Source organism: Vipera berus (assembly GCF_964194415.1).
Source record: "Vipera berus genome assembly, chromosome: 2".
Lineage (NCBI taxonomy): Eukaryota > Metazoa > Chordata > Lepidosauria > Squamata > Viperidae > Vipera > Vipera berus.
Window position 1 is genome coordinate 273,577,619 of NC_138203.1, and position 70,940 is coordinate 273,648,558.

General features: G+C 46.6%; 3 protein-coding genes across 3 annotated transcripts; all 3 read right to left on the minus strand.

Moving 5' to 3' along the window:
- Positions 1–13,489: 13,489 nt before the first annotated feature.
- LOC308662995 (tigger transposable element-derived protein 1-like) lies at positions 13,490–18,634 on the minus strand (the record flags this gene model as incomplete). The annotated part of the gene is made up of 3 exons (XM_081319138.1): positions 13,490–13,944; positions 15,452–15,577; positions 16,810–18,634. 3 exons carry the CDS (start codon positions 18,632–18,634, stop codon positions 13,508–13,510), a joined length of 2,388 nt encoding a protein of 795 aa, XP_081175264.1. The 3' UTR covers positions 13,490–13,507.
- Positions 18,635–29,420: 10,786 nt separating this feature from the next.
- LOC308663796 (tigger transposable element-derived protein 1-like) lies at positions 29,421–41,993 on the minus strand. The gene is made up of 5 exons (XM_081320491.1): positions 41,936–41,993; positions 40,525–41,035; positions 37,089–38,970; positions 34,719–34,838; positions 29,421–31,283 (listed from the first exon to the last, which is right to left on the minus strand). The coding sequence occupies exons 2-4, from the start codon at positions 41,020–41,022 to the stop codon at positions 34,723–34,725; spliced, it is 2,496 nt and encodes an 831-aa protein (XP_081176617.1). The 5' UTR covers positions 41,023–41,035; positions 41,936–41,993; the 3' UTR covers positions 29,421–31,283; positions 34,719–34,722.
- Positions 41,994–45,681: 3,688 nt separating this feature from the next.
- On the minus strand, positions 45,682–59,931 carry LOC308661482 (uncharacterized protein). The gene is made up of 4 exons (XM_081316415.1): positions 59,798–59,931; positions 55,353–56,101; positions 49,428–49,542; positions 45,682–46,908 (listed from the first exon to the last, which is right to left on the minus strand). The coding sequence occupies exons 1-4, from the start codon at positions 59,892–59,894 to the stop codon at positions 45,797–45,799; spliced, it is 2,073 nt and encodes a 690-aa protein (XP_081172541.1). The 5' UTR covers positions 59,895–59,931; the 3' UTR covers positions 45,682–45,796.
- Positions 59,932–70,940: the final 11,009 nt, after the last annotated feature.

Sequence of the window (70,940 nt, forward strand, 5' to 3'; positions counted from 1 at the left end):
GTTTGGTTACGGCCACTCACTCAGCAACTATTCAAAAGTTACAATGGCATTGAACAAGAGAGACAAAGAAAAAAATCCCGTTCCAAATGCCTTCCTAACCTGAGGATTACTTGTTTTATATAAGTACAAAATTGTGTTTCTTGAAATGAAAAAGAGTACAGGTAGACCATAATCGGGGCTGACAATAAGGTCAGTGAAAGTGACTGTGTTTATGATCTTACAGGTGGTTAGATACAATTATGAAAAAGTAACTTTATGGTAAGTCCTTACCCTCTAGGTAAAGGTAAAGGTTCCCCCGCACATACGTGCTAGTTGTTTCCGACTCTAGGGGCCGGTGCTTATCTCCGTTTCAAAGCCGAAGAGCCAGCGCTTGTCCGAGGACGTCTCCGTGGTCATGTGGCCGGCATGACTAGACGCCAAAGGCGCACGGAACGCTGTTACCTTCCCACTGTAGTGGTCCCTATTTTTCTAGTTGCATTTTTACATGCTTTCGAACTGCTAGGTTGGCAGAAGCTGGGACGATTAACAGGTGCTCACTCTGTTACGCGACACTCGGGATTCGACCCACCAAACTGCCGACCTTCTGATCGACAAGCTCAGCGTCCTAACCCACTGAGCCACTGCGTCCCCTTACCCTCTACCCCCCCAATTTCCTCCCCCCCTTTCAGCCTTTGGGGGCCCAATACCTCCTCAGCATCCTGCGGGACGAACTGCTTGAGATGTAGGAGGCCCTGGCTCTCCAGATCAACTTCCTCCAGAGTTTCTTCCACCTTCACCTTCATGCAGAAATCCAGCTTTTCCCTACCCATCCAAGATTTCCCACTGATGTTCAGATCCCTTTGGAGTAGAGCTTTCCCTCTGGCCTCCCCAGAGCTCTCCTCCTGCAGATCCTCCTCGACTCTCCCCAGGGGGAACTGGAAGTCCTTGGTGTTGTCCTCCAAAAGGGATGGTGGTGTGGGAAACCCTGCCACTCTTTTCAAGAGTTCCTGCCTCTGAGAGTCCCGGCATTGGTGTAGTAGTTCATCTTCTGACTCCATCTTAATGTGGGATGGGCTATCGTTGGTCAAAAAGTCCCCGGTGGACCTGACTTGGACAATGAGAGGGTCTCTTCCCACATTCTCAGTTCCCTCCTCTTCTTCTTCTTTGCATACCACACGCTTCTGTTCCTCCACAGCTGGTCCTCCCTGCAGCTACAGAAAGGAAAAGCAAGGATTAATAAGGGCAATGAAGGAGTCAAAAGACCCTTTTCTGTGTTTATAATATCCATCTTTAAGGTTTGCAAAATGTTCTCTTCTCAGAATTAAGACCATTTAGGTCTCAGATGGTAGCTCCCTAATAGAACTGAAGTAAAAAACCAAATTAAATTGAAGCCACAGGTCCTTCAAACTTCTCAGTCCCCCCCCCTCTGCTGTCCCTTCATCTTTCTGTCTTCCCAGAATCCTCGGAGCCTCCCTTGCTCAGGGTTGGGGTCTGCAAGTTTGGGGGCCTTTACGTACGCCTGGAATGAGCTCCCTTGGGTCTCTGGGAAATTCTGGCCTTTCAAAGGGGTGTAAAAACCTCTTTATTTGATCAGTGATTCAATTTAGGGCCTGGTCATTCCACCCTACTCTTGTTTAGATGGCAGTTGCAAGTGAACAAGTAAATTATTTTCTGTAGTAGACAAAGGGATAGATATACAACTAGTCCTCGCTTAGCAACCACAAATTGGGACTGGAAACTGTTGCTAAGCGTTGTGCTCATGGCCATGTTAGAGTTATGTCATTGCCCCTTCATCCAAGTGGCAGGGACGCTGAACAGAATATTACATGGCCCCCGGCTTACAATTTTACTGCCAAATGTCTGTCGAGATTCTCGGTCATCCAGGTCCTAGTTGTCCCAAGGGTGCTTTTTTTCAGGAGGCAACTGGACTTTCTTGTTTTCCTTTGAAGACGTTGCGCTTCTCATCCAAGAAGCTTCTTCAGCTCTGACTAGATGGTGGATCCTTCCACTCCCCACCATCTAGTCAGAGCTGAAGAAGCTTCTTGGATGGGAAGCGAAACGTCTTCAAAGAAAAACAAGAAAGCCCAGTTGCCTCCTGAAAAAGCACCTTTGAGACAATTTTACTGCCAGTTTCTCCACTGACTCTTTGTTGCAAGCTGGTTGGAAAGAGGACAAATGATGAGTAGGTGACCACAGCACACCTGCAATGGTCATAAATGTAGGAATTAATCACAAGGGGTTTTTTCAGAGTCATAATTTTTCATGGTTGCTGCAGGAGGCGTTCTCTTCCAGGACCTGCCATTGCTTCCAATCCGCTTGGCCTTTAGAAGGCCCTGAAGACATGGTTTCCCACCATAGCTGGGTCTGGCAATGGTGAGGATCTCTTAAAAGGGCTGTATTGACCTACTGTAGGGTGAATTCTGTTATGGAATGTAATTTTGCTTTGTTTTCTAAATTGATTATGGACAGTTTCCATGTTTTCATATTGGTTTTTAACTTGTTTATTATTTTTAACCAGTTCTGAGCTACCCAGGGTTTCTTAGATGAGATAGGGGACCTACAAATCATGTAAGCAATAATCACCATCATCGTCGTCATCATTATCATCGCAATGATGTGACTGAGGGATGATGGAAAGGCCATAAATGCAAGTCTTGGTCACAAAGTTATTAGTCGCTGTATGAGGCAGTTGGTAAGCAAGGTCTAGCTGTAAATAATAATAATAATAATCAGTGCTTTTTTTGTAAAAGAAAAAGGTGCCGGAACTCACACATGTCATACAACCCGCCTTGCCTACCCTACAAGGTTCCATCCAAAAAAGGTGCCGGAACTCTGTTCTGAGCGTTCTATGACAAAAAAAGCCCTGATAATAATACTAATAATAATGATGATGATGATGTAGTTCAGACATGTCAAACACAAGCCCCGGGGGCTGGATCCGGCCCGTGAAGTGGTTTCATGTGGCCCGCAAAGCCATCCTGGAAACAGGGAGGGAACGGCCCCCACTGCCTTGGCCCTGGCCCAGAGACCCTCCTTCTGCCAGAGACCCTCAGATCTGTCCCACTCTAGCCCAGGCCCCCATAGGCACCCTTGATGCGAACAATGTAGAGCTGGCCACGCCCACCCAGTAGGCCATACGCACTCTAGCCACGCCCACCCAGTTGGCCACACCCACCCGGCCCCTTGAGGGCAACCGCAATGCTGATGCGGCCCTCAATGAAATTGAGTTTGACACCCCTGATGTAGTTGGAAGGGACCTTGGAGGTCACCTAATCCAACCCACTGCTCAGGCAGGAAACCCTGTACCATATCATCCTCTGATGGAAAACGCTGCCCAACACTCTCACACACCGAAATAAGTCAAATATTGCAGACAAATTATATTAAACACTAGCAAACGGATATATCCTGACAGCGATAGACTAAACCGGACAACTCTGTGACTTGTTGGGTCATCCTCTGAAAGAAAAGTTGTTAGTACGGCACGACAATGAGGGCAGACTTTGGCCATCGCACCAACCTCGGCAGAAATATCACACCATACCCGCTGTGCATTTGGCTTTGTTTTCTCTCTGTTGAGGCTTTGTTGTCGAAGGCAGGCATTGTGTTCTGCAACCCCCGCACTAATTTCTCTTTGCCATAGGTTCTCAGGTGGATCCTCCCGTTTCTTCTCCGTCTCCGCTTGTCTCCTCATTCTGTGCCTTTCTCTGTCTTTCTGGAGACGTGCGGCCCTTTCCTCCTCCGTTTCTTCGTACCGTCTTCTCTTGGTTCTTTCTCTCTGCTCCTGAAGGCGGGCATGCCTCTTTTCCTCCGTCTCTCTCTTTCTTCTCTTTCTCTGTCTTTCCTTGTCTTTCTGGAGACGGGCATGCCTCTCTTCCCCTGTCTCTCTCTCTCTCTTTCTCTTTGTCCTGACTCTCTGATCCTGGAGTCGAGCAGCCCTAGCCTCATCCGATTCTTGTTCTCTCCTCCTCCTTGCTGCATTCCGACGACATTTGTGGTCATCTCTTGACCATGACTTTCGCCTTCTCTTTCCGCGTGGCATAATTAGGTTGACAGTATTTTTTATCCCAATGCTGGCTGGTGCCGTCATCACCTAAGGAGATTAAATGTTATAAATAGAACATTTGGTACAGGTAGTCCTCCATTTACGACCAGAACTAGGCCCAAAATTTCTGTTGCTAAACGAGACAGTTGTTAAGTGAGCGTTGCCCCCTTTTACAACATTTCTTGCCACAGTTGTTAAGTGAATCTCTGAAGTGGTTAAGTTAGTATTTATTTATTTATTTATTTATTTATTTAAATTTCTATACCGCCCTATTCCCGAAGGACTCAGGGCGGTTTACAGGGCAGCATAAAATACAATATAAAAGATAATATAAAATTAAAATACATTAAATTAATTAAGCCCAATTAAAACAATATTTAAAAAGCTAAAACCCCTTTGTCGGGCCTGGCATGCCCGACATTCAGAGGGGCCGCGGAGCGACCCGCCAGGCCCCGAAAATCACCGCCGGCGCCCACGGAGAGCCCCGCCAGGCCCCGAACCCAGGCCTGATAGATCGAAAAACCAGGTTTTCAGGTCCCGGCGAAATGAACGCAGATCGGGGGCGGTCCTGAGTTCCACGGGTAAATCATTCCAGAGGGCAGGCGCGCCTACAGAGAACGCTCTTCCCCTAGGAATAACCCACCGGCATTCCTTAACCGGCGGTATCCTGAGAAGGCCCTCCCTGTCAGAGCGCACGGGACGAAGGGAGCTTGATGCCGGCAGCAGGTGTTCCCTCAGATAACCCGGACCCAAGCCATTAAGGGCTTTATAGGTCATCACCAGCACCTTGAATCTCACCTGAAGGGCAACCGGAAGCTAATGCAGCTCGCGGAGTAGAGGTGTTACATGGGAGTATCGGGAAGCCCCCATCACAACTTGCGCGGCCGCATTCTGCACCTGTTGAAGCCTCCGAGTGGTCCTCAAGGGCAGCCCCATGTAGAGAGCGTTGCAGTAGTCTAAACGGGAGGTCACGAGCACATGAGTGACTATGCGTAGGGCATCTCGGTCCAGATAGGGTCGCAACTGGCGCACCAGGCGAACCTGGGCAAAAGTAACACGGTTGTTAAGCGAATCTGGCTGCCCCATGGACTTTGCTTGTCAGAAGATTACAAAAGGTGATGACACGACCTCGGGACACTGCAGCCCTCATAAAAATGAGTCAGTTGTCAAATGTGCGAATTTTGATCACGTGACCATTGGGGATGCTGCAACGGTCATAAGTGTGAAAAACCGCCATAAGTCACTTTTTTCAGTACCGTTGTTAACGTCGAACAGTCAGTGAACAAACTGCTTTAAGCGGAGGGTTATCTGCACTGGCAAACAAAATTTAATAATAAGTCAACATTTACTTACCTCAACCGATAAACAGAATGAGCACAAGCACGCCAAAAAAACAGTGAGACAGGGAGCGACGTCTGACTTCCTCCAAGCTTCCCCACTGACTTTGGTTACGGGAAACTGGCAGAGAGAGTCAGAGGTCATGATTGGATGACTGGGGATGTGGGGGGGGGGAAACACTGTAATAGCCACCATTTTGTGAATAAAACTGGTCTGAACATCTTGGAAATGTCAGTTACACAGAATTAATCGGTCCTGGATTTTTGTGTGTTCTTTCAGTTAGAGGATTTTAGGTGCCTTGATTCAAAAAATGTTACAGTGTAATTGCAAGGGGTCCCCAACCCCCGGTACCTGTCAGTGGCCCATTAGAAACTGGGCTGTGCAAGCAAATGAAGCTTCATCTGCCCATGCCCGGGATCTAGGTAGCATGCACAACCAACACCTACCATCCTGTTTTCCACAGGACTATTCCCTGGTGCTTTTGCTAACTTGAGAGTACAAACAGACAAACTGATAAAGTCAATGAGAGTTTTAGTAGTATACTAGGGAATCCTTACCAGAAGTACAGGCAGGATTTCAAAGAGGCAGAGGAACTAGAGATCAAATTGCCAACATACGCTGGATCATGGAGAAAGCTAGGGAGTTCCAGAAAAACATCTCCTTCATTGACTATGCTAAAGCCTTTGATTGTGTGGATCACAACAAACTGTGACAAATTCTTTTCTTTTCTTTTTTTTTAAGTTTAAAGGCCAAACATCTCTCTCTTTTTTTTTACAAGTTCTTAAAGAGATGGGAGTACCAGACCATCTTATTTGTCTCTTGAGAAACCTATATGCGGGTCAAGAAGCAACAGTGAAAACTGGACATGGAACCACCGATTGGTTCAAAATTGGGAAAGAAGTCCGGCAAGGCTGTATACTGTCGCCCTGCCTATTTAACTTATATGCAAAGCACATCATGCGAAAAGCAGCGCTAGATGAATCAAAAGTTGGAATTAAGATTGCTGGGAGAAATATCAACAACCCAAGATATGCAGATGATACCACTCTAATGGCAGAAAGTGAAGAGGAACTAAAGAGCCTCTTGATGCGGATGAAGAAGGAGAGTGCAAAAGTGGGCTTGAAACTCAACGTAAAAAAAACCCAAGATCATGGCATCTGGCTCTCTCAATTCCTGGCAAATAGATGGGGAAGAAATGGAGGTAGTGACAGATTTTATTTTCCTGGGCTCCAAGATCACCGCAGATGGGGACTGCAGCCAAGAAATTAAAAGACGTTTGCTCCTCGGAAGGAAAGCCATGGCAAATCTAGACAGCACACTAAAAAGCAGAGACATCACCCTGCCAACAAAAGTGCATATAGGCAAGGCCATGGTTTTCCCAGTTGCAATGTATGGCTGTGAAAGTTGGACCATAAGAAAGGCTGAGCGCCAAAGAATTGAGGGCTTTGAACTATGGTGCTGGAGAAGACTTCTGCAAGTCCCTTGGACCGCAGGGCATTTAAACCAGTCCTAGAGGAGATCAACCCTGACTGCTCTTTAGAAGGCCAGATCCTGAAGTTGAAACTCAAATACTTTGGCCGCCTAATGAGAAAAAAGGACTCACTGGAGAAGAGCCTAATGCTGGAGAAGATTGAGGGAAATAGAAGAAGGGGACGACAGAGAATGAGGTGGCTGGATGGAGTCACTGAAGCAGTAGGCGTGAGCTTAAATGGACTCCAGAAGATGGTAGAGGACAGGAAGGCCTGGAGGAACATTGTCCATGGGGTCGCGATGGATCGGACACGACTTTGCGACTAACAACAACAAAGGAATCCTTGACCCATTGGGTCACTGTTTCAAAGATATTTCCTTACCTATTACACACACAATCCTATGCACGCTCCTTTATACTTGCCATGCCTCACTCACACCCTTGCAAGCCCATCTGCACTACCACAAACCCTCCCCAAACTATGCCGCACTGCCATGTAGCCATCTGATCATCACCTTCCCTTGCACACCTGCTTGTACATTACACACCTCCCTAACCTCTGCTGCACTCCCACAAACTGTCCCTAACCCAGGGGTAGGCAACCTTGGCTCTTTTATGACTTGTGGACTTCAACTCAGGAATTATGGGAGTTGAAGTCCACGAGTCATAAAAGAGCTGAGGTTGCCTACCCCTGCCCTAACCCATGCTGCATCTACTGCACATACTCACTGACCTGCATAACACCCTCCCTGCAGTCCCACACACCTGCTGACACACATGTGACCCCCTAGCCCACACAGCACTGTCCTTACACTGCCACGCACCCCCACCCCCCCAGATTCGCGGCTTACCTTGGAAGATCACATGGTGGCCGTGACTAGGGGGGCTTTCGCCCAGGTTCGCCTGGTGCGCCAGTTGCGGCCCTATCTAAGCCGGGATGATTTATGCACGGTCACTCACGCGCTCGTGACCTCTCGTCTAGACTACTGCAACGCTCTCTACATGGGGCTTCCCTTGAGGACCACCCGGAGGCTCCAACTGGTACAGAATGCAGCCGCGAGAGTCGTGTTGGGAGTCTCCCGATACTCCCACGTGACACCTCTGCTCCGTGAGCTGCATTGGTTGCCAGTTGTCTTCCGGGTGCGATTCAAGGTGCTAGTAATGGTGTTCAAAGCCCTTCATGGCATGGGGCCGGAGTACCTCAGGGAACATCTGCTGCCGGCATCAAGCTCCCTGCGCCCTGAGGGCCTCCTCAGGGTGCCACCGGTCAGAGAATGCCGTCTGGTGGCCCCCAGGGGGAGATCCTTCTCTGTGGGCGCCCCGGAGCTATGGAACCAGTTACCGGTTGAGCTCCGGACGGCGCCCGATCTGCGCTCCTTTCGCCGCGATCTGAAAACATACTTGTTCGAGCAAGCCGGCCTGGCCTGAGGGGGGATTGGTGGGTTTTTTTTATCATTTTTATTGGGGTTTTTACTATGTATCAATTGTATTTTAATCGGGCATGCATTTAATTATCTTTTAATTTTTGTAAATTTCTGTGTTTTATTCTTGCCCTGTACACCGCCCTGAGTCCTTCGGGAGAAGGGCGGTATAGAAATGATAATAAATTAAATTAAATTAAATTAAATTTCCTCCCCCAACCAGTGGCAGCCACTTACCTGCCTGCAGGTCTAGGACTTCCACATTCTCAAGAGTTGCAGAGCTGCTTAGATGAGATGGGAGGCCCTACAAACCAAATATACAGTAGTAATAACAATATTATTATGAGATTGAAGGATGCTGCAGAGATTGCAAATGTTAAGGAAAAAAAGTTTGTATTTTGATTTTTAACTTGCTTTTCATTGTTGATAACCTGTGGAGAATTGACCAGACTTGTTTGGATGGGGGCCCCTACAATTTGAATATAAACGTTTTCCCCCGAAAAATGGTTGCTACAGGCAGCAGTTGGTAAACGAGCTCTCCTTCTATATCAGGGGTCTTCAAAATTGGCCTTTTTCATGACTTGTGGACTGCAGCTCCCAGAATTCCTCAGCCAGCGTAACTTCCAGAATTCCTCAGTCAGGCACGCTGGCTGAGGAATTCTGGGAGTTGCAGTCCACAAGTCATAAAAGGGCCAAGTCTGAAGACCCCTGCTCTTTATCATCCTCTGATAGAAAATTCTGCCCAATAGTCACATATTCAGAGTCAAATATTTCAAACAAATCTATTAAATAAAAGTCTAGCGAACTGTTAGATTTGATAATGATAGAATAATTGATATAATAAATTTCGGGGGCCTCCACCACGCATCTTACCATGCAGGCTAGTGAAAACTGGAAGGGGCAAAGCAATCGCAAGAAGTTCCAGCTGCCTCATTCAAAAGCCACAATCGGATCAAAGTAATCAGGTACATGGAATAAAAGTCTGCGATCCCAAATCCAGGATTCCCCCCTCCCCCCCGAAACAAGTGCAAAAGTGCCTCTCCTTCCTCCCCTCCCCCCCGAAATAAGTGCAAAAGTGCCTCTCCTCCTCCCCCTCCCCCACAAAACAAATGCAAAAGGGCACCTGTTCATGGGAGCAAAGGGTTCAGCTTCTGGGCTGCCATTCACGTGCAGGCGGGAAGCAAAACAAAAAGGGATCCCCCGCGGCTGCTCCAGTGGCTCCCCGATCCGAAGGGGACCCCTGCCTTCTTCCCTGGGAAATCCCGCGCCTGTCTGCCTGCCTGCCTACCTTCCAAGGAGGCGGAGCTCAGGCTGCATTTGCACAGGTTGAGCTAGGGGGTCTTCAAACTTGGCCCTTTGATGACTTGTGGACTTCAACTCCCAGAATTCCTTAGCCAGCGTGCCTGCCTGAGGAATTCTGGGAGTTGAAGTCCACAAGTCATAAAAGGGTCAAATTTGAATTTGAAGACCCCTGGGTTAAGCGATGAAGTTTGATTTCTGGAAAAATCGTGGTAGGGTGCGGAGAAATTCATTGCTCGCTACCATCCGGTGTTCAGCGACGCCTGGCTGCTCAAGGCTCGTCCTAGGCAAGTTCTCCAAAGACTTGCCAAATTCGCTTTTGGGTGTAATGTTTACTACAGCATAAGTCGTGTTGCTTTCTTGATAATATAAAGGAAGAGAAGTTGCTATAGGATTCCTCTGTGATGCCTCTTCTAAAGGGTTTCACGGTGGTCCTTCATCCCAATACTTAGCCAAGCTCCGGGGGGGCGGGGGGGGGAAGAATGGAGTGGAGGCGTAAAAGAATGAAAGTGTGTATTTCTCAATCAGCAGTAATGGTAATTCTAGTTCCTGTACAATTCTTTTTCCTGTAGACTTAGTGCACCAAAACAACAAAATATCCTGGTTTGTAGGTGCCATGCTTCTTATTTGCTAAGATTTATTATTTGCTTATTGATTTAAATGTAATGTAATTTTAACTTTTCCTACAACCCAGAACCATTGTTATGACAAGGGCTCCCATATAATAATAATAATAATAATAATAATAATAATAATAATAATAATAATAATAATAATAATAATAATAATAATAATAATAATAATAATAATAATAGTAGTAGTAGTAGTAATAGTAGTAATGATGATGATGATGTAGTTGGAAGGGACCTTGGAGGTCATCTAGTTCAAACCCCTGTTCAGGCAGGAAACCTATACCATTTCAGACAAATGACTATGCAGTCTCTTCTTAAAAACTTCATTTTTGGAGCATTCACAGCTTTTGGAGGCAGGTTGTTCAACTGGTTAATTGTTCTGTCAGGAAATTTCTCTTTAGTTCTAGGTTGCTTCTCTCCTTGACTAGTTTCCATCCATTCTTGTCTTGCCTTCTGGTGCTTTGGAGAATAGCTTGACTCCCTCTTCTTTGTGGCCAACCCCTGAGATATTGGAAGATATGATTTATTTAAATATAAATTATCACCGAATAAAATTATTTAAATTGCTATTGAAGATAGATAGATAAAATGTATATGCCTGCTGCGTGACATGCAGTGGCATTGGATGTATTTTAATCACAAGTTTAATTAATAAAATTACAAGATATGAAATGTGTAGGACCAAGATAAAATTGGGTGGATGAAGAATGGGTGTGGGCCTATGAGGGCACTTCCAGATAATTCCCCCTTTTGCCATTCAAATATTCCCTGCTTAGGTTTTACTAGGTTAGGATGCAGCTCCTCTCCCAAAACCTCTGCGGAGACCAAATATATTCTGGGAAGTGCCACATGGCACAAAGCAACATCCCTTACGGATATCTACTTGCTGATTTATTCAGTTCTACCCATCCCAGGTAAAAGCAACTACCAAGACCATTTCTAACTTGTCTGATAACCCAGAGTTTGAACAAAGAACTTCAATGCAAAACAAGCACTTCTTGAAAACATTTTAATGTGTCAATATATTTAAAAGCCGCCAATTCTTGTGCTTGTTTCTTGGTCATCTGCTGTTTCACTCCAATGCTAATATCATTTTCATAATCTCTGAGTCAGCAGGCTAGACCTGAACACCAACCTAGCCCTGTAGTATGTCCCTCCTGGATGAGAACCACAGGATCTTTTTTAATACACTGAGCATTTGTGTGCTTTTCTCTGGTACAGATCTGCTTGTCAGCCACCAAGTTTGATTTAGCATTCATATTGCTTCTCTTCTGTATGGTCCTCTTGTGTTTGATAAGGGCATCTCACCCAATGCCGCTTTTGCCAGTATTTATGTGGCTTTTCACCTGTGTGTATTCTCGGGGAGTGGTGTTGGTGGCTTGACTAGAATCCCTTTCCAAAAAAAAAAAAAGGCTTTTCCACTTTCAGTGCATTCATATGGCTTTCCTCCTATATGGGACTTCTCATATTTAATCAGAGTGGATTTCATGTTGAAAACGCCGCTGCAGTTTGAACATTTGTATGGTTTCCCTGCTGTGTGGATCCTCTTGTTCTTCATGAGGCTTCTTTTCCAACCAAAACTTCCTATAGTCTGAGGAAATAATAGATTTCTTTTGCTGAGGGAATGCTTCCCTCTGAATAACAAGGGTGTGCGGGTGGGTGTTGTTAATTTTCTAACTTTATTTACGTAGTTTATTCTTGCGCATGTGGAATATCTAGAACGATGATGGTTGCACACTGTCTCAGCCTCCTCTTAATTCCAACCTTTTCCCCCAAACTGAAAACTGGTTTCATTTAAGCTTTGATCACCTTCTTCAGGCAGGAAAGCTTCAATGGCTTTCCCCCCCCCCCCTCAGTGTCTTTATGGTCCGGCTGGTTTTGCTGGCTTTCCTTTATGCCCAGACTGCAGAAGAACACCTGTTTCCCCGAAAATAAGACCCATAAAGGCTTATTTTTGGGCGATGTCTTATTTTTTCATGTAGAGGAGGCGGCGAGCGTGTGAGGGCCAACAGTGTCTGGCAGCAGCCGCAGCCCACCGGCCCCTTGGCCAGCGCACTCTGGGGATGCAAAGCCCATGCAGCACAGGCGAGTGGGAGCACTGCTACTGCCAGGCCGGCCCTCTCTTTCCCACCATCTGCTTGCCTGAGGCTGCAACAGGGCAAGTGGCCGCACAGGTGCCGTCGCCACAAGGTGAGGCGAGGCAGGTGGCAAAGCTGCCCCATGCCCCCGCACTCCTTTGGGCCTGGGAACCAGGCCACCCCCGCCCCGCCACCTACCTCGTCTTGCCTCATGGTGGCAGCACCGGTAGCAGCAGCCTCCTCCAGCAGCAGCCCCTCAGCCCCCCACCAGACCGGGAAGTCCAGCCCAGGGAAGGAGAGCGAGCACAGCAGGAGCTCAAGGGCCAGCCAAAGGGGATTGGTGAGGCTCCTAAGGTGGATCAGGCCCTGGCGCCCACCCTGCTCCTGCCTCACTCCACCAGAGACCCCTGGACACCCCCTGGCTCTGCCAGGTGCCCCAGGGCCACAATGCCTAACACTAACCTTTCCCCCCCCCAGGGCCACCACAATGCCTAAATGTAACCCTTCCCCCCCCCAGGGCCACCACAATGCCTAACCCTAACCCTCACCCCCAGAGCCACCACAATGCCTAACCCTAACCCTTCCCCCCCAGGGCTACCACAATCCCTAACCCTAACCCTTCCTCCCCCCCCGGGCCACCACAATGCCTAAGCCTAATGCTTCCCCCCCCCGGGCCACAATGCCTAACCCTAACCCCCCCCCCAGGGCCACCACAATGCCTAACCCTAACCCTTCCCTCCCGGGGCCACCACAATGCCTAAGCCTAACGTTTCCCCCCCTGGGCCACAATGCCTAACCCTAACCCGGGCCACCATAATGCCTAACCCTAACCCTCCCCTCCAGGACCACAATGCCTAACCCTAACCCTTCCCCCCCCCAGGGCTACCACAATCCCTAACCCTAACCCTTCCCCCCCCAGGGCCACCACAATGCCTAAGCCTAACGCTTCCCCCCCCCCGGGCCACAATGCCTAACCCTAACCACCCCCCAGGGCCACCACAATGCCTAACCCTAACCCTTCCCCCCCAGGGCCACCACAATGCCTAAGCCTAACGCTTCCCACCCTGGGCCACAATGCCTAACCCTAACCACCCCCCAGGGCCACCACAATGCCTAACCCTACCCCCCCCAGGGCCACCACAATGCCTAACCCTAACCCTTTCCCCTCCCAGGGCAACCACCATGCCTAACCCTATTCAGAAAAGTCGATGCCATCAACAAAGGGCTTGAACGAAAGTGCACGTTTAATGTTCAGCTTGAACAATGTTGTTGATCTTCTTAAGGGACAGTTTATATCGATGAAGGAAGTCATCCAGCCAGTGCTGTGATGCTTTGAATTCTGGGGATATTTCTAACTGTGGCGCCATTGCAAGGGCAAACGCTTGAATGTCAGCCCTGCGCACAACCAAAGCCTTTGCTCTCCTGTCAGCAATCCATTCACAGATGTTGCCTTCCAGTTCAGGAAAGAATGGCTGCCGACCTGATCCACACTTGCGCTTCTTGGCGTTTCCCTTGTCCACCTGTTGGCTGAGGTTCTCGTACTCTGCTCGCCATTTTCGGACCATTCGGACATCCAACATCTTCTCCTTGCAGAAAGCCGTTAGATTCTTGCCCCGAGAGTCCTCCACGATGGCTTTCTTGAACTCGACGGAATAACTCTTCCTTTTTGCACTCATCTTGTCTGGGGGTGAAAAGATTATTCCCTTTAAATCTACCATTAAATCAGGAGTGTCAAACTTGATTTCACTGAGGGTTAGGCATTGTGGCTGCCCTGGAGGGGGAAGTGTTAAGAGTTAGGGATTGTGGCTGCCGGGGGTGTGTGTTACAGTTAGGGTTAAGCATTGTTGTGGTCCGGTGTGTGTGTGTGTTAGGGTTAGAGTTAGGGTTAAGCATTGTGGTGCCCGTGTGTGTGTGTGTGTGTGTGTGTGTGAGAGAGAGAGAGAGTTAGGCAATGGGGTTGCCATGGGGTGAGTTAGGGCTAGGGTGAAACATTGTGGTTGCCCGGGGGGCAGGCATTATGGTTGCCCTATGGGGGCCTGGACAGGACTGGGGCAGGCCCTGGGGCCTGACCCATCTGAGGAGGCTCACCGACCCCCTCGGCCTGGCCCTTGAGCTCCTGCTGTGCTCGCTCTCCTTGCCTAGGCTGGACTTCCTGGTCTGGTGGGGGGCTTGCTCCTGCTGGGTGGGGCTGCCGCCGCAAGGTAAGGCAGGTGATGGGGAAAGGGTGGCCTGGCTGTGGGCCCCCAAGGAGCACAGGTGCAAGGCACTTCAGACAGCCCCACCCCTCCCTGCCTCACCTCACTTTGTGGTGCTGGCACTGGCCTGCTGGACATGCCACACAGCTGCATGCCCCATTGCAACTGCAGGCAAGCAGACAGTGGGATGGAGAGGGACGGCCCAGTGGTAGCAGGCCCCCACTCACCTGCACTGCACGGGGTTGGCAGGCTCAGAGTGCGCCGGCCAAGGGGGCAGCGGGCGGTGGCTGCTGCCGAATACCATCGGCCGCTGCGTGCTTGCCACCTCCTGTGCGTGCGCCGACGGTGTCTCCAATTCATTGGTTTACATATGGTCCGAAGGCACCCACTTGGGTGCGGTATATACAAATACTTATTTATAATTTATATTATCATTTATTTTAAGCATTAATGTCAATATATTATTATTGTTGTTGTTGTTATTACATAATTCAATATGTCCGTTGTATGGCTGACAATCCTAACTGGGGGTGATTTTGGGGGTAGGACTTATATTTCGATCGTCCTGAAAAATCACGCTAGGGCTTAGTTTCCAGTTGGGTCTTAGTTTGGGGGAAACACGGTAATCTTTTGACTCATATCAAACTCTTGCAAATGACTATTACTTCAGGCCTTCCCACCTGGAAGGTCTTCCCTTTATGTATCCGTCATATGTCCTACTCTGAGAGAAATAGAAAAGCATTTATATCTTATTGCCCGCAATAATTCCATTTCAAACAATTTCTGCTACAAATTCTAGTGTTGGCAAATCTCTTCAGATGTCTAGTCTTCCCCTTCCTGTTTGACCTAAGAAATCCCAAATTCAAGCATCCTCATTTAGTGGCTATCCAGCGTCTACCTATAGGCTTCCTGTTTGAGAGGACATCATCATCAAGAAAATTCTCTTCTAGCACCCCAGAAATCTTTGCAATCGTTGACTGTCTGCAACCTTACCTAGTGAGTTGGCCTCCCCTTCATTCTCTTGCTTTTTCTCCAGGGAAGCTTCGCATTCAGAATGTCCCATGTTTGTTTCTCTAATTTGAGAGGTGTTAGCATCATATCCTCCAGAATTTGGGGTGCCTGAAGACAAACAAACAAAAAAAAAGTCAATTCTGACGTCTGGATTCCCAAATCAAACCATATGAAGTGCTAGATGTTGAGACGCTAGAAAAAGTACAGGGAAGAGCAACAAAGATGATTAGGGGACTGGAGGCTAAAACATATAAGGAACAGTTGCTGGAATTGGGTATGTGTAGTTTTATGAAGAGAAGGACTAAGGGTGTCATGATAGGAGTGTTCCAAGAGGATGGGACAAAATGGCAGCTGCAGTTTTTGTAACTTTGAAATGGGATGCTATGTAGCTTGTGCGTGTGATAATTTTGAACAGTAGCTAAATGGTCTGTCGTACCTCAAGGACTACCTTTATGCAGACATTTTTTTTCCAGAAAGTTATGTTTTCATCATGTTGTAGGCTGGGATTTTGAGTGGGTGCTATCGAGTGTGGGTGGAATATAAATAGGAAAAAAAAGGGAAACTCGGTGTATGAAGTCCTCACTTTGTGATCACTCATTCAGCGACTACTCAAAGTTAGAATGGTACTAAACAAGGACTTGTAAGCTTCCTCAGAGTTCCAAGTGTCCCCGCTATCATGTGAACAGGGAGCTGTGGTCATGTAATCGCCCTTTCCACCTGCCAACTTCCCATAACCAACATTAGTGTGGAAGCTTGCAAGGAAGCTCAAAAGCCTCTGCCCGAATTCTTCCCAACTTTTTTCTTCCAAGAAGCCCACTGGAGCAGGGGTAGGCAACCTTGGCTCTTTTATGACTCGTGGACTTCAACTCCCAGAATTCCTGAGCCAGCAGCTGGCTCAGGAATTCTGGGAGTTGAAGTCCACGAGTCATAAAAGAGCCAAGGTTGCCTATCCCCTGCACTAGAGTATAGGATCCTGGTTCTCATACTCCATAGTGCCTCCCTGTCAGCCTCCAGTCTGTAGCCCCCCCCCTTCTTCCCTCAGCCGCCGGACCACCCACACTCCATAGCACCCACTCAAGATCCCAGCCTACAACATGATGCAAACATAACTTTATACTTAATCCTTGCGTTTATGACCTCTGCGTTTCTGTAAAGCAAAATACGCTGAAGTAGAATCATAAGCACGGTACCAAGTGCTTCATATCTACTTTGTTGTACAGATCGATGAAGGTCTGTACAAATCTGTGATGGGTCACAAAGTTACTTTCGCATCACTGCTGTAACTGCGGTTGCGAAATGGAAGACTGCCTGCGCAAAATGAGAATTTACAATTACAGTACCTGTAAACATCAAATTGGACATACATCCTTGGAAAGATTCATGGTTTTCTGAGTTTTCAGGAACGTCGGATCTGCTGGCATAGCTGGTTGATGGCTGAGGATTGTCCGTGTGTTTTATTCCTGTGGATGGGAAGGGCAAGAGGGAGGGAAGTTTGGTTTCTTTATCTTTTTTATTTTTTTCCTTTTTTATTCCTTCATGTATTTTGTGGTAACATTTTAAGATTTCACACATTTCCAAATGTACTTTTCTAAAATGTTCGTTATCTGGATCCATACTTTCTAAGTCTGATAAAAAGTTTTCGACACCCGAGAAAATACCAGCCAATCCTTCCTCAGTGAATGTTTTCAGCTCAACTTCTACAACTTTTTCTTCTTCTTTTTCTGCTTCTTCTTCCTTAACCTTTTGTGCTTCCAATTCTTTTTTCAGTTCAATTAAATCTTTGTTGGAAAGCTCTCCCCCGGTGTAAGCTATCAAATTTTTCACATCTCCAGCCTCAAACTCTAAATTAAGGGATTTGGTGAGCGCCAAAATTTTTTTATTTATTTCATCCAAATTTTGTTTGTGGTTAAATCCTTCAAAATTATTTGCAAAAGCAGCATAACGGTTTAAGCACTTTCCCCAAAACCCTTGCATGCTTTTCATACTAAAATCCTCCCATGCTGCTACGATGTTTTCAATACAGTCCAGGATATTATAGCTTTTCCAAAATTTGTGCAATATTGCTTTGCCATCTTCCATTGTGGCTAAGGCTTTGGCAAATACTGCATGCAAATAGTATGTCTTGAATATCAAGATTGCTCGCTGGCACATTGGCTGTAGGAGAGTGGTGATGCTTTGGGGTAGATAAACTACCTTTACATCAGAATGGAGACTGTCGAGATGCAAGGGATATCCAGGGGCTTTATCCAGAAGCAGGAGAATTTTAAAAGGAATCCCCTTTTGTTCACAATATTCCTTTACCTGAGGTATGAAACAATTCATAAACCAATCCTCAAACAGGGTGTATGTCATCCAGGTCTCGCTATCAAATCGGTAATAAACAGGCAGTGCGTCCTTGTTCATTTTTTGAACCATACTGGCATGATCTGATCTCAAGATCACAAATGGCTTCAGCTTGAATCCAGCCACATTTCCGCCCAATACCAAAGTTACTCTATCCTTAAATGCTTTACAACCAGGCGTTGCTTGAGCTTCTTTGTGTATATAGGTCTGCTCCGGTATTCGTTTCCAATATAACACAGTTTCGTCCACTCTGAATATCTGTTCGGCGAAATAGTTCCCTTCTGCTACAACATCCTCAAGTTCATCCAGAAAATGTTCAGCAGCTTCTTGGTCAGCCCACGAAGCTTCACCTGACGGTAATGAAATCTGGTAATGAAATCTCTGCTGAAATCGTATAAACCAGCCATGGCTGGCAGTGAATGTTTCGCTACATTCCTTTCCTGCTCGTTCCTTCAGCGTTGTGAAAATGCTGCGTGCCTTAGTCTGAATGAGGGGAAAGCTCAGCGGAAGCCTCTTTTGTATCCGATCTTTGATCCAAAGTATAAGGAGTGCTTCCATTTCAGGGATGTGGCGTTTTTGCATTCTGGTTATATTTGTGCTCATTCCTACTGCTCCTTTCAATGCCTCTCTGATCCTTTCCCTGTCCTTCACAGTAGCGGAGATAGTGGAATGAGCCAGACCTTCTTCTTTCGCTATTTTATGTATCTTCTTCCCAGCTTCATACGCTTTGATGATCTTCATCTTCAAATTGAGATCAATGACTTTCCTACGTCTCTTGCTACTTGCTTCAGTCGAACTGGGGTTCTTTCTGTTTGAAGACATCTTGATATAGGACATAAATGCATGTAAACAAGTAAATAAGCGAGTAAAAAAAATAAGAGCAGATTACATGCAATACTAACTATAATACGAACACGTTACTGAAAGAGAAATGTGCAAAAGTCAAAAATTCGTTCATTCATTTGTTGCATAATTTTTTATTACTGTTGTATTTGCAAACGGTTATTAGGCAAGGTAGTTATTAAATGAGGAACAACTGCAACTCATGCTGGGCTATTTATTGCAGAAGTAGCAGATCGCTTCCTTGATTACAAACCTTTGGCTGGATTCTCAAACATAAGGCTAATCCTAATTTCATGGGCCACAATACTTGGTTAGCAACCATTTGCAAATGCAACAATAATGGGGAAAAATTATATCAAATGGATGCACTTAACAACCAAATTTCTGTGCCTGAAAATAACACATATTACAGTCAGTATAACTCTGGCTTTGCTACAAGAAAGAACTTTATCTGAATGGAACAAAAGCTAACAGAGATCTTTGCACCCCCCCCCCCCCGTCACACACACATACACTCGTGACCATTTTGCTTCCAATTTAAAGAATAGATTGTGGTTGCTAAGCAAGGAAGAAGTGTATTGGTGTTTGCATAATTTACTAAGACCAGATATTTCAACCATATTATGGATGAATGATTTTCTTCATGCTAGTTTCAAGATAAAGGTGAAGATCCTGTAACATGTTTAGTCACAAAGCATCCAGTCCCTGTATATCAATAATAGTAGTAATGACTGTGGCAAAAGAAAGCAAAGGTAGTACCAATAGTAAAATGAAGAAGCTAACCCAGATTGTTGGGGGCAATAAGCTGACTTTGTAATAATGCCGCTTGGGGGGGGCGAAAGCCCTAATAAGCAGGCATATACATAGAGTGAAGGCTATTGCTAAGCACATTGATTTGTGCTTTAGATTGTAAGCCGCCCTGAGTCTTCGGAGAAGGGCGGGATATAAATGGGATTTTAAAAAAATGCTCCAGTACTTTAGACTTTGCACAGACACCTTCCACATAACTCCCCAGACTTATCAATTGTCGATAAGAAAATTTTAAAAATCTGGATAATGGATACAGTGGTTCCAGGAGATAGCAGAATAGAAGAAAAAGAACTGGAGAAAATAGTAAAATACAAAGACCTACAAACAGAAATTGAACAACTGTGGCAAAAGAAAGCAAAGGTTGCACCAATAGTAATAGGTACAAAGCCTATTGGGTGCAAAGCCAAAAATGGAGCATCATTTAAACACCATTGGCATTGACAAAATTACCATTGGTCAATTGCAAAAAACAGCTTTACTCAAAACACCTTACAGCCTGCGACAATACCTTTAACACCATAAAACACTGACTTCTTGGGAGTTGGGAAGTCCTTGGGAAAGACTTGATAAGTGGATAAAAATGCCAAATCCAAACTAAGCATCTGGCTGACTATGCAATAAACTTTAATATATTGCATTTTTAAGCCGCCTGATTCTAGGGTTATGGTAATCTATAATTCCCAAACTGGGATTAAGATAAAATAATCTTTGTCACATTTTACTGTGGGCACAATGGCACACATCAAAAATGAAATTTAGTTGCCCGCTCTCAAAGTGAAACACATACATGACACACACCTAAAACTTACTATATACAACATATGTATTCTCAAAAATCCAACCTTTTCCAACTGGCACATTTTTATCAACTGCAGGGCGAGGCTGTTTATTTTATTTATTTTATTTTATTAGATTTATATACCGCCCTTTCCCAAAGGACTCAGGGCGGTTTACAGGGCATTTTAAAATCACAGCAATACAAAATACAAAAGTTAAAAAACAATTAAAAATATTAAATTATCCCTGAAAATAAAAACCCCAGTTAAAAATTCTCAGCCTGGGCCGGAGAGCAGCATCAAAGAGAAATCAGCAGCCCTGATTATCCCTATCATTCAAAACACTTTATATTCTAAAACAAAGGACAAAGTTACCTTCTTTATTCATTTTTTCCTTACTAGGCAACACAAAGCTAAACAGAACGATCTGAAAACTTTACTATTCTTCTCTGCCCTTCTAAATATTCTCCTTTGGGCAGCTGTCTCATCGCCATAGACCAGGGGTCTCCAAATTTGGCAACTTTTAAGACTTGTGGATTTCTACTCCCAGAATTCCCTAGGCAGCATGCCTGGCTGAGGAATTCTGGGAATGGACATCCACAAGTTGCAAAGTTGCCAACTTTGGAGACCCCTGCCATAGACAAAACAGAATCTCCCTTAATCTCCTTAAGATATTCCCAGTATTTTGTGCTCTGAGACCATTACGCTAATTGAAATATTTTTCACAGGGACCAAAACTGAAACAATCTGACACCTGCAATTGTGTAGCCGGCTAGTAACATTTTGATGACTGCTTGCAACCCTTTCCCCATATTGCCTCCCAATTCACTTCTCTTTTTTGATTTTTGGGTGCTAGATACCTCCTGCTGCTCCTCAGCATCCTGAGAGCTGAATTGCTTGAGAGGCAGAGGCGCGTGGCTCTCCAGATTGACTTCCTCCTCAATCTCTTCCACCTTCACTTCCACCTTCACAGAGGAATCCAGCTTCTCCCTGGCCATCCAGGCTTTACCATCAATGCTTGGATCCCTCTGGAGCACAGACTTCCCTCTGGCTTCCCCAGAACTCTCCTCCCGTGGATCCTCTTTGTCTCTTCCCAAGGAAGCCTGGGAGTCTGTGGTGTTTTCCTCCAAGGGGGGTGGTGCTATGGGAAGCCCGCCCACGCTTTTCAGGAATTCTTGCCATTGAGAGTCCCAGCATTGGTGTATTTCATCCTTTGACTCAGGCTTAAGGTGGGATGTTCCATCCCGGGTCAAAAAATCCCCAAGAGTCCTCACTTGGACAATCAGAGGATCTCTTCCCCCATTCTCAGTTCCCTCTTCTTCTTTTTGGGGTACCACAAGCTTCTGTTCCTCCATAGTTGTTGCTCTCTGCAGTTCCAGATGGGAAAAGGAAAGGAAACATTAATCAGGGCAACATGACGTGGAAGGAATAAAAAGATCCTCTCCCATCTCTCTGATATTCATTATTTCTCCAAGATTTGTAAAATGTTCTCACTGGAATAAAGACAATTCTCAGCTGCGGGATTCCTGATCAAAGAGAGAAGCAACCTGGAATTAAGGAGAAACTTCCTGAGAGTGAGGGGAATTAACCAGTGGAACAGCTTGCCTCCAGAAATCATGGGCGCTCCATCACTGGAGATTTTCAAGAAGAGGCTAGACAGTCACTTGTCTGAGATGGTATAGGTTCTCCTGCTTGAGCAGGGGACTGGACTCTTCTGGTGCTTCAGAAAATAAGCTGCCTTCATGAGGTCTGCAGAAGCTTTCCACAGCATTCAGAAGCTTCTGCAGCGCTGTGCAGACCTCGCTAACGCAGGAAAACCAAGTTTTTGTCAGGTGGCTGCCATTTTCCACCTGGTCCTGGGTGGGACAAAATGGCAGCCACGTTCAGGTCCTCACTGCACGGCCCAGGTACATGTGGCCTGTCCTCTTTCCCCCAACATGCAGTCCAGAGAGCTTTAAAAGATAAGTGCGATGGATGACAGATGTGTCAGGAGCAGGCTGAAGCTCTGTGGGGTCCTGGCAGGGTAGCACTGCAGTCACCTGTTGCCTGTTTTCTGCTCTGTGTCCCTTCACTGTTGAAGACAGGCACAGGCTGCTTGGGATGAATCTGCGTCGGCTGCATCTCAAACTGAAGCGCAAATGTATATGTTGTTGTTAGTTGCGAAATCGTGTCTGACCCATCGCGACCCCATGGACAACGTTCCTCTAGGACTTCCTGTCCTCTACCATCTTCTGGAGTCCATTTAACCTCACGCCTACTGCTTCAGTGACTCCATCCAGCCACCTCATTCTCTGTCATCCCCTTCTTTTCTTGCCCTCAATCTTTTCCAGCATTACGATCTTCTCCAGTGAGTCCTTCCTTCTCATTAGGTGGCCAAAGTTTTTGAGTTTCAGCTTCAGGATCTGGCCTTCTAAAGAGCAGTCAGGGTTGATCTCCTCTAGGACTGAGCGGTTTGATTGCCTTGCAGTCCAAGGAACTCGCAGGTGTCTTCTCCAGCACCAGAGTTCAAAGGACTCAATTCTTTGGCACTCAGCCTTTCTTATGGTCCAACTTTCACTGCCATACATTGCAACTGGGAAGACCATCGCCTTGACTATACGCACTTTTGTTGACAGGGTGATGTCTCTGCTTTTTAGTGTGCTGTCTAGATTTGCCATGGCTTTCTTCTCCAGGAGCAAGCGTCTTTTAATTTCTTGGCTGCAGTCCCCATCTGCGGTGATCTTGGAGCCCAGGAAAATAAAATCTGTCACTACCTCCATTTCTTCCCCATCTATTTGCCAGGAATTGAGAGGGCCGGGTGCCATGATCTTGGTTTTCTTAATGTTGAGCAAATGTATATAGTATATAGCTAAGGTCTATGCCTATGGCGATTCTGTCTTCAAAGAAAAACAAGTGCAATTGCCTCCTGAAAAAGCACCTTTGGGATAACCATGACCTGGATGACTGACAATCTCCGTAGACCTTTAACTATGCACTTTGGGATGAACACCCTTCGAATGCTGATGGTGTATGAACGGATTTCCAGACAATATTGCACACTACAGGAAGCATTTGTGCTTCAGTTTGAGATGCAGACAACACAGACTCATCCCCAACAGCCTGTGCCTTTCTTCAATAGTAAAGGGACACCGGGCAGATAACATCTTGCAGCCAAGAAGGCTCCACACACATTTGCCCTATTCAGGTGACCTTGAGGACGCAGACAAACCTTCAACAACTCTCCAAAAGAATGCAAATGATCAGCCGTCTGGAAGGGATATAAATCCTTCCATTCCCCACCATCCAGTCAGAGCTGAAGAAGCTTCCTGGATGAGAAGCGAAACGTCTTCAAAACAAACAAAAAAACCCCATAAAGTCCAGTTGCCTCCTGGGAAAAAAAAAAGCACGTTTGGGACACCCACAACTTCTGATGGCAAACTGGTTAATTATCCTCACTAGGAAGTTTCTCCTTAATTCTAGGTCGCTTCTCTCCTTGATTTTACATCCATGGTTTCTTGTCCTGCCCTCTGATGCTTTGGAAAATAAGCTGACCCCACCCCACCCCCTTTGTGGCAGCCTCTCAAATACTGGAATACTGCTACCACTTGCCCTAGTCCAGGGGTAGGCAACCTTGGCTCTTGTATGACTCCTGGACTTCAACTCCCAGAATTCCTCAGCCAGTCATGCTAGCTGAGGAATTCTGGGAGTTGAAGTCCAGGAGTCATAAAAGAGCCAAGGTTGCCTACCCCTGCCCTAGTCCTTCTGAATCAAACTCTAGTAAAGCCATATCTTTGATCAGGGGTCTTCAAACTTGGCCCTTTTAAGACTTGTGGACTTCAACTCCCAGAATTCCTCAGGCAGCATGCCTGGCTGAGGAATTCTGGGAGTTGAAGTCCACAAGTCATAAAAGGGCCAAGTTTGAAGACCCCTGTCTTTGATAGTGATAGAATAACTGATGTCATTAATTTGGAGGGCGGGGGTGGTGGTGGTGGTGGTGGAAAGCTCCACGACACTGCAAAGTTCCCCCCCGTAGCTTCTCTCTGCCACCAACCAACAGGGATGCTACCACTCCGGCACCTGCCCCCACCTTGCCAGCAAAGCTACTACCGAAATTAGCTTGGTTTAAAACGGGCAGCGTGCAAAGTTTTAGCAGCCTGATTCAAAAAAAACCAAAACCCTCAACCGGATCCCAGTAATCAGGAAGCTGGGATCAAAATCCCAGATTCCAACAAGATCCAGGCCAAACGGAGAGGTTTTTCCCCCCACCCACCCCATCCCCATCCCGACACACACACACACACACACCCCAAAAAAATTGCAAAAGTGCTTCTCGACCTGTCCCTGCGGATCCAAAGGCTCAAACTTCTGGGCTGCCAGGCACGAGCGCGAGGCGGCTATAGGAAAGCGGGATTCCCGCCGTTGCTTCCCCGCGGCTCGCCGGGAAGCCCACGCTTTCTTACCACGCGACCCTCCCGCCGCGGGAAGAGCCGCTGCCTCTGGCACCCGGCGCTGTTCCTCGCACCGACGCGCCTCCCTCCCTCCGAGGCGGCGCCGCAAGCTCGCCGCCAATCCGGACTGGCAGGGGGAGGGGCCAGGAAGCCTCTGGGAGGCGGAGCTCAGGCTCTCATTTGCATATAGGCTAAGCTGGGGGCTGTTAGGCTTTTAAATGGGACATAAATCTTATGCAGAATTGACTTGGGAGGCCGGTGTGTGGTGTAGTGTTGGTTCACAATAGTGTGGTGGGATGGAGGGTTTGTTGTCATTGTGTGTTGGGGGGAGAGAGCAGGGGGGGGAGGCTCAGCTAATCTCAATGTACACATGTTGTACTTTGACAATAAAGGCTTTCTTTCTTTCTTTCTTTCTTTCTTTCTTTCTTTCTTTCTTTCTTTCTTTCTTTCTTTCTTTCTTTCTTTCTTTCTTTCTTTCTTTCTTTCCTGGAGGGGCGCGATAGCTTGTTGGGAGGGAGGGAGGCATCGCTTGCTATCCTGGCCGATGTTCAGAGCTGCCTGGTTGCCGAAGGTCCATCAGGGCCATCCTAGCTACTTAAGGACCGACTTCTCCACTGAACCTGTTCAGATGGAAACTAGTCAAGGAGAGAAGCAACCTGGAACTAAGGAGAAATTTCCTGACAGCTAGAACAATTAACCAGTGGAACCACCTGCCTCCAGAAGTGGTGAATGCTCCAACACTGGAGGTTTTTAAGAAGAGACTGGACAGTCATTTGTCTGAAATGGTATAGGGTTTCCTGCCTTAGCAGGGGGTTGGACTAGATGACCTCCAAGGTCCCTTCCAACTTCTTCTTCTTCTTCTTCTTCTTCTTCTTCTTCTTCTTCTTCTTCTTCTTCTTCTTCTTCTTCTTCTTCTTCTTCTTCTTCTTCTTCTTCTTCTTCTTCTTCTTCTTATTCTTCTTCTTCTTCTTCTTCTTCTTCTTATTATTATTATTATTATTATTATTATTATTATTACACTCGTTTGTTTGCTAGGGGTGTACTGCTCGGCCGAAACACGAGCGCTACAAAATAATCCAAACATGAAAACGATCAGCAGATAAAGCCATCCTACGCCTGCCTAACCCACGGCGCCCAAGCAGATGGCAGTCTGTTGTGAATTTCTGCAAGGCAGCTTGTGTGGGTTTCCCCAAGAGGAGATCTATCTGGGGTCTCAGATGTTAACGGGGAGAATTTAATGGAAAAAAGAAAAAAACCCAACAACTCGGAAGCTAAGGAGCGCGTTTAACCTGCAGAAGCCTGCACTGTGGGAAGTCATTTTATTATTGAGAACTCCAGTGGCTTTTGGATGAAAATCGCGTTAACTCAAAACCATGCCTTTCTTTCCTCCCCCAGTCTCACCCCACTTTTGACCATTTAATTTTATTCAGAAGGGTATGCCATGTGTGCATTCGTTTTCACGCCTGCATGCATGCCTGCATGCTTTCAGACAACTGCCCATCTCAAAATCTATGAAATAAAAACAGGACAAAAAAACAGCGCAGTGAAATAAACAACACGGTCCACAGGGAAGGTAAAAATCCAGCCAACACTATTAAGGTAACCATAATTTGGCCTTAGCCACGCAACCGAGGCTCAATGCTCAGTAACAAAAAGGACTTCAAGGCTTTATGGCAGGGGTGTCAAACTCAATTTCATTGAGGGCCGCATCAGCATTGCAGTTGCCCTCAGGGGGCCGGGTGGGTATGGCCAGGGTTGGTGTGGCCTACTGGGTGGGCGTGGCTAGAGTGTGTATGGCCTACTGGGTGGGCATGGCCAGCTCCACATCATTCGCATCAAGGGTGCCTACGGGGGCCTGCGCAGGAGTGGGACAGATCTGAGGGTCTCTGGCAGAAGGAGGGTCTCTGGGCCAGGGCCAAGGCAGTGGGGACCGTTCCCTCACTCTTTCCAGGATGGCTTTGCGGGCCGCATGAAACCACTTCGTGGGCCGGATCTGGGCCCCGGGCCTTGTGTTTGACATGTCTGCTTTATGGAGAGCCAGTAGTAGGGTTGGGGCCAGTCTGTTTGCTTGAGGGATGATGGTCCAGAAAGATGGGCTCCAGGACAGAAACAGGTCTCTTCTTGGGGCCTGCCAGAAGCATCTCCCTAATACGGGGGTCCCCAACCTTGTCCACTTTATGACTTGGACTTCCAGAATTCCTCAGAGGAATTCTGGAAGTTGAAGTCCACAAGTCATAAAGTGGACAAGGTTGGGGACCTCTGCCCTAATAGATGTGACCCAGAGCAGCCTGGTCCTGCATGAAACTTGGCCTCAGGCCATCTGACTCCAAGGCTTGTTGTTAACCTGCCCGATGTTGTGTCAAAACATAAAAATGTGCCTTGACCCAGGGATTTCTTAAAATATGGAAGGAGAAGCAGAGAAAGTGATGCATACGAACTTACATGAGCTTAAAGCTCCAGACACATTGATGCAGCTAAGAGACTAACGACTCTGGAAACCAGCATTTTGTTATTTTTAGGTTCTGGTATCACATCCTAAGGGACGCGGTGGCTCAGTGGGTTAGGACGCTGAGCTTGTCGATCAGAAGGTCGGCAGTTTGGCGGGTCGAATCCCGAGTGCCGCGTAGCAGAGTGAGCGCCTGTTACTCGTCCCAGCTTCTGCCCACCTAGCAGTTCAAAAGCACGTAAAAATGTAAGTAGAAAAATAGGGACCACTCCGGTGGGAAGGTAACAGCGTTCCGTGCGCCTTTGGCGTCTAGTCATGCCAGCCACGTGACCACGGAGACGTCCTCGGACAAGCGCTGGCTCTTCGGCTTTGAAATGGAGATGAGCACCGGCCCCTAGAGTTGGAAACGACTAGCACGCACGTGCGGGGGAACCTTTACCTTTACCTTTATCACATCCTACTATAAAGGAATTAATGAATCTGGGCATCAGCTGGCTGTGCCTCCAGCTTTTTACTGCAAAACCCCTAAGGCTATTTAGTTTGGCATGCAAGACCCAATGTTAGAACTTGATGATATTGGGCACTTCGATAGACGGGACAAATTGGAAAGGGGGAGATGATGGGGGAAATATCCCATTCCAAAATAAATACGGTGTACTGTTGTATTTCAGGAATCACCATTTTCCTGCAGAAGTTCAGGATTCATGTGAAAATTCCCACCATTTTGGAGAAAAACTGCATGAATAAAATCCCTCTACAACATGGTAGCATAGACTAAAATGGACTCCCAGCAATGGGATATCCAGCGACGTGTAATGAGGAGACAAAGGACTAGGTGGGAACTTTGCACACAAAAATGTTATATTTCTGCTTGCAAGGGATGCGGACCACCATGAGCCACTAGCACATAAACAAATTTAATAACAAAATAAGATGGAGGAATGTTTAGGAACATGATTTCTACTCTCCTAATTTGATACAATACTCTTATGCTATCACCTATAGTCTTTTCCTTTCATGCCTCTCTTGATTTTCCTTTCCATACCTTGGATGTTTCCACCACTACCCATTCAACGTGTCTGGAAGATGCTGCCATGCCTACATCGTCCCCTCAACCTCATTTTTACCTAGACCAGGGGTGTCAAAACTTGCTGCGTCACGCAACGTGTCGTGACTTTTTTCTCCTTGCTGGAGCTGGGCTGGGCATGCCGGCAGTTTGACACCCCTGATTTAGCCTGATGTTTCTCAACCTTGGCAATTTTACGCCGTGCGGACTTCAGAACTCCATGGTCAGCCTTGCCAAGGTTGAGAAACCGTGATCAGTGGAGTCCTTGATGCTTTCTGAGCTTCGTGATGTGTTTGCAGACATTTCATTACCAACTAAAAGATGTTCCCCCCCACATGCTTGCTAGTCATTTCTGACTCTAGGGGCTGGTGCTCATCTCCGTTTCAAAGCCAAAGAGCCAGCGCTTGTCCGAGGACGTCTCCGTGGTCATGTGGACGCCAAAGGCGCACAGAATGCTGTTACCTTCCCATAGTAGTGGTCCCTATTTTTCTACTTGCATTTTTACGTGCTTTCGAACTGCTAGGTTGGCAGAAGCTGGGACGAGTAACAGGCGCTCACTGTTACGCGGCACTCAGGATTTGACCCGCCAAACTGCTGACCTTCTGATCGACAAGCTCAGCGTCCTAACCCACTGAGCCACCGCATCCCTCATTACCAACTAGGTAACATCAAAAGTGTGAAGGAGGGTAGGGTTTCCTTCCAGTTTACCTACAGTATCGTGCCTGGCTAGTGTTCACGGGGGTATGATTTTCTCCTTGGTAGAACACCTAGTTGGGTAATAAAACATCTGCAAACAACCAACCCCAGAGGGCAAAGAGCTACACAGTTCAAGCCTGAGCTACAGGTATCGTCTATTGAAACACTGATCTAGATTATTGAACATCATCTTCATTACTTCAAAGAGTTAAAAACTCTTTTGCCTATTGCCCAGCATCAATATAAATTGCTTAAATAAACCATCAGCTGACTCCCAATGACTCTGGGTACTAATCTTATTATAGGGTTTACTGATTAAAGAAAATAGTAATCACAAGAGATGCAAGCAGAGCAGGCCATGGTGAGATGTGAAGGTTGAAGAATGGGTGTAGGCCTATGAGGGCAACTTTGAGAAAAATCTGTTTTTGCCACCCGAGTATTTCCTACCGAGTTAGTTTCACTGTACTGCAGGGGTGTCAAACTGCCGGCCCGCGGGCTGGATGTGCCATGGTGAAACTGCACCCACCCAGTCAATGGAAAAAAGGTCTCGGTATGTCGCAACATGTCACGTGACATTGTGAGTTTGACACCCCTGCTGTACTGTGTTCGGCTGCAGCTCCTCTCCCCAAATCCCCACAGGCCAAAATGTATTCTGCAAGGAGCCACAGGACATCCAGAAACATCCCTTACAGATACTGACTTGTCAATCTATTCAGTCCTCTAATCCCGGCTGACGGCAAGTGCCAAGATTTCAGAAAATGACCCATCTCTAACCTGCCCGCTACTCCAGAGAACAAAGAACTGCAGTGTGAAACGAGGACTTCTTTACAATCTTTTAATGTATCAGTATGTTTAAAAGCCACCAATGCCCCTTGTGCTCGACTCTTAGCCGTCTGCCGCTTTACTCCAATGCTAATGTCATGATCACTCTCTCTGAGACGGCGTGTTAGACCCAAACACCAACCCTGCCCTCTAGGATGTCCCTCCTGGGTGGATTTTCATGTGTTTATGAAACATGGAAGAACTCAAGATATGTATCTGTTCGTCAACCGCCGAGTTGGATGTCCAACTGATGCTTTTCCCACTAGTAGGAGCACATATGCAGCTAGCTGCTTGGCCATATATACTAACTATAAACTAAACTTCCTGAGATGTGAGCTAGAAACAAAAGCTCTTCCCACACTCGGGCACCTGTACAGTCTCTCTATTATAGCGTTGACCCTCACGTGGATCACTTATCTGCACTCATATGGCGTCTGGCCAGTGTGTGTGTGTCCTTTTGTGTACTTTTCAACTGGAAGCTGGTCCGAAAGCTTTTACCACATTGGGAGCACTTGTAAAGGCTTTTGCCCGTGTGGGTCCTCTCGTTTTTCTGTCACCAAAGCTTTCCAAACCCTGGTGTAGTTTCTCGCCCGTGTGCATCCTTTTACAGTTTTAGGCGGTAGCCGATCCGGAAGCTTCTCCCACACTCTAAGCCAGGGGTGTCAAACTCAATTTCATTGAGGGCCGCATCAGCATTGTGGTTGCCCTCAAGGGGCCAGGTGGGTATGGCCAGGGTGGGCGTGGCCTATTGGGTAGGCGTGGCTAGAGTGCGTATGGCCTACTGGGTGGGCGTGGCCAGCTCTACATCATTCACATCAAGGGTGCCTATGGGGGCCTGGGCAGGAGTGGGACAGATCTGAGGGTCTCTGGCAGAAGGAGGGTCTCTGGGCCAGGGCCAAGGCAGTGGGGGCTGTTCCCTCACTGTTTCCAGGATGGCTTCGCGGGCCACATGAAACCACTTCACGGGCCGGATCCGGCCCCCAGGCCTTGTGTTTGACATGTCTGCTCTAAGCATTCATACAGCTTCCCTCCTGTACGGATCGTCTTGTCTCTTGATGAGGGCTTCTGACCAATGAAGCTTTTGCGGTAGTCTGGATTTTTATATGGCTTCTTTGCTGTGTGGGCCCTGTTGTTCTTTGTGAGGATTGTTTTCCAATCAAAACTTTCCATGCTCTGAAGAAGTAACAACAGTTTTCTCTTGCTGAGGGAGAGCTTCCCTGCTGAATAATGGGGGTGGAGGGGAAGGGGGGTTGCTGTTAATTTTCTAACAGTGTATTTATGTAGTTTATCCTTGCACATGTGGAGTATCTGGAACACTGATGGTTGCACACCATCTCTGGCTCCTCTTAATTCCGATATTTTTTTTTGCTGCACTGAAAATTGGCCTCTTTTTAAGTTTTCATCATCTTCAGGCAGGAAAGCTTCACTGTCTTTCTTTCCTAAACGCCTTTGTGCTCCCAGTGGATTTATTCACTTTTCTTTAACCCCAGAAATACAAGCTTTTGATTCCCTCCAAACTCTTGCAAATATCTATTCGTTCAGATCTTCCCACCTGGAAAGTCTTCTCCTTATATCTTGTCATATTCTGAGAGAAACAGAAAAAAAATATTTATGTAACTTTTCTCCCAACAATGAATTCCAATCAAACAACTTCTGCTATGAATTCTAGTGTTGCTGGGTCTCCTCACATGCCACCTCTTCCTTCTTCCAATTGACCTTGTCTTTAAAAGACCACTTCATCTTCCCCTCCTAAATTTAAGACATCCTAAATTTAATCACGTTCATTTAATGGTTTTCAACACTGTCTGAAGGCCCCAGCTTGGACTTCAACATCAAGAAGGTTGCCTTCTAGGGCAACAAAGAATAGTTCATATGTCAATAAGCCACCAATTAATGGGCTCACTAACATTTTAAATATTATTGTAGCTTGGTCCATGCAACATTCTAGTTTGGAAGGACCTCATCATTAATAAAGTCCTCTTCTAGGACTACAGGGAGTGCAGAATTATTAGGCAAATGAGTATTTTGACCACATCATCCTCTTTATGCATGTTGTCTTACTCCAAGCTGTATAGGCTCGAAAGCCTACTACCAATTAAGCATATTAGGTGATGTGCATCTCTGTAATGAGAAGGGGTGTGGTCTAATGACATCAACACCCTGTATCAGGTGTGCATAATTATTAGGCAACTTCCTTTCCTTTGGCAAAATGGGTCAAAAGAAGGACTTGACAGGCTCAGAAAAGTCAAAAATAGTGAGATATCTTGCAGAGGGATGCAGCACTCTTAAAATTGCAAAGCTTCTGAAGCGTGATCATCGAACAATCAAGCGTTTCATTCAAAATAGTCAACAGGGTCGCAAGAAGCGTGTGGAGAAACCAAGGCGCAAAATAACTGCCCATGAACTGAGAAAAGTCAAGCGTGCAGCTGCCAAGATGCCACTTGCCACCAGTTTGGCCATATTTCAGAGCTGCAACATCACTGGAGTGCCCAAAAGCACAAGGTGTGCAATACTCAGAGACATGGCCAAGGTAAGAAAGGCTGAAAGACGACCACCACTGAACAAGACACACAAGCTGAAACGTCAAGACTGGGCCAAGAAATATCTCAAGACTGATTTTTCTAAGGTTTTATGGACTGATGTAATGAGAGTGAGTCTTGATGGGCCAGATGGATGGGCCCGTGGCTGGATTGGTAAAGGGCAGAGAGCTCCAGTCCGACTCAGACGCCAGCAAGGTGGAGGTGGAGTACTGGTTTGGGCTGGTATCATCAAAGATGAGCTTGTGGGGCCTTTTCGGGTTGAGGATGGAGTCAAGCTCAACTCCCAGTCCTACTGCCAGTTTCTGGACGACACCTTCTTCAAGCAGTGGTACAGGAAGAAGTCTGCATCCTTCAAGAAAAACATGATTTTCATGCAGGACAATGCTCCATCACACGCGTCCAAGTACTCCACAGCGTGGCTGGCAAGAAAGGGTATAAAAGAAGAAAATCTAATGACATGGCCTCCTTGTTCACCTGATCTGAACCCCATTGAGAACCTGTGGTCCATCATCAAATGTGAGATTTACAAGGAGGGAAAACAGTACACCTCTCTGAACAGTGTCTGGGAGGCTGTGGTTGCTGCTGCACGCAATGTTGATGGTGAACAGATCAAAACACTGACAGAATCCATGGATGGCAGGCTTTTGAGTGTCCTTGCAAAGAAAGGTGGCTATATTGGTCACTGATTTGTTTTTGTTATGTTTTTGAATGTCAGAAATGTATATTTGTGAATGTTGAGATGTTATATTGGTTTCACTGGTAAAAATAAATAATTGAAATGGGTATATATTTGTTTTTTGTTAAGTTGCCTAATAATTATGCACAGTAATAGTCACCTGCACACACAGATATCCCCCTAAAATAGCTATAACTAACAACAAACTAAAAACTACTTCCAAGAATATTCAGCTTTGATATTAATGAGTTTTTTGGGTTCATTGAGAACATGGTTGTTGTTCAATAATAAAATTAATCCTCAAAAATACAACTTGCCTAATAATTCTGCACTCCCTGTAAGCCACTGATTTACTCTCAAAAGATGTCGAGACTCTAGAAAGGGTACAGAGAAGAGCAACAAAGATGATTGGGGGACTGGAGGCTAAAACATATAGGGAACGGTTGCTGGAATTGGGTATGTGTAGTTTAACGAAGAGAAGGGTGAGGGGTGACAGGATAGCAGTGTTCCAATATCTCAGGGGCTGCCACAAAGAAGAGGGAGTCAAGCTATTCTCCAAAGCACCTGAAAGCAGGACAAGAAGCAAGGGATGGAAACTAGTCAAGGAGAGAAGCAACCTAGAACTAAGGAGAAATTTCCTGACAGTTAGAACAATTAACCAGTGGAACAACCTGCCTCCAGAGGTGATGAATGCTCCAACACTGGAGGTTTTTAAAAAGAGACTGGACAGCCATTTGCCTGAAATGGTATAAGGTTTCCTGCCTGAGCAGGGGGTTGGACTAGATGACCTCCAAGGTCCCTTCCAACTTATTATTATTACTTAAATATATTTCTTGATTAAATACAAGAAGTGGGCTCACTCGCTAACAATGTACAAACTCTTGACGGCTGGGTACATGCAACATTTCTAAGCCAGCAGTCCCCAACCTTTGCAGCCTGGCCGGTGAGGAAGAGGGCAGCCAGGCTGTGTGAAGAATGGGCCAGCACACATGTGCACACAGGTCAGCCTGCCACTTGTGCAAGTTGAGCTGTGTGCGTGCGTGCGTGCCTGCCAGCCTGCCTTTCATGCGGCCAGGTTACAGATAGGCTGCAGCCCGGTAGTGGGCCACGGTTGGGGACCCCCTGCTCTAAGCCAAGCAAATGAGGTTATAACTAAGCTCAGCCTTTCCTAGACGACCATACTTCAGTTCCCAGAATCCTTCATTCCTGATCGATCCGTGCAACAGGACAGATAAGGCAATGGGCCAGAAGGGCGGGAAGTTTTCCTTCATTATTAGCCAGGCAGAAACTAGGTAACTCTGTATGTGGGGGTGGCTGAATTTGGATTCCCACCCTGCACAACTGTTGGAATTTCCCGGCTTTCTCGAAATGTAAGACTCTATCCCCTCTACCAAAAGGCTACAGATCTTGTCTTGGGAGAAAATCTATGTGGCTGCTCATAAGTCAACATGAGTTGATGATACATAAGAATCACTCCATTAAGCTATGAGTCCACCTGACAGAAGTTGAGAACAAAGGGGACAGCTAATCTAACACCATTAAATGCTCAATTGGCAGTCAGGTCTTTCTCATCCTCTGCAAACTGATCCTTTCAAGCAAAGATTCTGGGAACCAAAAATTCCATGATTGGAACTGGGACTTTTTTCCTCTCCAGAAAATGGCATTTGGCTTGGTGAACCATCAAATGTGAAAATACGGCATTAACCAGTTTGTTCTGCAAGATGGGTTTTGAAACCCTTTCAAAACAGAGCGCACGTTAGTTCAAAGCACCCTATGAATGTTTCCAAAGAATCTGCATCCTTACCTAATTAATTGGCCTCCCCATCACTCTCTTGCTTTATATCCATAGGAATCTTCACCTTCACAATCTCAAAGGCTTCTTCTTCCTGTTTCGGAGATTTTAGCATGGTATTCTTTGGGATGACTGAAAAGAAGAAAAAAAACTTGACTCAACAAAAACAAGTCCTGCAGGATTGTGCACTAGACTTATTCTTCATTCTCTCCCAGATGAGTAATACTCAAACCAGCTGGGAAGAGGGCATCCAATTTGGAGAGTTAATGGACAAAAATTACAATTCTGGAGTCCATTTTGAAGCCTGCATTCAACAGTAAGATCACATACTAAATCAGAATTGGAGAATGAGTCATCCTCAACTTACGACTGGTCATTTTATGTAAAGCACTTCTGGCCACTGTAAAATGTTGTGGGGCCCTCTCGGCACTCAAGTGACTGCATTGTGGGTGCTTGGCAATGGGCTCACCATTATGACTGGCTGCACCATCGTGCAGTTACATGACTATAATCTGAAATGTTTTTCCCACTCGGAAGAATGAGCTAACAACCATGCTGTTTGCTGAATGACTGTGTGATTTGCTTAACGATTGCTATAAAATAAAAATGTCAAAAAAAACCAACACATTTTGTCCAGTCATATGAATGCCCCAACCCTACAGCTTATGACCAGATTCCTGGTTCCAATTGTGGTTGTAAATTGAGGAGTGCTTATAGGTGCAATTTGCAGGCCCCTAATAAAAATGCTTTTTATTTCTTCTACCCCTAATATGACAAAGGAAAGGAAATAGCCTGAGTCAGCTCTGTAAAAATGGTTAGCAGCAATAAATACTTTTGGACCACAATTTTGTAGCGAGGTGCACAGAAGTACAGAAAACAATTGACTGTTAACACTGCAGCAAAATGACCAAAAAAATTTTCCTACTCCACCAGAGATGCTGGTAAGAAAAGATGACATTGCGTTATTTAAAAATGGTTAAATGGAAACTAAGTGCGTGAAAAGTTGGTTTATTATGTAAGTATGAAATTTAGATTGTATTGAGACAGAGTTTGGTTTACAGATGGTGCTCAGGTTACCGTGGCAACAGGGAGCACAGATGTCACGTGACTGCACTGCTTAATAGCAGCAATTCTGGCAGTCCAGCTTGCCAATGTTAAGCGAGGACGTCATGTGACCGCAACTTCCAACTTCCTGCCAGCTTCCCCATTGCTTGTGCTTGGGGGAAGCTGGTAAGGAACATCAGAAAGTGCAATTGCATGGCTGTGGGAATACAATCGCTGGAACTCTCTCAGTCCCATCCCAAGTAAGAAAGGTCACTGAATGAGTGGTCTTAATCCAAGGATCATCCGAGGTATTTATTGAAGGCCCTGGCTAAAAAACAAGAGACTCTGAATTCTAGTTTTGCCTTAGGCATTAAACAACACATCTTGCCAAGAAAACGCCAGGACTAAACCAAGTATAAAGGGTCCTTGATGCTCTCTGAGCTTGGTTGTTTTCTTGCAGACATTTCATTACCCAAACAAGATTAACGTTATCAGTGCAAATACTGTGATAGCACTGATGATGTTACCTAGTTTGGGCAATGAAACATCTGCAAAGAAAACCCCCAAGCTCAGAGAGCAGCAAGGACCGCTCATTTCAATAAATATTCTACTGCAACGCTCTCTACATGGGGCTACCCTTGAAGACCACTCGGAGGCTCCAACTGGTACAGAATGCAGCCGCGAGAGTTGTGTTGGGAGTTTCCCGACACTCCCATGTCACACCTCTGCTCCGCGAGCTGCATTGGCTTCCAGTTGTCTTCCGGGTGAGATTCAAGGTGTTAGTAATGACCTACAAAGCCCTACATGGCATGGGTCCGGAATACCTTGGGGAGCACCTGCGGCCGGCGTCAACTTCCCTCTGCCCAGTACGCTCCCACAGAGAGGGCCTCCTCTGTGGGCGCGCCGGATTTATGGAACCATCTTCCGGTCGAGCTCCGGATGGCGCCTGATCTCCGCTCCTTCCGGCGCGATCTTAAAACCTACCTTTTTGAACAAGCTGGCCTGGCCTGATGGGATGGGGTTGGGTTTTATAAATTGATCTTAACTTTTTAATCTGTATTAATTTATTACGGGCATTGCTGTTTAATTACTTTTTAATTTTTGTATCTTGTTTTTATTATGTATTGCCCTGTTCACCGCCCTGAGTCCTTCGGGAGAAGGGCGGTATACAAATTAAATTAATAAATAAATAAATAAATAATAATAAATACTTTATTGGTACCAGTCCACTTAGCTGCCACCAGTCAACAAAGACTTGAAGACACCCCAAAAAGTTGTTACCAAATTATTATTTTTTTTAAAAAAAGAGCACAAAATCAGATTTTAAAATTACAATACCTGTAAACATCAAATCAGATATATATCCTTTGAAAGGTTCATGGTTTTCCGAGTTTTCAGGAACTTCGGATCCACTCGCGTAGCTGGTTGATGGCTGAGGATCATCAGGGCATTCTTTTACTGTGGATCGGAAGGGCAAAAGGGAGGGAACTGGAAGCGGGGAAGAAGTAATTTTCTTCTGGAACCCACTTTGTCTGCTTTCCACACTTTCTTTCCGTTTTTCTTCATATATCTCACGATAACACTTTAAGATTTCACGCATTTCCCAGTGTACCCTCCTAAAACGTTCCACGTCCGGATCCATACTCTCTAATTCTGATAAAATTTTGTTAACACCTGAGAAAACGCTGGCCAATCTTTTCAGACTGAACGCTTTGGGCTGAACTTCTCCAACTTTTTTTTGTTCTACTTTCCTTTCTTCTTTTTTTTCTTCTTTCTCTACCTCTTCCTCCACCACCTTTTGTTCTTCCAGTTCTTCTTTCAGTTCAATTAAATCTTCGTTGGAAAGCTCTCCCTCCGTGTAAGCTATCAAATTTCTCACATCTTCGGCCACAACCTCTAAATCGAGGGATTTTGTGAGCGTCAAAATCTTCTTATTTATTCTGTCTAAGTTTTGGTGCTGGTCAAATTCCTCCAAATTATCCGCCAGAGCAGCAAAACATTTTAAGCACTTTTTCCAAATGCCTTGCATGCATTTCACACTAACATCCTGCCAGGCTGCCACAATGTTTTCGATACAATCCAGGATATTGTAGCTTTTCCAAAACTCGCTCAGTGTTATCCTGTCATTTTCCATTGTGGCTAAAGCTTTGGCAAACACGGCGTGCAAATAATAGGCCTTGAATGCTGAAATTGCTCCCTGGCTCATAGGCTGTAGGAGCACGGAGGTGTTTGGGGGTAGATAAACTACCTTTATGTCGGGGTGGAAACTGTCGAGATCTGGGGGATGTCCAGGTGCTTTGCTTAAGATCAGAAGAATTCTAAAAGGAATTCCCTTTTCCCAACAATATTCCTTTACTTGGGGAATGAAACAATTCATAAACCAATCCTCAAACAGGAGGGGCGTTATCCAGGCCTTAGGATCAGATCTGAAATAAATGGGCAGTGCAGTTTTGTTAATGTTTTTGAACATACAGGAGTGATCTGATTTGTAGATTACAAATGGCTTCAGCTTGAATCCGGCAACATTTCCGCCCAATAGTACAGTTACTCTATCTTTAAATGCTTTACAACCAGGCATTGCTTGGGCCTCTTTGTGTATGTAGGTCTGCTCCGGCATTCTTTTCCAGTACAACCCAGTTTCGTCCATGCTGAATATCTGTGCGGGAAAATAGTTCCCTTCCGCTATGATACCATCAAGTTCATTCAGAAAACGTCTGGCAGCTTCTTCATCACCATTTGGAGTTTCACCTGACGTGTGTGTTTTCTGGTAATGAAATCTTTGCTGAAATCGCATAAACCAGCCACGGCTGGCCGTGAACGTTTCCGTGCACTCCTCACCTGCTCGTTCTTTCAGTGTGGAGAAAATGCTGCGCGCCTTGTTCTGGATGAGGAGAAGGCTCACCGGCAGCCTCTTTTGTATCTGATCTTCGATCCAGAGTATCAAGAGTTTTTCCATTTCGTGGATGAGGCCTTTTCGCTGTCTGGTTATACTTACATTCATTCCCGATGATCCTTTTATGGCCTCTCTGATCCTCTCCTTGTCCTTCAAAATGGCGGAGATGGTGGAATGGGCCAGGCCTTCTTCTCGAGCTATGTTAGTCACTTTCTTCCCGTCAGCGTACGCTTTGATGATCTTCATCTTCAAATTGAGACTGATGACTTTCCTTTGTTTCTTTCTTATGCCTTCCGGTGTGTTGGAGTTCTTTCTCTTTGCAGGTAACTTGGTATGGGATATAAACACATAAACATGTAAATAAGCAAGTAAAAATAAGAGCAAAATATCTGTGATGCTAGCTCCAATAGCTAACATGTGACCGAGAGAGAATGTGAAGATGTGAGGTTGTAAAATGCCCACGGTGCTCACAAAATTAATTTGATACTACAGGTAATCCTCGACTTACAACCACAATGGAGTCCAAAATTTCTGTAGCACAGTGAGACATTTGTTTAGTGAATTTTGCCCCAATTTACGACCTTTCTTATCACAATCATTCCAGTTGGTAAATTAGCAACACGGTTGCCAAGTGAATCTGGCTTCCCCATTGACTTTGCTTGTCAGAAGGTCACAAAAGGAGATAATATGACCTTGCAACTGTCATAAATATGAGTCAGTTGTAAAGCATTTGAATTTTGATCGGATGATAATGGGGAGGCTGCAATGGTTGTAAGAGTGAAAAGCAGTCATAAGTCTCTTTTTTTCAGTGCAGCTGTAACTTCAAACGGGTCCATTAAGTGAACCACTGCAAGTCGAGGCCTACTTGTATTATTGTGTTTCTGAATGGTCATTAACCAAAGTAATTACTAACCAAGGAGTGACTGCATCTTTTTGGGCAATTGCCTGCAAAACAGCAGATCACGTCTTCATATACAAACTTTTGGCTGGCTTTTTACACAATAAGCCTAAGCCCTAGCTTCACAAGCCAAAATACAACCACTTCTCATTTAGCTCCTACCTCAGTAAGCAACTGTTCACAAACACAGGTAGTCCTCAACTTGCGACAACTGAGCCCAACATTTCGGTTGTTAAGTGAGTTTTACCCCATTTTACAACCTTTCTTGCCACTGTTAAGTGAATCGCTGCAGTTGTTAAAATAACAACCCAGTTGTTAAGTGAATCAGGCTTCTCCATGGTCTTTGCTTACCAGAAAGTCACAAAAAGGGATCGCATCACCCCAGCACACTGCAACGGTCCCAAATACGAACCAGTTGCCAAGTGCCTGAATTTTGATCACATGACCATGGGGATACCGCAACGGTTGTTAAGTGTGAAAAATGGTCATAAGTCACTTTTTCCAGTGTCATTTTAACTTTGCGAAGTGTTGTAAGTCAAGGACATCATCATCATCATGGTGATGTTGGAAGGGACCTTGGGGGTCATCTAGTCCAACCCCCTGCTCAGGCAGGAAACTCTATACCATGTCCAGTCTCTTCTTAAAAACTTCCAATGTTGAAGCATTCAACGCTTCTGGAGGCAGGTTGTTCCACTGGTTAATTGTGCTAACTCTCAGGAAGTTTCCCCTTAGTTCTAGGTTGCTTGATGATTTTCGATCCCTTGCTACACTACTTGTATAGCACAGTAATAAAACAATGGAAAGCTTCATTTCCCCACCAACCTCCAGTCCAACCAAAACCCAAACTCTGAACTCTGCTACTACAACTGACTAGCAACTCATTTCCCAGCTTAATAATTTCCCTGGCTTTTTGTACCACCCTCATATTCCTCCCCTTTTCCCCCCCTCTCCGCCCTTTTCAGCCTTTAGGGACCGGATATTACCTGGGCCCTCTCAGTATCCTGGGGGTTGAACTGTTTGAGGTGCAAGGGCCACTGCCTCTCCATCCCCATCTTCTCCAGGGTCTCTTTCATCTTCCTGCAGGATTCGAGTTTTTTTCTGCCTATCCAGGCTTTCCCACGGACGTTGGGATCCCTGGTGGCTCCCCCGGAGCTCTCCTGCCTTGGCTCTTCCTTGACTCTCCCCAGGGAAGCCTGGAAATCTTTGGTGTCCTCCTCTGACGGAGGCGGGGACGATGTGGGAGACAGCCAGGCCACGCTTTTCAGGAATTCGTGCCATTCCGAGTCCCAATATCGGTGGGTTTCCTCCTCAGATTCGGTCTTGATGCGGGGGAGGCCACCCTTGTTCAAAAAATCCTCGATGGTCTTCACTTGGACCACAATCGGCTCTCCTTCCTCTCTCCGGGTGCCTCCTCCTTCTTCCTCCTCTTCTTCTTCCTCCTCCTCCTCCTCCTCCTGCACCACAAGTTCCTGTTCCTCCATAGTTGTTCCCTCCCTGCAGGAGGGGGGGAAAGAAAGGAAGGAAGGAGGAAAAAACATTAGAGAGAGGCCACGCGATGTCGGAAGGAATTTTAAAAAGACCCCCCCCTTTTTTTCTACCTCTCCAATAGGGTTTCTCTTTTAAGAGTTGGGAGGGGGGGGGCAAAAGAAAGATTTCCTGGTTGGAATAAAGCCAAAATTTCCCCGCTGGGTTTGGAGATCCTTGAAGGTGTCGCTCCCTTTAACAACCCAAGTTGGAATAAAAGAAGTCGAAAGAAAACGGGGAGTTCCGAGCTCAGTCGAAGCCACGTGTGCCGACGATCCCCGGCCTCTCCCTCCAGCCTCCCTCCGTCTTTCTCTCCCCACTCCCACCCCCGATCCCCCCCCAACTCCCACCCCCTTTGCGCAGGGGCCTTCAGCTTCTTTCCATACCAAGTCCGGCCCAAGCTTTTTGCAACGAGAGCATTTCCTCCCCCCCCCTTTGTCTTCGGGAGGCATCTGGCCTTTCCAAAGCGGGGGTGGGGTGTTTTCTCTTCCCCCAGCGATTCACTTTGACGGCCTTTGGTCGTTTTGCACCCACCGGGTGGAGGGCAGGGAAAAGGGTTTAATTTAAGTGGCCGGTTGCAAGCGATCAGCCAAGTTAAAACGTACTTTTTTTCCCCCTTCTAGAGAGAAATCGCCCAATTCGCCCTAACATTTGTGTTCACCGCTTCCGCACTACTTTTTTTTGGAAAAACTGATTTGCAATAAGCGGGGGGGGGGTTCGTTCGCTCGGATTGCAACCCCGGCGATGCTTTTGCCATGATGATGATGATGATGATGATGATCGGCCCGCCAGCTGCGATGGTTAGGATTCGTAGTATATATATTTTTTTGTTGCTTTTTTTCCCCTTTTTTCTTTTGCCATGCGCCTTACCTTTCCCGATCCGGGCTGCTGCAGCCTCGCGGGCGATCCGCGTTCTTTTTTCGGTGGGGGGCGGGGAGGGAAAGAGAGGCCAGCGGCGCCTCTTCGGCGACGCCTCTCTAGCCCGACCCCGCTCTATGGCTTTAACTGTTTCGCTGGGTTTTGGGGGCTCAAGCGGAAGCGCGGGCTTGGGCCGCGCGAGGAAGGAAGGAAGGAACGGCGCGCGAGGCTCGTGAAACCGGTTGCGCTGGTTAAACTTGGTGAAGAATTAAAAAGAGGCTGGGCGGGGCGTTGCGGGGGGGGGCGGGGAAGAGGGGGGGGGAGGAGAGCGTCTCGCGCGGGGTCGGAACTCGGGCCCCGTTTCGCAGCATTGCAACCCGGGATATTAAAATGAATGCACGTCTGAATCAAAAGTGGGAGTGGGGAGCGGGTGGGTGCGCGACTTCCTAGGTCAGGGGTCTTCAAACTTGGTCCTTTTATGACTTGTGGACTTCAACTCCCAGAATTCCTCAGCCAGGCATGTTGGCTGAGGAATTCTGGGAGTTGAAGTCCACAAGTCATAAAAGGGCCAAGTTTGAAGACCTCTGTCCTAGGCGTAGGGACTCTGGGCTGATTCGTTTTTCAGCCTCACAAGGTTGCTGTGATGGTGGGGGAAAGGGAGCGACGAGATAACTTTCCAACAATATAAAACGTTTCCCACCACCCCCAAATTTAAGATTTCAAGGGTGTCCCTTCTGCTGCTCGTGCTGGTGGTGAAGATATTGGAATAAAACCACAGAATTCTTTTCCCACCCACCCCCAAATTTAAGATTTCAAGGGTGTCCCTTCTGCTGCTCGTGCTGGTGGTGAAGATATTGGAATAAAACCACAGAATTCTTTTCCCACCCACCCCAAATTTAAGATTTCAAGGGTGTCCCTTCTGCTGCTCGTGGTGGTGGTGAAGATATTGGAATAAAACCACAGAATTCTTTTCCCACCCCCCCAAATTTAAGATTTCAAGGGTGTCCCTTCTGCTGCTCGTGCTGGTGGTGAAAATATTGGAATAAAACCACAGAATTCTTTTCCCACCCACCCCAAATTTAAGATTTCAAGGGTGTCCCTTCTGCTGCTCGTGGTGGTGGTGAAGATATTGGAATAAAACCACAGAATTCTTTTCCCACCACCCCAAATTTAAGATTTCAAGGGTGTCCCTTCTGCTGCTCGTGGTGGTGGTGAAGATATTGGAATAAAACCACAGAATTCTTTTCCCACCCCCCAAATTTAAGATTTCAAGAGTGTCCCTTCTGCTGCTCGTGCTGGTGGTGAAGATATTGGAATAAAACCACAGAATTCTTTCCCCCACCCCAAATTTAAGATTTCAAGGGTGTCCCTTCTGCTGCTTGTGCTGGTGGTGAAGATATTGGAATAAAACCACAAAATTCTTTTCCCACCCACCCCCCAAATTTAAGATTTCAAGGGTGTCCCTTCTGCTGCTCGTGCTGGTGGTGAAGATATTGGAATAAAACCACAGAATTCTTTTCCCACCCACCCCCAAATTTAAGATTTCAAGGGTGTCCCTTCTGCTGCTCGTGCTGGTGGTGAAGATATTGGAATAAAACCACAGAATTCTTTTCCCACCCACCCCCAAATTTAAGATTTCAAGGGTGTCCCTTCTGCTGCTCGTGCTGGTGGTGAAGATATTGGAATAAAACCACAGAATTCTTTTCCCACCCCCCCAAATTTAAGATTTCAAGGGTGTCCCTTCTGCTGCTCGTGCTGGTGGTGAAGATATTGGAATAAAACCACAGAATTCTTTTCCCACCCACCCCAAATTTAAGATTTCAAGGGTGTCCCTTCTGCTGTTCGTGCTGGTGGTGAAGATATTGGAATAAAACCACAGAATTCTTTTCCCACCCACCCCAAATTTAAGATTTCAAGGGTGTCCCTTCTGCTGCTCGTGGTGGTGGTGAAGATATTGGAATAAAACCACAGAATTCTTTTCCCACCCCCCCAAATTTAAGATTTCAAGGGTGTCCCTTCTGCTGCTCGTGCTGGTGGTGAAGATATTGGAATAAAACCACAGAATTCTTTTCCCACCCCCCAAATTTAAGATTTCAAGAGTGTCCCTTCTGCTGCTTGTGCTGGTGGTGAAGATATTGGAATAAAACCACAGAATTCTTTTCCCACCCCCCCAAATTTAAGATTTCAAGGGTGTCCCTTCTGCTGCTCGTGCTGGTGGTGAAGATATTGGAATAAAACCACAGAATTCTTTTCCCACCCCCCAAATTTAAGATTTCAAGAGTGTCCCTTCTGCTGCTCGTGCTGGTGGTGAAGATATTGGAATAAAACCACAGAATTCTTTTCCCACCCACCCCCAAATTTAAGATTTCAAGGGTGTCCCTTCTGCTGCTCGTGCTGGTGGTGAAGATATTGGAATAAAACCACAGAATTCTTTTCCCACCCACCCCCAAATTTAAGATTTCAAGGGTGTCCCTTCTGCTGCTCGTGGTGGTGGTGAAGATATTGGAATAAAACCACAGAATTCTTTTACTGGCCACGCGTGATTGGGCACACAAGGAATTTGTGCAATGAACGCCAAGCCAACTTTCTGGATTTGCAAAACACTTTTTTATCTTGCGCAGTAGGCGCTTGGCTATAATACTGTTTGGGATTTAGTGGATCACGAAGGTACAAGCCCTGGGGAAAGATCTTTTTTTTCTTTTACAGTTAAAAGAGTTGGGAGTTTTTCTTCTTTTGGTCCAGAAGGCAGGAGCAAGTGCTTGTGATGCCCCCCCCCTCTGGGTTTAGGAAAGAAATCTCTCAATTCTTTTGCTCTCTTTGCTTCTGAAAACAGGTTGAGCGCCAGATCAGAAGCAGGCAAACACTGTTTTGAAATCTTGTAGGTGTTCTCCCAAAATGGCTGCCAGGATGGGCCTGGCCAGATGCACTCCCAACCTGCTATTCAAAGCTCGGCACGGCTGATGGGAACTCTGCAGTCTAGCACCACCTTCAAGGGCACTTGAAGGAAGTGCTTTGTGTAAACCAGTATTTCTCAACTGTGATAATGTGATGTGTGGATTTCAGCTCCCAGAATTCCCCAGCTAGCATGGAAATTGGCAGCTAAAATCTGCACATCTTCCAAGTTGCACGGTTAGGAAACACTAATGTAAATTAATGATTCTCAACTTAGGTAACTGGTTGACGTGTGAATCCCAGGTCCCCCCCCCAAATTCCCAGCAATTAGCCAGGTTAGCTGTGGAAATGTGACTTTCTGGACTAGATAAATAAACCTAATGTAAATTTATTGCTATGTAAGCAGTCAAGAGTCTTTGCAGGATAGAAATATGTTTTAAAAATAATAAATCAGGGGCCTAGCTCAACATTCTGTATCATGCAGTGGCCAATCTGGAAACTCACCGGCATGAACAGAGGGAGCATAAATCTTTCCTTTTGGGGTTCCCCAACAACTGGTGTTTAAAAGTGGCTGCTAGTAATTCTAAAAATATCAAAGAGCCACCAAGCAGCCACTGATAGCTAGACATCCCACCCCCACCCTGGCGTCATTTGTGCAGCTGCCTTTAAAGCTGCCTGCACTAATGGCTATTCTGCATCTTAACGGCAGAAAAAATCCAGTTAATTATGCATTAAAAGCATCCTTTCGCAGAAATAGTCCAAGATGGGAAGAAAAAAAATAGAGCAGGATTAACACACACACAGCTTGGAGGAGAGAGAAGAGCAAAAATGTAAGCTGCACAAGCTTGATCGACCTCTTGTTTTGTTTTTTTTAAAAAAAGGAGCCTTTATTATTTTAATCTTCACAGTGCACTAAAAATACTCAAGGGGGTCTCCACCTACTATAAATGGGAGCATGAGGGTGATGCTTCTTAGGCCTACTCATGTACACATCTGTCCAGTGTGCACCTTTTTATGTTTTTTAAGATCAGAACTGGAAACGAAACTCTTGGGGCACTCGGGGCACTCGTACGGCTTCTCGCCCGTGTGGGTGCGCTGGTGGGTGATCAGGTTGGCTTTGACGCTGAAGCTCTTCCCACAGTAGGGGCAGCTGTACGGCTTCTCCCCAGTGTGCCTCCGCTGGTGCTGAACTAGGTGCGCCAGCTGGCTGAAGTTGTTGCCGCAGTAGGAACAGTTGTACGGCTTCTCGCCCGTGTGTACCCGTTTGTGGGTCAGCAGCCGAGAGTTCGTCACGAAGCGCTTCCCACACTCCAAGCAGGGGTACGGCTTCTCCCCCGTGTGGGATTTCTTGTGGATGTTGAGGTTGCCTTTCTGGCTAAAACTCTTGCCGCACTCAAAGCACTGGTGCGGTTTTCCTCCCGGATCAGTTTTTTCAAGACTCAGAAAAGGAGATTCCCAGGAGAGCCTCTCCCGGCAGGCGGTGCTTTTAGCTGGCTTTTCCCCCTTGGGCAGCGCTCCCAAGTGAGCAGAGCTGGGCTGAGGCAAGCGTCGGCTCTCAGGGCTTTTCCTCTTAGCCTTACACTTACAGACCGCCTCTCGGTTTTCGGGTCCCTCTTCGTCTCGTGTCAGGGTGGCGTTACGCTTGGGCAGGTCACTCCCCCGCGGCCAGCCTTTAGACGGCTGCTCTCCAGCACCGACTTTCTCTGGCGTCCCTGAGCTTGATTTTTTAGACAACCTTTCCTCGCAAGGGTTGCATCGCTGCACCTTCTCCGTCTGTACCTTCCGATTCTTAAGGAAACCCAGGCTTGGACAGAGGCCGTTTTCAGCAACGGCCTTGGTGGTTGTCGTCGTCTTCTTTTTCTTCTTCTGACTGACCTCTTGACAGCTCCTCTTATTTTCACCCGAACGGCGATCCTGCTTCATACTTTTCCCTGGGTAGTGCATCTGGCGGCCCCCGTGAATCTCTTCTAGCTCAGGATTGGATAGCAACTTTCCCGTGATTTTTTCTAAGGGGATACCCCATTCCATTGGCTCCGATATTCCTAGCAGAAGGGTGTTTTGCTTCTGGCTGTCCTGTGCAGGCTCCTTAGGTTCTGAAAGAAGGAAGCACACGATCATGAAAAACCATGAAGGGGTCATTCATTGGCTAGATTCCTTCCTCGTGGTCAAACTGAACTTGCTGGACAGGTCAAAGGATCTTCCTTCACCCCAAGCTAAACAGTAACATGAAAAAACCCCGGCCATGTGAAGGAGATCCACCCAAGCTTCTGGAGGTTCCCGAGACTGACTTCCTGCCATATCCGGAGCTAAAAATATACCAAAATATTCTTAATATTCACAGTTAAGCCCCACAATCTACTTTACTAAAAGTCTTCCAACTCCTAAAAAGATTCAGGAGGGTTGAAAAATCCAGTCTTCAGAAGCCAAAACGGCAAAAAGGTTACCTAGTCAAAGTTTAAATCATGATTTATGCATTGCAATGATTGCATTTTTCATTTTTTTTAACTCATTGGAGTAACTTGCCAGAGAGCAGTTAATGTTTTTAAAACTTTAATAATTTTAAAAATATGTGAACCCCGCCTCACCCTTTTTTTAATGTTAGTAAATGTGGTTTATTAAACATGATGGTCTAAACTGCGTATCGAAATACCGTGTTGCTATAAGCTCCTTCTGTATGTTATGGTAAAGGTTGCAAACATTTTTTCTAATATTTGTTGTGATGTTTTTATATGAAACGGTTATTGCTTCCACATTGTGCATTGCTGGGCTGCGATACTCTGGGAGTTGAAGTCCGCACATCTTAAAATGGCTAAGGTTGGAAGAAGCTGCTCTGCCATTTCAGCCACCCAGAATTTCCAAGACATCCCATTTCCAATTCCCCCCCCATGTTCTATAATTTCCCCACAACTTTATTATTATTTTTCCTGTTCACTACTTGCAATCTATATGGTTATTTTGAGATGGGTAGGGAGTATAGCTGTAAATGTTAAAGGCCCTCTCAAGCTAGCCGATACCTTTGTTATGCTGGTTATTTTTTGCTCTGAAAATGAATGCCCTCCTTTCTCTACTCCATTGTGTTATATAGATGCATCTGGCATGCTGGCTATAACTATTCGCCCATCAAAGCATCTGAAGGACAGAAGGCTGAGGAAGATGGTATATCGGACTGTATATTGTGGGAGATGCCATGACAGCTCTTGAAGAAAAGCAATATATATGTGCGTGCACACAGCAACTCCCACATCACGAAAGTCCTGAGCCAGTTTCTGCCAGGGGAAACAAACCCAGTTTGTTGGTGTGTGTATAATTCCAAAGAAGAAAAAAAAATCTTTTGTTCCATTGCTTTTCTCTGAATTATTTCATCAGAACAGATCAGACTAATCTCCAAATATTCAAAAGCTGTTGTTGTTAGTTGGGAAGTCGTGTCAGAACCATCGCAACCCCATGGACAACGTTCCTCCAGGCCTTCCTGTCCTCTACCATCTTCTGGAGTCCTTTTAAGCTCACGCCTACTGCTTCAGTGACTCCATCCAGCCACCTCATTCTCTGTCGTCCCCTTCTTCTCTTGCCCTTAATCTTTCCCAGCATTAGGCTCTTCTCCAGTGAGTCCTTCCTTCTCATTAGGTGGCCAAAGTATTTGAGTTTCAACCTCAGGATCTGGCCTTCTAAAGAGCAGTCAGGGTTGTTCTCCTCTAGGACTGGAATGCCCTGCAGTCCAAGGGACTTGCAGGAGTCTTCTCCAGCACCAGAGTTCAAAGGCCTCAATTCTTTGGCGCTCAGCCTTTCTTATGGTCGAACTTTCACTGCCATACATTGCAACTGGGAAGACCATAGCCTTGACTATACGCACTTTTGTTGACAGGGTGATGTCTCTGTGCTTTTTAGTGTGCTGTCTAGATTTGCCATGGCTTTCCTTCCCAGGAGCGTCTTTTAATTTCTTGGCTGCAGTCCCCGTTTGTGGTGATCTTGGAGCCAAAGGAAAAAAGCTGATTGGCTCTAAATACTGATTTTCACTACTGAGCAAAAGAGATCTCAACAAATGCACAGAGACTGAGCAGGCATGGTTACCCCAAAACTATAGTGGCAAATTCTGGATATTAATTAAGATCTATGCAGGTCAGCCCTCCCTTTGCCTTTCGTGGATCAGGTTTCTTGAAGAGAAACCACCTGCTGCCATTGTCAACCTCCCATCGCCCGGTTCGCTCCCACAGAGTCGGCCTCCTCGGGGTTCCGTCAGCTAAGCAATGCCGGCTGGTGACCCCCAGGGGGAGAGCCTTCTGTGTGGGCGTGCCGACCCTCTGGAATGAGTTGCCTCCGGAGCTGCGGATGGCCCCTGACCTTCGGTCCTTCCGCCGTGACCTGAAGACATGGATGTTCCAACAATCGGGCCTGGACTGACTATAGTTTTAAATTTGGTTTTATTGGGTTAATTGTTATGTATGTATTACATTTATTGTTTAATTCTTTTTAAAATTTTGTATTTTATGTTTTTTTTTAACTTTTTATTGTTGTGAGCCGCCCTGAGTCCTTAGGGAGAAGGGCGGCATATAAATTTTAATCAATTCAATTCAATTCAAAGAGAATGTTGATGAATACAGAACTTCAGTCTTACCCAAAATGGCTTCCTCTTCCTCATCATCTATGGAGATACAGCTTTCCACGCTGTCTGAGGGATTATGTTCAGAGGTGGGGGAATTCACCAATTCCTCCTCTAGAAGTCCAGGCACCTGAAGAACAAAAGACACCACGTGTATCTGATTAGCCAAGGTGGAAGGGTTTGATATGAAGTCAGCAACCCTAAGCTAAGCAGGTTTGCTTGGAAGAAGAGAATCAAGAATCAGTCTTTGGATTTTTTTATTATTTTTGGGGGGGGGGTGGAGGAGGTGAAAGATCATATAACTCGGTTTCCCCCTACTTATCTCCAATTCCTTTGGTCCAGGGGTCTCCAAACCTAGCAACTTTCAAGACTTGTGGACTTCAACTCCCAGAATTCCCTAGCCAGCATTAAAAGTCTACAGGTCTTTAACTTGCCAAGTTTGGAGACCTCCGTTTTATTCCAATGGACTTTTGTCACAAGCAGGCTTCTTTCCCAACTCCTCAGAGAATAGCCTGAAGCAGATACTCTTTTTTGTCAATTTTCTACAGGTAGTCCTCAGTTTATGACCACAGTTAGGACCAGAAGAACTTCAGTTGCTAAGCAATGTGGTCGTTAAATGAGTTGTGCCCAATTTTATGACCTTTTTTTTTTTGCTACATTTATTAAGTGAATCTGGCTTTCCCCATTGGCTTCACTTGTCAGAAACCCCTGGGAAGGTTGCAAATGGCTATCTTGTGACCCCAGGATGTCATAAATTCTTGCTAGTTGCCAAGAGCCTGGATTTTTTTTTTATCATGTGAAAGCAGGAACACTGGGATGGTTGTAAGTCACCCAGAGTCAGCTGGTTGAGTTGGGCAGCTATAGGAACTGAATGAGTGAATGGAGTCCTTTATTTTTCACCACTAAATTTGAACAGTTGCTAAACAAATGGTTGTAGGTCGAGGAAGATGATCAGGGGACTGGAGGCTAAAACATATAAGGAACGGTTGCTGGAATTGGGTACGTATAGCTTAACGAAGAGAAGGACGAGGGGGGACATGATAGCAGTCTTCCAATATCTCAGGGGCTATCACAAAGAAGAGGGAGTCAAGCTGTTCTCCAAAGCGCCTGAGAGCAGGACAAGAAGCAACGGATGGAAACTAGTCAAGGAGAGAAGCAACCTAGAACTAAGGAGGAACTTCCTGACAGTTAGAACAATTAACCAGTGGAACAACCTGCCTCCAGAAGCTGTGAATGCTCCAACACTGGAAGATTTTAAGAAGAGACTGGACGGCCATTTGCCCGAAATGGTATAGGGTTTCCTGCCTGAGCAGGGGTTGGACTAGATGACCTCCAAGGCCCCTTCCAACTTTATTATTATTATTGTTGTTGTTGTTGTTGTTGTTGTTAATCTTTTATTCATTAAACATCAAACTCAGTCAACTGAACACTCTAATTGACTGGCGCTAATGGTTGTCATGGGCTGCTGTCAGCATCCTAGGTATCAACCAGGTATCTCCTTAAAATGTAAGCCAGCGAGTAAGCGCAGTTTTTTGTAGCTTTGCTGGAGTTATTGCAGGAAGCTGCAATTTCTTGGATGTATTTTGCAAAGTTTTTGGACATAGTTCCCAGTGCCCCGATGACAATGGGTATCACTGTTACACGTTTCATCCATAATCGCGCAGTTTCGATGGCCATGTCGCGGTATTTTGTAATTTTTACCAGTTCTTTTTCTTCGACTGTGGCATCTCCTGGTACAGCGATATCAATCAACATATTATTATTATTATTATTATTATTATTATTATTATTATTATTATTATTATTATTATTATTAATCTGTACTTTACTTTCCAAAGTAGCTACTATGCCAGATCAAGCCTCGCATCGACTATTGTTACACGGGCCTTTTTGTATCTGTTTTTGTATTGAACGACCCATCCCATCTTGTTTCTGTTTTGACTGTTCATTGATTGTATGTCAGCCTGCATCTTCACTTTCTTTCAAGCTTGCTGCCAGCTGCCCTGGAAACGGTACAGGGTGGAGCATTGGATATCTATCTAGGTGGTGAAGTGTGCAAGAGGTAGAAATGAAACGCCTGAGAAGCGGTGAGAAGGCCTGGTTTCAGGGAGGCTAGCTTGGGTTGTTTAGCGTTTTCAAGGCCACCATCCAGGCTTCGGACTGTACGAAGAAAGAATGGTGCACCAGGACCAGAGACTTTCACAAAACATCTTTCTGGCCAATGATTGAACTCTGGTTGCCTGGCTATTGGGAGGGGCGAGCTCTGGGGTTGCCTTCAGCTTCTTTCTTCAGGCAATTTTTCTTCACACCTTGTTCAAACTTTTCTGTATTCTCCAATCTATGAAGTCAAGGGGTTTTCTTCCCTAGGGATTGAACAGAGGCAGCCCTGACATTGTAGTTGAGTGACACCTAATTGCTTTATACTGCTTGAAGTGCCCTAAACCAGGGCTTTTCAACCAGTGGTACGGGTACCACCTCTGGTACATTGGCTCCTGCCAGGTGGTACGCGACCATCCTAGAGAAGTGGTAGCAGGGGAGGGGAATGAGCTGAACCGGTGGCAGCACCGCACAAGCCTGAGCGAGAGACGGCTGGAGCTGCAGGGCTGTCAGGGCTCAGCGGAAGCACCAGGATCAACGCTTCTTCAGGGCTGTCAGGGCTCAGTGGAAGCGCTAGGATCAGCGCCAGGCTCCAGTTGGAGCTCGGCGCTGATCCCGGTGCTTCTGCTGAGCCCAGAAGAAGCACCGATCAGCTGGAATGTTGCAGCATCTCCAGTCTTGTGATTTACATTCAGATGCTTGGCAACTGATTCATATTTATGACGGTCACAGTGTCCCATGATCATGTGAAATGACCAAAACCTGCTGCAACCACCCAGCAGACGGGGAATAAAAACCAACCCCCCCACACCACCCACACTGCCAATCCTCAACAGAAATGCCCACAACAATGAAAACCTCAGACAGGAGGAAGAGCGCTGACGGGCGGGCGGGCAGGCAGGCGTCTTGCTCGGCTGTGGCTTGGGGGGCACTTTTTTCAGTGCCATTGTAACTTCAAACAGTCACTAAGCGAACAGTTGTAAGTCGAGGACTACCTGTACTTCATCACTTTTTTGTGTTAGGGGGTGTCAAGAACCTGACACCTTGCTAGGCGACTGGTGGTACTCGGATGTTGCCATATCCTAAAAGTGGTATAATGGGGGAAAAGGTTGAAAAGCCCTGCCCTAAACATGCTGGTAAATCCAGTCCTCAATGCTTTGTCGCCATTTCTATTGGCGCAGCCCAGATTTATATGCAGTTCATAAAAAAAGAGGCATGAAAAAATATATTGCAGAGATGTATGATCCTGGCCTATCCATGTCAGCCATCACAGATGTCATAGTGTTAACATAAATGTTAAGTGCTTTGTCCAGATCTGTTTGTTCTTTCAGGGGAACTCAACAGAATGCACAGGTGGCATAACTGCACAGAATTTTTTTTCTGTCTCTAAATAGAGGCTCATTACATCAAAATTTTGTCATCACATCATCCCAAAGGCTTCTCTTCTTTAGGTTGAACATACCCAGTTCCCTTATTCTCTCCTTGTTTTTTCACTTTGATCAGCCTTATTGGATGCCTTTCTCTGAACAAATTCCAGTTTCTTTGAATGAAATTTCAGAGATAATCTTGGTAGCTGAGTCACACAATTAAGTATCCTGCATTCATATAATTACTCTCATTTGAGCCTAAACTGAATCCAGAGTGTATGCAAATAAAAAAAAACACAGACTGGGCTTCCGGTTTGCCTATGCACCCGACATGGACGTCTGGAGGATGGCTCTCGTCTTCCACGTCCAGTTTCGCATTGCTGGGGAGCTCTAAAAGGGCCAGTCACCCTGGAGGGGGGACCAGCAAGAAGGGTTTTTTGCAGAAACGCGGGGGAGCCACAACCCCCTCATTAGTGCATTCCCTTCGAACCGGCGGATGAAAGACCGGCCGTAACAACATGGCCGGTTACTAGGCTGCAGACAGCCAAAGTGACACTTACCACCAGGCAACATTAAAGCAGTGTGGAAGCTACTGGTAAGATTCCTATTTCTCTGATATTCCAATCTTCTTCTTTTCACCTAAATAAGCTGCTAAGTACTTTCCCCCCTGTGGAGAGGAAGGGGGGAGTTTCAATCCTCCCTTCAAGAGAGTGGCGATCTAGCCTTCAGGGGTGTTTTTTAAAAAATTTTTTGAAAAAAACAAATTGATCTCAATTAGAACTTTATAACGTGGACTAAAAGCTTTTGACTATCTACTTCATACCCCCTACTCTTATTTGAAAATTTGTCTCTGTTCTTCCAAAATAGAAGAAATAATTGAAAGAGATTTACAGATACCTCCCTAAAAGAAACAGAAAAGAAACTCTCTAAGTGCTTGGGGGACACTCAGTGGCCAAACCTGAAACTGCAATTGAAATTGCTTTGGCTGACTCCCTAGCTTTTGGAAAAAAACCAGAAAGCGTCTTGGAGAAGCAAACTCAAATTCTGACTACAACTAATAATTTATTGGGACAGAACACAATAGAAAAAATTGAACAATTAAATACATTGATGGAAGAATTAACTACTCAACAAGCATAGACATTTGAAGATAAAAATGAGAAATGAATGGAAGAAAAACTATATAGTCCAGGACAACTATATCAAGAGATGAAAATAATGAGAGGATTTGGTGTTTTTATCAGACCCCTCAAAGCCTTCAAAAAGGAAGATTCTTTGATGACCTTGAAGTGAAAAATCATATGGCAAAGGAAAAAAGCAAGAATAAGACTGAAGAAAAATGGACATATCTAAGAGGCCTGAAACAGAATATTAAAATAGACAGGATTGTATTTGGATTATGAGAGATTGTTTTGATGAGTAGATTAAAATACTATCTAATTAAAAATAAATAAAAAATAAAAACAAACTCAGATGTATGAATATTAACTGTTAAATTGAAATACTGAGCTGTTTAAATGAAATTAAGATGTGTATATGTTAAGAATGATATAATGTAATTAATATACATAGAGGTAGTGATATGAAAGATGAAAGGATGTATTAAATGTTGAAATGGAAGAAATTTTTGGCTAATTTTTAATATGTGGAAATTATAATGAAAACAAGATTATATTGTTTTATCAACTTGTTGATATGAAATGAAATAGATAAGAAGTGTATCTATATTACCAGGTATTAAAATTGTGTAAAGGGAAGGGAGGTCACCTAGAAATATAAAACAGAGAAACTTTCAAACATTTAATTTTAATATTAATGCAAAATTAAAGCTGGAAAAATATACAAGGTGTTTGATGTCTTAAAGATGGAATGTTAAAATATAAAATATATTAAAGTATTGATAAATGTAAGAAAACTACTTAATAATTGATGGATAAAAATAAGAAGTATGTTTATTTAGATAAGAGATAATATGTATCAAAGGAAAAAAGAGAGGAAATTCTGGTTATAACAAATTGGAGATTTGTAATAATATGTATTTGTACGAAATGGAACTATTGTAACCCAGACACCATGTTGCTTTTTAAAGATACTATTGTAATATTGGAAAATCAATAAAAAACTACAGACTGAGCTTCTGTATTGTGGCAACACATAAGTGACCTCCTTAATGCAAAATAGATTGAAACTATTGTATTAATTCACGTGATTTGGAAGCAATATTCCGACTGCTGCAACCTCAAACTCATTTGGCTTTTTTGGAGCCAATGCAGACAATGGACATCCAAATGTAGAAATTAAGGGCCACAAGAATTGGCAGAATTTGGACCACATTTGGTTGCTAAATGATACACCCTAGTAAGAATACCTGGCTATATTTTGTAGACTTCCAAGAAGGCCACATTTTGAACTCCTTTCTCAAAAATCATGACAATGGAAGAGTCTGTTGTAGACTGCCTTTGAACCACGGACCTACCTTTTCTTTAGAAGACTCCGTTTCTTGCAACTGACGGAGGAACTTTTCTGCTAGGGCCAAGGCCTGAGAACAGGTGGCCGGACTACTTTTACAGACCCAGATCTGCATCTCCAGTGGCAAGATGGTCAGGAACTGCTCCAGGATCACCAGATCCACAATTTGTTCCTTGGTGCGCCTCTCTGGTAGAAGCCACTGGCGACAAAGCTCCTGGAGTTCGTTCAAGACCGCTCGAGGGCCCTCAATTTCCTGGTAGCAGAAATGCCGGAAATGTTGGCGTTTTATCTCCAAGCTGTCAGTGTCAGCCTCAGTCAAGGTCTGCTCTTTCGAAGGCCCCAATTTTGTCAGGTTCTCAGGGGCTTTCTGTGGTTCCCTGCTGAGGCCCTGCAAGATAGGCCTCCCCAGGGTACGCACTTCCTTGGACAATTGGTTGGGCTGTTTCATCATCCGATATGAAGCCTTGAACGCCATCATGTCCTCCTCAGAGACGGACTCAAACAACCGTGATGGTCTCCAAACAGAGTAAAGAGAAGGCACCATGGGCAATCCTTTCTGCTGTTGAGTTTTTTGGCTCTCTTGCAGGCCTCCTACGTCCAGTCCCTGTTTGTTCTGCAGGAAAGCTGACCCTGACAGGATGTTCTTTGCAGTTTCCCCATAGAGAATACGAGAGTTTCTTTCCCCTTGGTTTGCGTGGGGTTTTGGCCCCCACAGGTGACAGGATGCCATCTTAGTTGCTGGCTGGACAATCTGAACTGGAAAAAGAAAATTGGCTAAGGATCAGTGCCGTTTGATGCCTACTGTACATTCCAACCCTACCTTGTACTTGATGTGGCTTTTAAAATAACCTAAATACTTCAGGGAGCAGCTAATGTCAGGCAGATTGACCTCAAAGGCTCTAGTTTTATCCTCAGGCAATAAGTAAGATTAGGAATATGAGAAGCAGAATCTTCTCAATGGGATATTATGAGAATTGTGAGAAGATTGTGGGAATGCAGCTCGCTTCCATCCCTTTGCACAAGGAAGAAAAAGTGCCAAGTTCGTGGCCAGTTGAGAAAAAGGCAAAATTCCACAGGAATCCTGAGTTCTAAATATTTATTTTAATATAAATGTTTCAGATACTTTTTTTTCCCCTTTTCTTCGGGGGCAATTTTCATTATTCTGCTAAATGGAAGGGGGGGAAAATCACTGGAGTCTTTCAACGCTTTTTCTCACCTGCTTAGTGCTGGGCCTCTGTTTGTACTTCAGCAGCTAGATATATATATAAGGTAAAGGTTCCCCCGCACATGCGTGCTAGTCGTTTCCAACTCTAGGGGCCGGTGCTCATCTCCATTTCAAAGCCGAAGAGCCAGCGCTTGTCCGAGGACGTCTCCGTGGTCATGTGGCCGGCACGACTAGACGCCAAAGGCGCACGGAATGCTGTTACCTTCCCACCATAGTGGTCCCTATTTTTCTACTTGCATTTTTACGTGCTTTCGAACTGCTAGGTTGGCAGAAGCTGGGACGAGTAACAGGCGCTCACTCTGCTACGCGGCACTCGGGATTTGACCTGCCAAACTGCTGACTTTCTGATCAACAAGCTCAGCGTCCTAACCCACTGAGCCACCGTGTCCCTTAGATATATATTAGACACCATCTATATCAGTTTTTAGTCAGGTCCCTGCTCAGGAAGAGAATTAGACTTTTCTAACTCTATAATTCTCCTTTGCAAGCAGGTCCAATCCCAAATGTAGTGTTTCTCAATCTTGGCCATTTTCAGACATGCAGACTTCAACTCCCATAATTCCCCAGCCAGTTTGTTGGCCAGGGAATTCTGGGAGTTGAAGTCTGCTAGGTCGAGAAACACTGCACTAGTGTCTCCAGTGAGGGATGGACAGAAGGCAAGTAATGATTTATCAAACAGTCTATTCCAACTTACTTGGAAATCTGTAAGAGGTTCTATTCCCATGTATTACTCCTAGTGTTTTAGCCAGGACAACAACAACAACTTTGCACCCCTCAATTTAGAATGCCAAAAAAGATGCTTGCAAACACAACCACCAAACTGATTTTTTAGGAAGGAACAACTAGGATTTCAAGGTGTTTTTTTTCTTCTGACACTGAAAAGTAATTCTTTTATTCAAAAATGGGATGAAAGGCACCCTGGTCTTTAATTCCTAGATTACAGTTGTATAATATGCCCAACCAACTCAGTTACTATCTCAGAGAAAATAGCTGCCACTGTGAGCTGGCCCTAAGCTGTCAGACAACCCACTCAAACAGGGCAGTTTTACACGTACACGCTGCTCCTCGCAGTACACGCTCCTCGCAGAAGTACATGGGACAGTGTATCTTCTGGCTTCTTTTTACTGCAGTCCTAAATCTACAGGGGGCCTGACTGGGGTTAATACTCACTGCAGACAAAACTGGAGCAAACTTGCCAGACCTACTTCTTTCATCCCGTGGTGTTCTGCTCCATTTCCATGGAGTTTGTGTTTGTTGGAAAAAAAGGAAATGAGAGACAAAGGTACTACACTACAGTGATACTGTTTTTCCAGGGCCATTCCCGGTCAATCTCTGCATTGGCAGCAGGAGGAAGAAAATAATCTGCCGTTAATGCTCTTGTCCCAATTTGCTTGGCCTCACTAGCAGGTTGTGTAGCCTCCTAGAATCCCAGAGCTGTTTGGGGCTAAAACTAAATCCATCTTCATACTAGCTCTGATTTAGTTCTGTGCTTGTATGATACAGGTAACCTGAGGGACAGAGCTGCAAAAACCCAGCCTTATTATAACATGGATGGGCCTTAAGGATCTAGTAAAAATGGAAATAGATTTCTGCAGTGCTTTTTTTGTAAAAGAAAAAGGTGCCGGAACTCACACGTGTCATACAACCCGCCTTGCCTACCCTACAAGGTTCCATCCAAAAAAGGTGCCGGAACTCACTATGAGAAAAAAAGCCCTGGATTTCTAAAGGAGAACTCAAGAAAAAAAACCCTACACTTTATCTCCCATCACTGTATAATCAGTGTAGCCCAAGGTGGATAAAAAGTAGATTAGGATCTATTATTCCACTATTGGATGGGTTTGAATAGCTCAGCAGGGGTCTCCAATTGCTACTTAAGGAGCAAAAAGCAGCCTGGTTAATTCAAATTCTCTGGATACCTTTATTGTGGAGGTGGAGAATCAGTGAAGCTCTTAAGTTATTCAGGGCAGTTTTTGACAAACCTGACTATTGTGAGGGATTCTGAATATTGTAGGACAGTAATATCTGCTTTTATTAGGCCAACTGAAATTTTCCAAAATACTTTGCAACTTTCCAAGATTTTTCATTGGACATCATAATTTAAAAAATCCAGAAAAAAGGATAACAGAGAGGAAAAACAAGGCTTATGGTTTAAAACACCCATGTTCCGCATTCCTGATTGTTTCATCAAAGCAATTGCAAAAAAAAAATTCTCTTTCAAAATGAATTTTGGATCTATCAATTTCTACAACAGGGTGAGCATTATTTTGGAATATTTATATCAGTTTGGCTACAGGCATTTTGGCTCTTTTGTTTCTTAAAAGTCTGGAGATGTTTGCAAAAAAAAATAGTTGTGTCAGACGTTTAGTAAACTGTTAAAAAGCAATGTAGGGAATCTCCAAAGGTTGGAGAAAAATTAACTGGATAGGTTGTGGATTAAAAACTAGACTCCTGACACTTTTCACTATTGAATTTAATTACAGCTGTCTTTCTTCTGAATGTTATACTGGATGCACGTTTTACAATTCATTTATGCCGATCCAGTTTATGTTTTGAATAAAGTGATGAATTCTAACTTAAAAGCCTAAGGCTGATTTAGAAATATTCTGGGACAGCAGCTTTTGCATGCCTTTACAATACCTTTTCTGAACTTTACAATAAATACCTTGCCTATCTATTTTAATGTTTTTGCTCGTCATTTTTCACTCCTTTAATAGCTAAGTAATCTGTGTACCAAACTCGAATTACTGAGCAGATGGGAAACGGTTGTTTACATCATTAAACCTCAATCATTATGGAACTTAGCAAAACTTAACTTCTGAACAGCCAAGGGCAGGATTGAACCTAAGGTGTTTTTTTTTAATTTTTCCTATTTCCTGATCAAGGATCCCGCATCATAGTTTCTTACTTTCTCTCCGGGGAGGGGGGGGGCTTTAAAAAAAATAAATCACACCGCAGTCCCAGGGAGCAAAATCAATCCTACCCCGGAGAAAAAGGCAGATCCGTCACCAAATCTTGCACGTCGTTGATTCGGGAACTTTTAGTGCAATGGGACTCCGGCGTGCAAGGGTTGCAGCCCAGCAATTCAGCAGCACTGCCTTGCTGGAGCGGCTGGCCGGACTGCAACTCCTATGGTGCCCAGCCAGACCTTCTTTCCACCCCCACCCTCCCGGGAAGCCTTCCCGCCTCCCCAGCCCGGGCTTTCCCCTCCTGTGGATGCCGGCGCTCACCTTCCCTTTGCAGCCTTTGCATCGCGCCTTTCCGCCGCTGCATCCCAACTTTCAGGAATGGGTGACCCTCTCCATGGCACCCAGGATGGAGAAGCATACAAAGGGCAGTTTCTCACCGAGAGGAAGGAGCCGAGCCAGGACAGGAAGAAGGAGGAGGAGGAGGAGGAGGAGGAGGAGGAGGCGGCGACGACCCTTCCCACTCGTTTCCCCCCCCCCGCCACAAATCTGGACCTTTCTAGGCAGGAGAGCTCGGTGTCTTTAACCTTTTGAGCAAAAAAAAAAAAAAGGGAGGGGGGGAGAGAAACCGGCGCAGGCGCGCGCGCGCGCGCGCCGGGGGCAGCCGAGCGAAGCCCCGAGGGGGGGGAGGGAGCGCGCACGCGCACGCGCGTGACCAAACGGCTAGCCCAGGGTGTTAGGCAACCTCGGCTCTTTTAGGACTCGTGGACTTCAACTCCCAGAATTCTGGGAGTTGAAGTCCACAAGTCATAAAAGAGCCAAGGCTGCCAATCCCTGATATAGGAGGGGTAGATCTGGTTTTTACCAACTGCCTCCTGTAGCGACCCTTCTGAAAAAACAACCCAACCCTTTTTTTTTGGGTCATAGCCAAAATTTATGTTGCTCAGCGAGACATTTGTTCACTGAGTTTTGCCCCGTGTTACAACCTTTCTTGCCACAGTTGCTAAGTGAATCATTGCAATTGTTAAGTTAGTAACTCGTTGTGTGAATTCTGGGAGTTGAAGTCCATGAGTCATAAAAGAGCTGAGGTTGCCTACCCCTGGGCTAGCACATGCCCGGGGTTTGGCGAAGGAGGCGGGAGGGGGAGGGGGGATGGGTCGAGTTTGCAGGGAAGCCGCCTGTGGCTCTGATGAGGAGGAACCCCTTTCCGTCTGGGCGTTGGCCATAAGTCAGGTCGGTCCTCGCCTCTGCGACCACCACCGGGCTAAGCCAGGCGATGGTGAAGGAAAGTTTTTGCCCCATTTTCACGACTTGCCTTGCCGCAGTTGTGCAAGTTAGCAGCGCCGTAGTGAGTGAGTTAGCAGCACCGTTGACTTTGCTTGTCAGAAAGGTGGAGGAATCTCAAAAAGGGGGGGTCACTTGGTTCCCCCCCCCGCACGGCAACCGTCATAAAGAGCCTTGGTGGAGCTGTGGGCTAATGCCTCCTTAAGTAACACCAGCTGCCTGCAATTAGTGCAGGTTCGCATCCCACCAGGCTCAAGGTAGACTCAGCCTTCCATCCTTCCCAGGTAGGTAAAATGAGGACCCAGATTGTTGGGGGCAATTAAGCTGACTTTGTAATAATGCCGCTTGGGGGGGGGGCGAAAGCCCTAATAAGCAGGCGTATACATAGAATGAAGGCTATTTAATTTTTTAAATTTTAATTCCATTTATATCCCGCCCTTCTCTGAAGACTCAGGGCGGCTTACAAACTTAGCAGTAGCCTAATAATAATAATAATAATAATAATAATAATAATAATAATAATAATAATAATAATAATAATAATAATAATAATAATAATAATATAAAGTTGGAAGGGACTTTGGAGGTCATCTAGTCCAACCCCCTGCTCAGGCAGGAAACCCTATACCATTTCAGGCAAATGGCTGTCCAGTCTCTTCTTAAAAACCTCCAGTGTTGGAGCATTCACCACCTCTGGAGGCAGGTTGTTCCACTGGTTAATTGTTCTAACTGTCAGGAAGTTTCTCCTTAGTTCTAGGTTGCTTCTCTCCTTGACTAGTTTCCATCTGTTGCTTCTTGTCCTGCTTTCAGGTGCTTTGGAGAACAGCTTGACTGCCTCTTCTTTGTGGTAGCCCCTGAGATATTGGAACACTGCTATCATGTCACCCCTCACTCTTCTCTTCATTAAACTACACATACCCAATTCCAGCAACCATTCCCTATATGTTTTAGCCTCCAGCCCCCTAATCATCTTTGTTGCTCTTCTCTGTACCCTTTCTAGAGTCTCGACATCTTTTTTACATCATGGTGACCAAAACTGGATGCAGTATTCCAGGTGTGGCCTTACCAAGGCATTGTAAAGTGGTATTAGTACTTCACTTGATCTTGATTCTATCCCTCTGTTAATGCAGCCTAGCACTGTGTTGGCTTTTTTGGCAGCTGCAGCACACTGCTGGCTCATATTGAAGTGATTGTCTACTGCCTTCATTCTATGTATATATGTATATGTATATTCTATTGCTAAGCACATTGATTTCTGCTTAGATTGTAAGCCGCCCTGAGTCTTGGGAGAAGGGCGGGATATAAATGGGATTAAAATAAAAATAAATAAAATAAATGCAGGCTAGTTGCCAAGCTTCGACGTTTTGATCACGTGACCGGGGGGGGGGGAAATGCTGCAAGGGTCATAAGTGTGAAAAACGGCCAGGTCCCTTTTTTTTTCTTTGCTGTAACTTTGAATGGTCACTAAGTGGACCATTCTAAGGAGCTAAGACATTACTCTATGCTACGTTGATAACCTGATCGACACATCTGTATTGTAAAACCTTACTAAAAAAAACAACCATGTTTTCAAGTGTTACAGCAAAAAACAAAAGTAGAGTTATTTATCTTCCATGGATCTTACTATGGCAAGTCACAGATCAGAGTAGTTATTCCTCAACTTTATGATCATAGCTGACCTTGGAATTAAAGTATAAGTTGTGCTGGTCATTAAGCAGGTCATCATGCAACAAACCCGATTTTACATTCTTTGAGATGATCATTAAGCAAATTACCATGGTTGTTAAGCAAACTCATTGTCCACAATGGGCATTTTTTACAGATCCAGTAGAAAACGAGTTTCTGGGAACAAACATCATAAATTACAGCCACAAATGACTGCCACTTGCTGGGTGTCCCAAATGCTAAGTCGACTGTTGTATTGTTGTTTACGCTCCTCCTTTCCCCCAAGCAACTCAAGGCAGCATTAGTTAGTTAGTTATTCATTCCCTTGTTACCAGGTTTATGTAGCTGCTTGCATAGGTTGACAATGGGCTTTTTGTTTATATTTTAATATAATTTTTTAATTTTATTTTTTATTATTTTTTTTATTTATTATTTAATTTTAATTTTAATTTTTTTTTTGCCGGCTCCAAAGATGGCGGACGTGCTGGGGAGAGCTCCGTGAGCCCCAGCGGCAAGGCGTCCCCCCAGGAGCCCCCCAGGGATGTCTCCAGACCCCTGTGGTGGGGTCAGAGGTTTTTAGCAACTAAGTTGGGCAATGTGCCGCCCGCTGCCTCCCCGGACCGACCGTAGGGGCGCCGGGGCATCTCCGGCCCGCCCCCTGGGCCGTTGGCGGCCGTTCTGAGTGGATGCCGGCGTCCCCGCTCTGCCTCGGCCGCCTCAACCTGCTCTGGGGCGACGGCGGCGTCTCCAAGCGAATCGACATCAAAGGAGACGCCGCGGATCAGCTGTGCAGCGGCGGCGGCGGCAGCGAGGGCGACGGTGGCGCCGACAACCTCTCCGGACCCCGATCGACCGTTTCCCAGGGACCATCGACAGCGGCGGTGGCGGCGGCGGCGTGGCGTCTCCGGCCCGCCCCCCTGAGCCGTTTGTAGCCGTTGTGAGTAGGGACCGGCGTCTCCGCTCGGCCTCGGCTGCCTCGGTCTGCTCCTGGGCGGCGGCGGCGCCTCTGAGCGAATCCACATCAAAGAAGACGCCGTGGATCAGCTGTGCAGCGGAAGCGGCGGCGGCGAGGACGGCGGCGACGGCGACAGCTTCTCCGGGCCCCGGTCGACTGTTTTTCCAGGGGCCTTCGACGGCGGCAGTGGCAGCGGCGGCGTGGCGTGTCCGGCCCGCCCCCTGAGCTGTTTGCGGCCGTTATGAATAGATGCCGACGTCCCCTTTATACCTCGGCCGCCTCGACCTTTTCCTGGACGGCAAAGACGTCTCCGAGCGGACCTTCATCAAAGGAGACACCGCGGACCAGCTGATCAGTAGAGACAGCAGCGACGATGGCGGCGACGGCGGCAACAACATCTCCGAGCCTCCCACCGACCATTTCTCTCCGGGAGCCTCGACAGCAGCGGTATCAGCAACGGCATGGCATCTCCGGCCAGCACCCGGGCCGTACGCGGCCGTTTAAAACCCATTCCATCTTCTGCTGCACTAATCCTCCCGGGTCCACTCTTGTCGACAAAGAAGACGACGGCGATGTAACCGGCCCGCTCCTGAACCGCGGCACGGACCGTTTCCTCTCGAGGCACTTACAACGAAGGCGGCGACAGCGGCGACATGGCATCTGGGACTCCCGTACCTCTGGGAGGCCGCGCTCTGGACGGTCCCCAACCAGTAGGGGCCTATGGAGCTGCGGCCGGGAACAACGCTCAGAATATCAGTACGGCGAGAGAACCGTAGGGGCGACTGAACCACCGAAACCAACGCCAGCTGAGAATATCACCACCTTGCCTTCTGCCCACTCTCAACCTTCCTTGCCCACCCTCTCCCCACAGGACATGATGGGCCTGGGTGCAAGCCACGGTGGCAGAGTGGCTTGGCCTTACACCTGCAGCCCCATAGAGGTGGGAGCTCTATGGGGTGTGCTTCACCCAGAGTGCGTTCTGGACCATCCCCGGAAACAGAGTCACAACCCATCGTGAGAGGATGAGGAGTGGCCTGCTTCTGGGGTTCACCCGGCCAAGTGGCAGTGGCTGGGTGACGGTCCAGATACCCACCTACCCGGACTCGACCCTCCTGCTAAACACCATCTAGGGGACTGCCTTCCCGGAATCCTTCGTGACTTTATGCTCCTTTACTACTCCAGCACGGACCTGCACGCCCTCAGGGGTTCCCCCCTCTCCTGGGTGCGACCCGCCTTCGCTACCACCTCCAATCTCGAGGAAGGGCCCGACCACTGGGTCTCTGAGAGATGGCCGGGCAGGGTCAGGGGCCTCCAACATAAACCCAACAAGAGGCCCCTGATTAACTTCTTAGCTAAATTCTTTGTGGGATTAGGGAGGGGGGGAGTGGACTATGGTTGTTCGACGAAGGGGGGCCTTCCAACAACCATAGCACAGGCCAGGCCTACGACCGTTCGCGAAGAGGAGGAGCGGGGCTCGATCGCCGATGAAGCCCAGAGGCGAGCCGACGGACTACCAATCCCCAGGACGGTGGGGAACGGCAGAAGGTGCACAAGCAGAGGGCCGTATCGACACCGGGAGGGTCATCTCCGCTTCCTACAAGCGGTGAGACGCTACGACCCTCTGTCTCTTCCCCGAGGACCCGGGAGCGAAGATGTGCAGCCTCCTGAGCTCAGGCTGGTCTACCTAAATGCCAGGTCCGTTGCTAATAAGGCTCCCCTTGTTCGATACCTAGTTGAGGGTGAGCACGCGGACCTGGCTTGCATCACGGAAACCTGGCTGGGCCCAGAGGGAGGTGTTCCTCTGGTTGACCTCTGCCCTCCTGGTTTCCGGGTGCTGCACCAGCCTCGATCTCATGGTAGGGGCGGAGGAGTGGCAGTAATTATCAGGGAGACCCTAAGCCCGCGGGAGACCACCGTCCCTCAGATAGTTGGGTGTGAGTCTCTCTAAGATACGGTCCTGGGGCGCAGTTGGGCCTGCTGCTGGCATACCTTCCACCTAATCGCACAGCGGCAGCCCTGCCTAAGCTACTCGATGTCCTCTCGGGGTTGGTGGTTGAATTCCCCAAACTCATAGTTTTGGGCGACTTCAACCTACCGTCCCTAGGAGGATCGTCTGAACTAGCTCGGGAGTTCATGGCTTCCATGACGGCCATGGACCTGTCGCAAGTAATTTCAGGACCGACTCATGAGGGAGGCCACACCCCTGACTTGGTTTTCTTATCTGGACGGTGGCGTGATGATCTTGGTGGGGGCTCTCCAACCGTTATGCCCCTGTCATGGACCGATCATCACCTCCTACGGCTGGACTTCCGCTTTGCCACCCCCACCGTGGGTGTGCGGAGCCAACCAGATGGTACCGCCCCAGGTGCCTAATGGACCCTGATAGGTTCCAGGCAGCGCTTGGGAACCCACCTGCACTCCCTGCTCAAAACTCGGCGGATGCCTTAGTGGAAGCCTGGGAAAGGGCAGCCACGGAGGCACTTGATCGAGTTGTACCCTTGCGGCCCTTGACCCAGCGCCGATCCCAGCGAGCCCCATGGTTCTCCGCGGAGCTCTGGGAGATGAAGCGTCGGAGACGGGGCCTAGAGAGCCTTGGAGATCCAGTCGATCCGAATCCGACCGGTTGCGACTAAGAATCCACACCAGGTCTTATCTCGCAGCGATGAGGGCGGCGAGAGCCAATTACTTTTCCACCCTCATCGCATCTGCAGATAATCGCCCGGCAGCCCTGTTTAGAGTGACCCGCTCCCTTCTGAACCAAGAGATGAGGGAGGAGCCCTTACAGGGTCGAGCCGAGGAATTTGGTCAATATCTGTTGGATAAAATCGCTCGGATTCGAACCGGCCTAGACTCCAACTGGGCAGAGTCCGAGGAACAAGACACGGGCAGTCTTGTCGACATCTTCTGGGAGGAGTTTGATCCTGTGACTCCAAAAGAAGTGGACAGGATTATGAGGAGGTTGAGCTCCTCCACATGCTTATTGGACCCGTGCCCTTCCTGGCTGGCTTATGCAGCTCGGGAGGGGACACGAGGCTGGTTCCAGGCGGTCATCTCTGCTTCTCTGAATGAGGGTCACTTCCCTGCCGCCTTGAAGGAGGCGGTGGTGAGGCCTCTCCTCAAGAAGCCCACCCTGGACCCAGCTACACTGAATAACTTTCGTCCGGTCTCCAACCTTCGCTTCCTTGCGAAGGTTGTTGAGAGTGTGCTGGCGCATCAGCTTCCTCAGGTCCTGGATGAAACGGATTACCTAGACCCGTGCCAATCGGGTTTCAGGCCGGGCTACAGCACGGAGACGGCATTGGTCGCTCTGATGAATGATCTCTGGAGGGCCCGGGACAGGGGCCATTCCTCTGTCCTAGTCTTATTAGACCTGTCGGCGGCTTTCGATACCATCGACCATGGTATCTTGCTGCGGCGCCTCAGGGGACTGGGAGTGGGAGGCACGGTTCTGCGGTGGTTCTCCTCCTTTCTCCTGGGACGCTCGCAGTCGGTGTTGACAGGGGGACAGAGGTCGACTCCGAGGCCACTCGTTTGTGGAGTTCCTCAGGGGTCGGTCCTCTCACCTCTCCTGTTCAACATCTACATGAAACCGCTAGGTGAGATCATTCGTGGTTTTGGAGTAGGGTACCATCAGTATGCTGATGACACCCAGCTTTTCATCTCGACTCCAAACTACATCAGTGATGCCCTCGACGTAATGTCCCGTTGCCTGGAAGCGGTTCGGGAATGGATGGGGAGGAACAGGCTTCAACTCAACCCGGACAAGACTGAATGGCTGTACATACCGGCATACCAGGATACTCAGAGCATTCCACCCCTCAACATCGGGGGTGAGTTATTATCCCCTGTTGATAGGGCCCGCAACCTCGGTGTCCTCCTAGATTCACAGCTATCCTTGGAAGATCACATAGGAGCTGTAACCAGGGGGGCCTTCACTCGGGTTCGCCTGGTGCGCCAACTACGACCCTATCTGGACCTGGATGCCTTACGTACAGTCACCCATGCACTTGTGACCTCTCGCCTTGACTACTGCAACGCACTCTACATGGGGCTGCCCTTGAAAATCACTCGGAAGCTTCAGCTGGTGCAGAGTGCAGCTGCACGAACACTTTTGGGAGCTTCCCGATACTCCCATATCACACCTCTGCTCCTTGAGCTGCATTGGCTTCCAGTTGCCTTCCGAGTGAAATTCAAGGTACTAGTGATGACATACAAAGCCCTACATGGCATGGGTCCGGATTACCTACGGGAGCACCTACTGCCAGTGTCAACACCCCTCCGTCCTGTGCGCTCCCACAGAGAAGGCCTCCTTAGGGTGCCACCGGTCAGAGAATGCCGGCTAGTGGCCCCCAGGGGGAGAGCATTCTCAGTAGGTGCGCCAACCCTCTGGAACTACTTGCCTACTGAAATCCGGATGGCCCCCGACCTTCGCACCTTCCGGCGTGACTTAAAAACCTACCTGTTCCAGCAGGCCGGCCTGGCCTGATAGATCTTGGGGTTTCATTTGTTTTCATTATTGTTAACTGTATACTTACCTTGCTCTGTACACCGCCCCGAGTCCCTCGGGAGAAGGGCGGTATATAAAAACAAACAAACAAACAAATAAATAAATAAATAAATAAATAAATAAATAAATAATAACTGCCCATCTCTCATATTTTTCTGCGAAGCATATACAGCTAGTTCTTGACTTAACAACCACAGTGCAGCCCAAAATTTCTGTTGCCACCTGAGACAGTTATTAACTGAATTTTGCCAGAGTTTACGACCTCTCTTGCCAGAGTTGTCAAGCGAATCACGGCAGGTGTTAAGTTAGTAACGCGGTTGTTAAGTGAACTTGGCTTCCCCGTTGACTGCCTGTCAGAAGGTCACAAAGGGTGATCACGTGACCCGAGCACACTGTTGTTGTTAGCTGCGAAGTCGTGTCCGACCCATCGCGACTCTATGGACAACGTTCCTCCAGGCCTTCCTGTCCTCTACCATCATCTGGAGTCCATTTAAGCTCACGCCTACTGCTTCAGTGACTCCATCCAGCCACCTCATTCTCTGTCGTCCCCTTCTTCTCTTGCCCTCAATCTTTCCCAGCATTAGGCTCTTCGCCACTGAGTCCTTCCTTCTTGTTAGGTGGCCAAAGTATTTGAGTTTTAGCTTCAGGATCTGGCCTTCTAAAGAGCAGTCAGGGTTGATCTCCTCTAGGACTGACGGGTTTGATCACCTTGCAGTCCAAGGGACTCGCAGGAGTCTTCTCCAGCACCATAGTTCAAAGGCCTCAATTCTTTGGTGCTCAGCCTGTCTTATGGTCCAACTTTCACTGCCATACATTGCAACTGGGAAGACCATAGCCTTGACTATACGCACTTTTGTTGACAGGGTGATGTCTCTGCTTTTTAGTGTGCTGTCTAGATTTGCCATGGCTTTCCTCCCCAGGAGCAAGCGTCTTTAATTTCTTGGCTGCAGTCCCCATCTGCAGTGATCTTGGAGCCCAGGAAAATCAAATCTGTCACTACCTCCATTTCTTCCTGATCTATTTGCCAGGAATTGAGAGGGCCGGATGCCATGATCTTGGTTTTCTTAATGTTAAGTTTCAACCCAAATTTTGCACTCTCCTTCTTCACTCGCAACAAGAGGTTCTTTAGTTCCTCTTCACTTTCTGCCATTACAGTGGTATCATCTGCGTATCTTAGGTTGTTGATATTTCTCCCGGCAATCTTAACTCCAACTTTTGATTCATCTAGCCCTGCCTTTCTCATGATGTTCTCTGTGTGGATGCCACTTCCAGAAGTCCATTCTGGGCCTGGGCAACAAAAAAAAATTAGCTACTGGTTCTGCCGAAGTGGTGTAAACCGGCTGAGTCTCACCATTGGTTCAGTGATCATATCTGCCAGCTCCTTCAGAACTCTGTAATGTAATCCATCTGGTTCTAGTGATTTGAATTCCTGTAGAGTAGATAGAAAAAAGGGACGCGGTGGCTCAGTGGGTTAGGACACTGAGCTTGTCGATCAGAAGGTCGGCAGTTTGGCGGGTCGAATCCCGAGTGCCGCGTAACAGAGTGAGCGCCTGTTACTCGTCCCCGCTTCTGCCAACCTAGCAGTTCGAAAGCACGTAAAAATGCAAGTAGAAAAATAGGGACCACTCCGGTGGGAAGGTAACAGCGTTCCGTGCGCCTTTGGCGTCTAGTCATGCCGGCCACATGACCACGGAGACGTCCTCGGACAAGCGCTGGCTCTTCGGCTTTGAAACGGAGATGAGCACCGGCCCCTAGAGTCGGAAACGACTAGCACGCATGTGCGGGGGAACCTTTACCTTTACCTTAGAGTAGATAGATGTTATCTTACATTTTCTTACCTGTCTTTGTAGTACCGCTTTTGATAAGATTAGAATATTTTCTCTCTCTGTGTGTGTAAAGACATGAAATGTGTATAGGAATGAATTAAGTGATTTTGCTTTCTGCCCAATACCCATCACCTCCCTGACATCTGATTTGTTTCCTTTATTGTTTTTGTTGTTTACATGTTGAAAGGAACATTAATTTTTAATTTTTAACTCGTAATTTTTAATTTATTTTTTAATTTGTATTTATTCCACAGGGGCCTTTAATTTTAATTTTTATTTTAACTTCTGTATTTGTTGTACGTTATTGTTGTTAGCCACCCTGAGTCCTTCAGGAGATAGGGCGGCATATAAGTCCCAATAATAAAATAAATAAATAAATAAATAAATTTATTTTTGTATTATTTTTGCAGTTTCGGGCTATATGTTGATATTCTGCCTTAGTTATGTATCCCTCTCAGTGGCGTAGCGTGGGGGGTGCAGGGGGGGCCGGCCGCACCGGGCGCAACATCTGGGGGGGGCGCGCTCGCACTGAGCTGCTCGGTAGCCACCGAGGCTCTGTGTCATTTCTGTCCGCGCCGCGGGCTGCGAAGAGGCGGGGCGGGGCCAGGCCGCCGACATACACGCCGCCCAGTGACAGGCGGCGCACGCGGGCCCAACCAGGAGAGGCCCCCTGCTGCAGAGGCCCTCCCCCTCTCCCGGCCCCCGCCCCCTCCCGTGTCTCCTTCATCCGCTCCGGGAGAGCGAGCCAGAAAGGGTCTTTTCAGCAGTGCCGTGACGTCACCACCCGCCCGCCCCTCTATTTCCGCTTCCGGTTGCCTTGCCCCGCCCCGGGTGCTGACAACCCACGCTACGCCACTGATCCCTCTTTCCACTTTTTATACTTGTCCTTTTTGCCTTTTTGTTTGTCAGAGACTTCTTCATGCAGCCATGTTGGTTTCTTCTGGAATCTCATTACTTTTCTATTTCATTAGTATTGTGCTGGACTGGACTTTTATAATCTCATTGTTCAGAATTTTCTAAGCTTTTCCAATGTAGCTATTTGAGATCCCTTGCCTTAAGTACTTCCTTTACTTAATAAAACAGTTTTACCATATTCTTCTTAATATTTAGGCAAAACCTGTGTTGCAAGTCCAGTTCAATTACTCAAATCCTTCCCCTCTCTGGCAGCAGAATATAACTCCTCTCTTTGATTACTGCTTTACAGATACTTAAAAGTTCCTGCATATCCTT

Coding starts and splice junctions, on each gene's coding strand:
- LOC308663796 (XM_081320491.1), bottom strand. CDS start 41,022: ATGGAGGAACAGGAACTTGTGGTGCAGGAGGAGGAGGAGGAGGAGGAA. Junction 38,971..40,524: donor AGGATACTGAGAGGGCCCAG/GTAATATCCGGT, acceptor TCCCATACCAAG/TTACCTGCAAAGAGAAAGAA. Junction 34,839..37,088: donor ATCTGATTTGATGTTTACAG/GTATTGTAATTT, acceptor TCTTCTTTTCAG/TCATCCCAAAGAATACCATG.
- LOC308661482 (XM_081316415.1), bottom strand. CDS start 59,894: ATGCTTCTCCATCCTGGGTGCCATGGAGAGGGTCACCCATTCCTGAAA. Junction 56,102..59,797: donor GCAAAGGCTGCAAAGGGAAG/GTGAGCGCCGGC, acceptor TTCTTTTTCCAG/TTCAGATTGTCCAGCCAGCA. Junction 46,909..49,427: donor GGAAGAGGAAGCCATTTTGG/GTAAGACTGAAG, acceptor TCCTTCTTTCAG/AACCTAAGGAGCCTGCACAG.